Consider the following 67,731-nt stretch of genomic DNA (forward strand, 5'->3'; position numbering starts at 1 on the left):
ACCTGGGCTTGACCAACAGATGACAATTCATCAACTACAACCTCTTCAATCAGGGGGGTGTATTTCTCCCTAGGATGTACTTCTTGATCAAATTTGCAACAAGTTTTACCCTTATTTAATTAGAAATATGATTTTGTTGCTTTCTTATTAGAAACACAAACTTTACAATTTAAAATATATTAAATATACAAGAAGCAAACTCAAATCTTAGAAATGTTCTTTATAAAATGAACAGAAACATTTCAACGTTAGCATTCGATGCAAGTTGTGCCTTACCATAGTGAGGACAGCCTGTGACAAGCTTTCTAACACAATAATGGTATGAAAACTGCTGTTTTTGGAAAACAAATTTTTTTTTATTATCTTTCTAGTTCACCGTGAGTTGGTATTATAGTCGATCAACCGGAAATCACTAGCACTCTTCCGGGGTAAACTATAATACATGCAACGATCAGCAACCTTAAGGATTTGGCTGCAAAAAATCTTACCAATCTATCAACTATCTCAACCAATCTCAAAAAATTTTGGTGCTTTTTCATAGGTCACCAAATATCTTAAAGAAGCAACAGCAAAACAGAAAACCAAACTTATCAAAATTGACAAGTGTTGGGCTTTTATAACCACATTAAACAGTACGCATTCAATAAGAAGCCACATTAGAAATTTGTGTAAATTCAAATCATCATGAAAACACACATTTGAAATCAAGAGTAACTTAAATATTAGCTTTGGTTGTTGTCCAGCTATTGCTCAGCTTTGAAAGGAGAAATCAAATAGAGGGGGAAAAAATCTATTTTCTACAGTAAAATAGATGAATTAAAACCTGTAAACTGTACAGAGCAAACTATTTTGCAGTGCAATATTTAAAAATAAATCACATAGATATAGAAATGAAAAGAAATCTGTTTTTAATATTATTTTCTATCCCTGCCACTGTTACTTCAACTTCTCTCTCAAAATATAAGGCGCTATTCATCACATTTTCAATATAATGTAAAATCTAAATCATCTTAGGCTTCTCACAAGAAATTGTGAACATTTTCAACATAATGTCTGAAACTGTCATCTACATATGCTCAGGGTGTTTTTTCCACAGCATTAGATTAGTAAGGAAAAAAAAATTGCATTAAAATAACTTTTATAGGTTTCACTAACCAACCAAACAAGAACATACTGTAACTACGATATATTCTCGATACAATAAAAATACTGTAATTTAGCTAATTTTTGTATAGTTCTCTGACAGAAATATAGTATTTCAGGCATAGCACCTTATCAGCCACTGCAAAGTAGAAATGTGAAGTTTAAAAAAAAAGAAATTATATTCTTTTGTATGCTTGTCATCATGATTAAATTGTTATAATAAGATTTAATGTCAGGTCATAAAAATCATGGTTAATTGAAGAACTTACCTACAAATAACATGTACATTCCATTTTTTTTCCCAAAATAGTTCATCCATTTAGTTCCTTTTCATCTATTCAGCATGGTCCAGTAGTAAAAATGTATTACAGTAATAAATGGAATGACTATTGAAGTTAAATAGAAAAATATACTGTATGAAAAACACTAGAACAGGAGAAGTCTATGTTACAGAGCTTACTTATAGCTGTTGATTTCTTATAAAGAGAGAGGTCTGTACTTATCTTGAAATTATCAGTATAGAAGGAGCTTGAATCTCTCACTTTCTTTGTAATCATGGCTAAAATGACACAACTCAAAGACAACTAATCAGGACAGAAAATAACTTTGTTCATCCCCACTGACAGCACTACACCAGGAACAGTGAAAATGTGGTCTTGCCTTGGAAATTCCATAGAAACTAAGCAGTCATCAAATCTCAGTGCCTCCAAGATCATGTTATTATCAGTGTTAACAAATGCTCTGGAATTTATGTTAACCTAATCTACTGTAGGTCTCCTAATCCTAGTGATAATGCTATAAAACCTAAAATCTTTTTATTTATTTATTTTTAAATACAAGTTTTTCTTTGTTAATATAATGATGAAACTTTGAAGTAAAATCCATGTCAAATTACTCTTGAAACTGAGCGTAAATTTTAATTCCTCATCTAAACAACTCAACCACCAAAAACAAGAATGTGAAAGCCCAATGGGCACCAGTGCGAAAGGCTTAAACTAGAGCTTCTTTGAATTGGAAATCTAAAGAGAATGTTCCAAATATGTCCATAAAGGGCCACTATACACTTGCATAAAGGGCAAGTCTTGCACAGTTTTAAGTACCCTTGACCAATCAAATCAAAAGGTAAGAATGTGACACGACTATCCATTTTTTTAAGTGTATTTCAAGTACTGTTATAGTGATGTTGCTGTGTTTCCTACAGAATTCTGCTCCTGCAGCAGGGGGTAACATGTTGTTTCTCTGGATTTAATAATTATAGGTATGTGTTTGAGTAAAATGAAAATTTTTGTTTTATTCTATAAAGTACAGACAACATTTCTCAAAATTCCAAATAAAAATATTGTCATTTAGAGCATTTATTTGCAGAAAATGAAAACTGGTCAAAATAACAAAAAAGATGCAGTGTTTTCAAACCTCGAACAATACAAAGAAAACAAGTTCATATTCATTTTTACACAACACAATACTAATGTTTTAACTTAGGTAGAGTTCAGAAATCAATATTTGTTGGAATAACCCTGATTTTCAATAACAGCTTTCATGCATCTTGGCATGCTCTCTACCAGTCTTTCACATTGCTGCTGTGTGACTTTATGCCACTACTGGTGCAAAAATTCAAGCAGCTCAGCTTTGTTTGATGGCTTGTGGCCATCCAGCTTTCTTTTGATCATGAAGTTTTCAGTGGGGTTCAGTCCTGGAGATTGGGCTAGCCATGACAGGGTCTTGATCCGGTGGTCCTCCATCCACACTTTGATTGATTTGGCTGTGTGGCATGGAGCATTTTCCTGCTGGAAAAATCAATCCTCAGAGTTGGGGAACATTTTCAGAGCAGAAGGAAGCAAGTTTTCTTCCAGGATAACCTTGTATATGGCTTGATTCATGCGTCCTTCACAAAGATGAATCTTCCTGATTCCAGCCTTGCTGAAGCACCCCCAGATCATCACCGATCCTCCACCAAGTTTCACAGTGGGTGCAAGACACTGTGGCTTGAAGGCCTCTCCAGGACTCCGTCTAACCATTAAATGACCAGGTGGAGGATCGGTGATGACACTGTCAAGTATGTCATAAAAAGGCTATTTGAGGGGGGTCACGTGACACCATGTGAGAAGCAGACATGTGAGGGACTAGCTCTACGCACTTTGCTAGTTTTTTCATTATTTTCATGTTAGAATCTGGTGAGATTCGATACACCCAGTTACATATTTGCTCTTTGAGGTAATCATGGCAAAGAAGTCAAAAACCTCAGACTCTCAAGACATTAAAAGACACTTACGTGCTCAAGCTGACACCCCCGAGCAGGCCGCGAGCTGGGGACTCGATTTGGAAGGCAGGTCAGGAGAAGAAATTCAGCGTCAAGTGTCTCGGTGATGCTGACGAAGGTTGTTGCTGACTTGGAGGATCTCGCTGTTGTACATTGATCGATTACAGCGATGGAAACAAAATTCACTGAGTTGGTCACAAGAGTGGCAGATGTTGAGAAATGGATTGATTATCTGGAGTCATCAGAGAGGGAATTATCCACTAATCTGCCCGCGTCCAAAACAGATTTGGAACACATTTTGGGAAAATTGGAAAATCTCAAAAATAGGAGCCGAAGGAACAATATACGGATTGTTGGAATTCCTGGCATGAAGAGGACAGAGATATGGTGAAATTCCTGGATGAGATCTTCCCGAGTCTGCTCGACATAACAGGCCATAAACTGGAAATTGAGCGAGCTCAGAGTCCCTGCTCGCAGATCTGCTGAGGGAGACAGGCCCCGATTAATTCTGGCCAAATTTCTGAGATCATCCAATAAAGATCTCATGTTGCGCCAGGCGAGGAGCAAAGGAAAGCTTTCTTGGAAGAATCACAATATTTTCTTGTTCCCGGACTCTTCGAGTTTGACAAGAGAGAAATGCGATCAGTTCAAGGAATGTAAGAAACTCTTACATCAATGGAAGATCGCTTTTGCACTGATGTTTCCGGCCAAACTGAGAATAGACACCAAAGACGGCTGCAAAGTATTTTTATGCCCCAAACAGGCACTGGCTTTTATAGAAACTAGGGGTGAGTAAACTATTGCGTGTTTCTCTTGTAAGTGGACTGACTCGCTGTTCAGTGACTCGACTGTCTATGAAAGCTGGGCACCATTTTTGTTTCTTTTTGCGTTGGCTCCGCCTAGCGGCTGGAGTTTGTTTTGTGGCATGACTCCTTCAAGAAACATTTGCATTGATGAAAGATCACTTTTACACTGAAGTTCCCAGCCAGATAGAGAATGGACACTATAAATGACAGCAAAATATCCACATGCCCACACAAAGGATGTCTTTTATAAAGTTGACGGACTGAGTAAGTCATGATGTATTTTTTTTTTCGCGGCTTCTGAGTTAATTTGACTCTTGATCATCCGAGGAACCCGGGCTGTTTTTTTTTTTTTTTTTTTTTTTTTTTTTTTGCTTGTTCCGCCTAGTGGCTGGAGCTTGTTTTGTTGGATAACACTGCTACGGTACATTTGTGGATGGATCTGTTCGGTCCTTGTACTTATGCCTTCTGTTGGCTGGAGTTTGTTATGTGGAGTATTTTTGCGGGACATTGGAATGATTACGTCATCTGCTGCACTAATAACAGCCGGCTCACTGAACGATTGTTTGTCTGACCGAGGAAATTGAACGGCTTTATATCGGTTGGAATTTGTATTGTGGAGGAACACAACTTCGAGACAGTTCTGTGAATGAATCTACACGTTCTTTGTGTTTATTCTGCCTATTGGCTGGGGTTTGTCTCACAAAATATTTTTGTTATGTAATTTTGCCTCACAAAATTTGTGCAGAAGCACCGGACTTGAGCAATCCGACGGCAAAGTTGTCGCGGGGACTCTTGCAGGCGTACATGGACCTTTTGAGTTTAGAGGGATTGACACCAGTTGGCACTGTCGTGCACAGGGTTAATGCACGCATTTTTCTTTTTTCTGTTTGTTTTTTTCGGGGGGAAGTTCGGGGTTTGTGTGTTGCACTAATGTTGGAATGTGGTCTGTACAATCTTATTTTTGACACACAATTTATTTTTTCTATTATATCAAAATGTCAAATGTTAATATGAGTGGACTATCTCTATCCACATGGAATGTGAATGGGTTGGGGCACCCTATACAAAGAATGAAGGTTATTTCTTTTCTTAAACATAAGAAATGTGATATAGTGTTTTTTCGAGAAACACATCTTTCCCTGCAGGAAGCTGAAAAATTTGGGAAGATATGGGGTGGACATGTTTTCTTTAGTGCTGGATTAAGTAAGAGTAGGGGGGTCATTATATTGATAAATAAACATCTACAGTTCAAATGTCTTAAACAGATTAAAGATAAATTAGGGAGAATCATTATTGTTTTAGCAGAAATTCAGGGGCAAAGTCTGATTTTGGCTAATATTTACGCACCTAATGTTGATGATCAGGGCTTTTTTATTGATCTTGAAGGGATGTTGCAAGCCGTTGGCACCCCTCATGATACAATATTGGGAGGAGACTCAGTCCTTGATCATAGTGAAGCAAAAGTGTGTAAGCCCCCTAGAGCAACACTGACGCTTCACAGGATGTGTAAAAATCTTGGTCTTGCAGATATTTGGTGACTTGTGAACCCATCTGGTAGGGACTATACATTTATTTCATCAGTCCATAAGATTTATTCTAGAATAGATTTTTTTTTTTATATCTATGTCCCTCATTTCATCTGTTGTTGATTGTTCAATTGGAAACATTTTAGTCTCAGATCACACCCTGGTGAGTTTAGAGGTGTTGCCACATACGGAGAAAAAGAAATCGCATAGTTGGTGCCTTAATGTATACCTGTTGCAAAATCCTGATTTCCAACTAATGTTAAAGACTGAAATCAGTGTTAATATGGAGACCAACTGGTCTTCAGTATCTTCTGTGGGCATGGCTTGGGAGCCACTTAAGGTGGTTCTTAGGGGTCGGATCATACAGTATGCCTCATTCATCAAAAAATCCAAAGCATGAGAACTCGTGGAGTTGGAAGGAAATATTAAAAGTGCAGAGGCAGAGCTGAAGCACCGAATGTCGTCTGATGGCCTCAGAGAATTTACCCGATTGAAATACAGATATAATACTATTTTGTCACGGAAAGTGGAGTTTTGGGTATTCAGGGCAAGACAGTCATATTTTGAGTCGGGGGACAAAGCAGGGAAGCTTTTGGCTAGATATATAAAGCAGAGAGAGTCTTTTTCTACCATTCCCTCAGTGAAATCTGCTGGCAGTGAAATTTTTACCTTGGCCATTGATATTAATAATGTTTTTAAAGAGTTCTATCTTGATCTTTATAGTTCCACGTCTTCGTCTACTGATGAAGATATTAGAAATTTTGTGGAACCATTAGAACTCCCTAAATTGACGACGGAGCAAATAAAGTCTCTTGATTCTGAGATAACCTTGGAGGAGCTTGACGAGGTAATTCATTCCTTACCTACAGGCAAGGCTCGGGGGCCAGATGGTTTTGCCGCTGAATTTTTTAGATCTTATGCTACAGAATTGGCCCCACTTTTGTTATACGGTTTATACCAGAAGTTTATACAGAATCATTAAAGAATGTAAAGCTTCCCCCAACCATGACACAAGCCCGGATCAGTCTGATTCTTAAAAAGTACAAAGATCCAAGCGAGTGTAAAAGTTACCGTCCAATTTCCCTGATCCAGCTAGATGTGAAAATGTTGTCAAAAATTTTGGCTAACCGATTAAGTTATGACATCTCTTATACATATAGATCAGGTGGGGTTTATTCTGGGCCGCAGCTCTTCTCGAATGATCAGTCTCCGGTCGCTCCCATCTCACTTGACGGCGAAAAGGCGTTTGATATGATAGAATGGGATTATCCTTTTAAGATTTTGGAAATATATGAGTTCGGGAGTACATGGTTGGATTAATTTACTTTATAGACACCCTGTAGCAGCAGTACAAACAAATGGATTAATTTCAAATTATTTTACTCTGAATAGGGGCACCTGGCAGGGTTGCCCTCTTTCCCTATTATTGTTCTGTCTTGCCCTGGAACCATTAGCAGCCGCGATAAGGAAGCAGGATGATTTTCCAGGGGTGACGGCAGGAGGCGTGCCGCATAAGCTTCTGCTTTACACAGATGATATTTTATTATTTGTCTTTGACCTTACTAGATCTATGCCTTGCCTCCACAGAATTATTAATTATTTTTCCAAGTTCTCAGGATACAATGTCAATTGGTCTGAATCCGAAGCTTTGGCTCTGACAGCGTACTGTCCAGTAACGGCTTTCCAGCCGGGTGCCTTCCAATGGCCCAAACAGGGCATTAAGTATTTGGGGATTTTATTCCCAGCATATTTGTCTGATTTAGCTAGTGTTAATTTTGACCCTTTAATAAAAAGGTTTTCAGTTGATGTGGGCAGGTGGGCTTCATTATATTTATCGATGATTGGGAAGGTTAATGTTATTAAAATGAATTGTATTCCTGAATTTAACTACCTGTTACAATCTCTCCCTGTAGATGTCCCCCTCTCATATTTCAAGCAATTTGATAGCATAGTGAAGTCCTTCATTTGGAATGGTAAGCGTCCCGAATTGCATTTCAATTAGTTACATAGGCCGATTGACAAAGGTGGGCTAGGCCTCATTTGGCTCATTGGTCTCTTCTACCTGAGAGAACCCCTCCCTGGTTTGGTATTGAACAGGAAGTTCTTGCCCCTATTTCGCCATTGCAAAGCCTCTCTATCAAACTAATTGGAGACATTCGGTATGGACAAAAGTGTCCAGAATGTTTAAATTGGACATTTATTTAAATGTTGCCTCGAGCATATGGCAGAACCCAAAATTATGTATCGGTAAGTCCCCTTTCTGCTGGTCAGAGTGGATTGGGAGGGGGGTTGCTACACTCGGTGATCTATATGAGAGTGGAGTGTTGAGATCCTTTGAAAATCTGGTTCAACATTTTGGGATCCCCAGATCTCAGTTTTATAGGTATTTAGAACTGTGCCACCTGCTTTGTACTGTTTTTGGGAGTAGCACACACCCCCCTAAAGCGGCAGATGCTCTGGGAGAGGTGATTACTGCTTTTGGAAAAGGTCATGAGGCATTAGTGTATTACTCCCTGTTAATTCAGAGTTTGGGGGATGGAGCTTTAACCTCTCTTAAGAGAGTATGGTAGAAAGACTTCAACTTGGTATTGGAGGAGGGAGTGTGGGCTAGGATTCTTAAAAACGTTAAGTCTGCATCTAGAGATGCACAGGTGCATCTTATGCAATTCAAAATTTTGCATAGATTCTATTGGACCCCCTCTAGATAGTATAGGCTTGGTCTTAAAGACACCCACCTGCTGGCGATGCCAATCGGAGGATGGAGACATGGCCCATGTTTTTTGGTGGTGTGTTGAGATCCAGAAATTCTGGTTGAAGGTTCAGAATTTTGTGTCTGATGTGGTAGGCACTTGGGTTTTGTTTTGTCCCAGACTTTGTGTTCTGGGCGATGAGGCAGTCATTGATGTGGGGGATAGTCATATAGAGAATTGGGTTCTGACCTGTGTGATGATCGCCAGGCAGGTTATTTTAAGGGGTTGGAGGTCAGCTTGTGAGCCCCCAAATCCGGAATGGTGCATGGAGATGGGGAGGGTGGCGGCTTATGAGGTGTCATTGGGAAGACGGGGTGACTTGGAATTGTTTATTCGGAAATGGAGCAGGTATTTGGAATTTTTGGAGGGCTCTCGGGTGGGGTGTGGAGAGAGAGTAGTGTAATATAGTTTTAAGTATGATTATTATGTGTATGTATGTATGTATATGTGTGTGTATGTGTATGTATGTATGTATGTATATATATATATATATATATATATATATATATATATATATATATATATATATACATACATGGGGGTGTTGTGGGGTTTAAATGTTGATTATATATATATATATATATATATATATATATATATATGTATATATATATATATGCCTTTTTTTTTTTTTTTTTACTGTATGATTTAATTAAAAATGTTCATTATAAATAAAAAGGCTATTAATCAAACAACAATAACAAGAAAATGAGAAAACCCCTGACTACGTTTGGCTGAATAACTTTAGTAGCTTTAAAAGTATTAATTTAATATAGTAAAACAGTGACATTTTTAATATTAATAATCATTTTTAAGAATAATGTTAGCTTTTAATAATACCTACCCATGACGTAGAGAGTGTGTTAATTTGTATAATAAATTATCAGGAAAGTAGAGATGATAAAATGAGTTATAATTATGCTTAGCCTTTATCAAGTTTTTTCTAATGCCTGATAAAAAAAAGTATCAACCTTTGTAGAGTAATACTTTAGGCAGAATAGTCCCTTCAGTCACAAATACACTTCAGAAAATTGAGCATCATTCATTAGAATGAGAACACAACTATTTCTGGCCTTAAAAGATACAGTAATTAAATCAATGTGGAACATTGTATCTCAAAAGGAGTACCCCCCACCATGTACAACTTAAAGGGATAGTTCACCCAAAACGGAAAATTCTCTCATCATTTACTCACCCTCACGCCATCCCAGATGTGAATGGCTTTCTTTCTTCAAAAGAACACAAATTAAGATTTTTAGAAGAATATTTCAATTCTGTTGGTCCTCACAATGCAAGTGAATGGATGCAAACATCTTGATGCACCAAAAAGCACATAAAGGTAGTATAAAAGTAATCTATACAACTCCAGTGGTTAAATCCATGACTTCAGAAGTGATATGATAGATGTGGGTGAGAAACAAATCAATATTTAAGTCCGTTTTTGCTAGAATTTTGCTAGCATTTTTCTCTCTGCCCAGTAGGTTGCAATATGCATGAAGAATGTGAATCACCAAAAACACAAGAAGAATGTGAAAGTTAAAGTGGAGATTGACTGGGCAGGGAGGAGATTTTATAGTAAAAATGGACTTAAATATTTATCTGAGATGAGATATTCTTCTAAAAAAAAAGTCACGCACATCCGGGATGGCATAAAGGTGAGAGAATTTTCATTTTTGGGTGAATTATTCCTTTAAAGTCTGATGTTGTGGACTTTACTTTTAGAAAAGCCTGTTGGCAATACTCCGTCCACTGGACCGGATCAGGGGCCCCCTTTCTAGTATGATTAGTCAATGTGCTGGTGACGTCAGAGTAACTAGGCACAAACCTTCGGTAGTAGCCAGCCAGCCCCAGTAACTGTCTTACCTCCTTGCTTGGCTGTGGTTTTGTTAACCTGGGGACACACCTGCCCGTGACCCAAGTGGAACCCCAGATACCAAACTTCCACCCGCCCAATTGCACACTTCTTCGGGTTGGCCGTGAGTCCTGCCCATCGCAGCGACCTCAGGACAGCTCTCAGATGTTGCATGTGCCACCACCAGTCATTACTATAAATAATAATATAATCTAAAGACGCGGTGGCATATGCTGTATGCAGTCAGAGAATTTGTGTCCATGAGATGCTGAAATGTGGCCGGGGCCCCGAACAAACTGAATGGAAGATTCACAAATTGGTGTAAGCCGAATGGTGTGGAAAAAGCTGTTTTTTTTTCAGGAGATTGGAGTTAAAGGGATCTGCCAATAACCCCTTGTTAAATCCAGTGTCGAATAAAATTGAGACGCGCCCAACCGATCGAGCAATTCCTCAATCTGAGGCATTGGGTACTTGTCAAATTTGGACATCGTGTTCACTTTGCAATAGTCTACACAGAACCGGACCATCCCGTCGCTCTTAGGTACCAGAACCACAGGGCTGGCTCAATTGCTGTGCGGCTCTTCTATTACGCCCATCTCGAGCATTGCCTCTAATTTTTCCTGAACAACCCTTTTCTTGTGTTCAGGAAGGCGATGGGGTGGCTACGAACCACCACTCCCAGGGTGGTGTTGATATGGGTTCTATGAGGTTGCGACTGGGAAGAGCGAGATCACGTCTGCAAATTCCACTTGCAACTTGGCGTAGTCTGTGAGCTGCGATGGTGAGAGGTGGTCTCCACATGAGACCAGGGAGAACGAATTTGGTTTGAGAGTCACCTCCAGCCCGAGCTCTGCCCTCTCCAGAACTACCGTCACCAAGGCCACAGGGACCGCCTCCCTCCATGATTTTAGGAGGTTGGGGTGGTAAATTTGACATTCTCCGCCCCATCCATTCGCTTAACCTCATAATCGAGATCTCTGACTCGCCGTGTGACCTCAAAGGGCCCTTGCCACATACCGAGTAATTTAGAGCTTGAGGTGGGCAGTAATACAAGCACTTTATCTCCCGGTGTAAATTCCCGTAGCCGAGTGCCCCTGTCATACAGTTGGCTTTGACGTTCCTGAGCTTGGAGCAAATTCTCCTGTGTTAATTGACCCAAAGTGTGGAGTTTTGCTCTAAGATCAAGAACGTACTGAATTTAATTTTTACAGTTTGAAGTTCCCTCCTCCCAAGCTTCACGCTTCATGTCGATCACGCCGCATGGCCGACGCCCATACAGCAGCTTGAATGGGGAAAACCCTGTGGAGGCTTGTGGGACCTCTCGCACTGCAAATAACAGGGGTTCAAGCCACTTATCCCAATTTGTAGCATCCTCGTGTACGAACTTACGAATCATATTTTTTAAGGTTTTATTAAATTGTTACACCAACCCATCTGTTTGTGGGTGGTAAACACTGGTGCGAATTGATTTAATACCTAACAATTCGTATAGTTCACGTAGTGTTCGTGACATAAATATAGTGCCTTGATCAGTGAGGATTTCTTTTGGAATCCCCACTCGGGAGATTATTCTGAAGAGTGCCTCCGCAACACTACATGCTGAGGTGTTGCGCAGGGGCACTGCTTCTGGCTATCACATTGCATAGTCCACCAGAACTAATGCAAAGCGATGCCCGCTTGCGGTCCGTTCTAATGGCCCGACAAGGTCCATGGCAATTCTTTCGAAGGGGACCTCGATTAGCAGTAGAGGGTGCAATGGTGCTTTTTGGGTGGCTGGTGACATTCACGGCATGCCACACACCACTTGCGAACGTCTTCGTGAGTGCCCGGACAAAAAAAACTGGCCATTATTCGGTTAAGCATTTCCTCGTGACCTAAATAGCCAGCCATTGGATTATAGTGAGCCACCTGAAAGAAGGTTTCCCGACGGCTCTTCTGTACTAATAATTGGGTTGTATTTTCTTTTGTTTGAGTATCCTGCGTCACTCGATACAACCGATCTTTAATAATTGAAAAATATAGGGGGCCTGGGTAGCTCAGTGGTAAAGATGCCGGCTATCACCCATGAAATTCGCTAGTTAGTGCTGAGTGACTCCAGCCAGGTCTCCTAAGCAACCAATTGGCCCGGTTGCTAGGGAGGGTAGAGTCACATGGGGTAACCTCCTTGTGATCACTATAATGTGTGGTTCATTCTCGGTGGGGCACGTGGTGAGTTGAGCATGGTTGCCGCGGTGGATGGCGTGAAGCCTCCACACGCGCTATGTCTCCGTGGGAACTCGCTCAACAAGCCACATGATAAGATGCGCGGGTTGACGGTCTCAGATGCGGAGGCAATTGGGATTCGTCCTCCGCTACCCAGACTGAGGCGAATCACTACGTGACCACAAGGACTTAAAAAAGCACATTGGGAACTGGGCATTCCAAATTGGGAGAAAAAGGGGAGAAAAGCCAAAAAAAAAATTATAATTGAAAAATATGGGTCTGTGAGTGCGACGTCGGGTTGGAGTTGTTGACCATCGATGACTCTCACTTGGTCAAACACATGTTTGAAAGACTCATCACGTGACTGCTCTAGAGGGAAATCCCCCTCAGGGAACCCCATGAGGACAAGAATTCCCCCTCTTGCGTCATCTTGATGTGGAGCAGACATAAACGGCCCTGGCACCACCTCCCCAGCCATAGCATCGCACGTCACACACCGAGACAACATTTTACAGGACCCATCCACACGTTTCACTTAATAAATTCCTAAAATCGGGCCAATTCTTTCCCAAAATCAGTGGACGGTTAGGCGGGAATTAACTCTACTCTATGCTTTTTTCCCCTAAATAGTATCTCAGTGGTAACCACCGGATACCTGTGAATATCCCCGTGCACACACCGCATAACCGTTTATTTGTACCCAATGCCCGCCTTGCACCAAGTGTTCGTGGATAGAGGTTTGGGTACAACCGGAATCCACCAAAGCTTGATATGTATCCCCTTTTAAACTCACCGATATCCAAAAGGTCCCTGCCCAATCAGGGGCGGCCTGCAGAGCGTCAGGGATCCAGATCAGTGTCCCCACCTCTATAACTGGACACCGATCCTCACAGCACCTGGCTTCCCCGCAGCTCACACAGACCGGCCCAGGCTTTCCTACCATGCCCGTGGGGGCGGTCTCGACAACCTGGGGGGAAGAGCGGAGGGAGACAGGGGAAGGGTGAGACACAGACAAGGGGAAGTTTTTGGGGCGGGGCTCCTCCCCACTTTCCGGGGAGCTGGAACAGGATGGGAATGGGAGGGGGGGTTTGAGAGTTGGGAGAGAAAAAGAGAGAAGAAAGAGCCTCTGGTTTGCTGCCTCCTGGAAATGCCGCCGTGTATTCTTCTGCCAACTGGATGGCTTCTTCCAGTGACATCGGGTGGTTGTACTGGACCCACTCAGTCATCTCCCGAGGGAGTTGAGAGATAAACTGCTCCAGTGTCACCAGGTTGATGATATCCACAGCGCCACAGGTTCCCTCAGCCAGCAGCCATCTTCAATAGGCATCCCAGAGCTGTTGCGCGAAAGCAAAGGGGTGGCCGGGCTTCTCAAACTTCAGGGTCCGGAAGTGCTGACGGTTCTGCTCAGGACTACGGCCAACCCATTACATGATCGCCTCTTCAGGTCTCCGTAACTGAGGAGGCTGGCAACAGGAAGTTGCTTGGCTGCTAGCTGCGCTTCCCCGGAGAGCTAAGGTAACAGGTGGGCTGCCCATTGGTCGGGTGGCCATCTCCACACCTCAGCCGTCTTTTCAAATAAGGTGAGATAGGCCTCTGGATCATCACTCGGCCCCATCTTGATGAGGGTAACAGGGGTTGTGGGCTCCAGGGTCACAGCTGTAGCCCCCTCTCTGCCGATCAGGCTCCGGAACGCCTGCCGATCCTCTGCTTGGGCCTGGAGCAGGAGTTGGAAACACTGTTCCTGCTCCAGGCATAAATCCATGAGGGCCTGATGTTGGTTCTGCTGGATGCTGGCGAGGAACTTGATTACTTCGCCCAGTGGTGAAGTGTCCATGATGACATTATCCTCCAAATCCCGGGTTTGGCACTAGAGTCACAGAGATCGTATTTTCAGGGCAAATAAAGGAGTCAGGAGGCAGTGGAAACAGTCAACGTGAGTATTTTATTACTCTTCAGCTTCGTTCACAAAACTCAAACAAAAAGGGCACTCAGTGGCCAAATAATCACACACAAATGAGTCAATCAATCTGGTTGCACACACAGGAAGAGTTTCTCGCTGATCCCTCTCTTTCTGCCGACTGATGCTTTTTGTCTGCCTTTTCAGGTCTCCCTCCGCCATCACTATAACAAGAGACAGGTGTTAATGATAATGACAGCCCAGGTGACGAGCCTTATGGCTCTCCCTCTCCCGCAGACAGACCACACCCCCATCCCCACAAAAACCTTGCCCTTCCGGTGATATGACTGACTCTTCTCTGCTGATGTATGCAAGTACTAGTCATTTTATCCCCACCCCTTCAAGAGTCCGTCATGTAAACAAACCTGGCTTCAGAGCAACTAATGCAGAAATGACGAGTTGTTTCTTTGGTTGTTTCCCTAATGAAACCCTGTTCTCTACCCCAAACTACCTTGAGTTTATTCTTATTTTTTAACGCAAGCATCTTTTGGAGGTATCTTGGGATGTACAACACGAGTAAGTGTTTTTTTTTCCCTTTAAATGTAGTGTATTATGATTCAAAAAGTTGTAAAGTTGTGATCTTTTACTCGCTCGTTTCTCAACAGCTACAGCCTCGTCGTAAGTAAAAGCCGGAATGTGTTGTGTGCGTTAATGGGCTGTTAATGTATACAGGTTGTTGGTTACATCATTAGTGTGTTGAGATCGCTGCTCAGTTTCCCCGGTGACTGGCTGTGGCATGAGCAGCACTGTGGAAGGAGTGTGTGTTTCTGTTTGTCAATTGCAAACTCCCATTCAGATCTGACGCCTTCATTCTGGTATGCAACACCCACTTCTCACAAGCCAATCAACAACTGATGGATAAACTCAAGTCCCCGCCCTACCTTTTTTTTTTTCTTGTTCAATAAGCCATTTCACTCTGACATATGTCACAATAAGGAAGTAAATTCGGTTGCAACTTCTGTTTCATGCCGACTTTAATCACTGTGCCAATGCCTTGCCTTAGTGCTTTGAAACACTAAGGTGTGTTTCATAAGTTTGTGTCCACCTGTAAAAATATTTTTATTTAGCATTTTTCTAATTTAATACAGTTTGTTTTTCATAAAAAATAAAAAAAAATAATTATATATATATATATATTATCAGCATAAAAGAGTGGTTAAATTTTATTTAGCAATTAACATTTAGAATTTAGAGTTTCTTAATAATTTTGTATGCTCTGCTTCAGCTTTAATGAAAGCATGCACTTGAGCTGACATGAAATCCACAAGTTTGATCCATGTTATCTGAGCATGATTTGTGAATGTTCCACAGGACATCTTGTCTGCTTAAATGGAAGCAAGGAATTCTGACCTTTTGTACAAAAGCAGCTAACACAAATAATGGATTAATATCACCAACTTGCTTATTCGATTGTCAGGAAAACATTTCTTTGCTTAAAAATTTCAAGGACCTGAAACTTTATTTTCAGGTTTATTTTAGATTGTAAAAAATGTGATATGTGTGATTGTGTATTTGTTCTTTTCCCTTAATCATGTTGTTTTGAGAGTAACCATCATTATGGTTTAAGTAGCATGTGTGCAAGGTAGAAAATCTCAAACTTCAAAGCGGTATCTTCTTATGTTCTGAATACAAAATGCAACATCTAAAACAAGAAAATTGTCTTCCTTTTACCACGCAGCGCCACTGACACTAAGCAGATGCATTTAGTAGCATGACTCACCTAAAGTGAAACACTGCCTGAACTGAGCTGCGCCTCGATATCTGCGGTCGTGATTAGTGTTGGGTGTAATGCATTACCAAGTAATTAATTACTGTCATTAAATTACTCTTCATTGAAAAAAGTAAGGGATTGCTCTTAATTTTTCAGTAATTTAATTACAGTTACTTCTGATGTAATTGCATTAAATATTTTATAGACTATAGAACAACTCTATATAAAACAAGAGTGAATTTAAAATCTAATGTTAAAATATATGTTTTCTAATTTAATGCAGCCCCCTTAAATTCTTTGGCCAGTTCATGAATAATTTATTTGATTTTATGTGATATATTTGAAAGAAATAAAGAACAGTTTCCTGTCTATCCTTGTATTTTTCATCTGGTCGAGGTTGATAAGGGTTTTAGAAAGTAAATCGTAAAAAGTAATGCAATTACTTTTCAGACAGAGTAATTAGTACAGTAATCTAATTATGTTGTAGAACATGTAATTAGTTAGTAATTAATGAGTTACATTTTTAGAGTAACTTACCCAACACTGGTTGTGATGCACAGATGATTTTCACATGCTGTGCTCGTCAGATGACTAGCACTGCCTTGACACATTTTAATAGGATTTAGCTTGCCATTAGGCTCATAACTAAATAAAACACACTGTGTGATTATGAGGAAGGATTTCATCAAGAAGTAGGCTGGTATACAGGTGCAAGGGACTTACATTTGCATTTAGATTTATTCATTTGGTAGACGCTTTTATCCAAAGCAACTTACAAAAAGAGGAAGAATAGAACATAAGCGATCCACCTTAACGAGACATTAGTACGAAAAGTGCTGCATTACAATGTACTATCCAAGACAGAGATTAGAGTGCAACAAGAATAATATATAGGCCTATATCTATTTATCATCAAAAATATGTGTTCTCACATTGATTAACATATATTGCCTTCATAAACCATTTAGCATCAGACCTAACTGTGTAATGTGCATACAAAAGAGTAAAATTTTTTTATAATGTCTTTTTAAACCCCACAATAAGCAATGTTTCACACTTGTAATTTTGAAAGAGGATAAGCATCGCTTTTTACCCTGGGATATGAAACCCTTCAGAGCAGGGTTAGCCTCACTTTTGTAGGGTTAACCCCAGATTGTGCCAAAAGTATACAGTGTGAAATGATGTGGTGCTAGAATGTTACAAAGAGTTGTTTAGCAACAGACGCCCAGCCATAAATGGCCTCAGTGAATGCCTCATTAAATATTCATAAGCTTTGAACAGTCACAGAATCTTTTATGTGCATGGTCGCCATACAGTTGCAATCAAAATTATTCAACCCCCCTCACCAGCAATAAATTCTGTTGATGTGAATTGAAACCTCAGTAAACAAAGTACATTTTTAATACACATGAGTGATTGAGAACAAAGAGTTCAGTTTACACAAATTTTAAAATAAAAAATAACAAATTCTCTCCACAAATGTCATGTCAAAAATATTCAACCCCCAAAGTCAATCATTTGTGGAGCATCCTTTATAACAGCAAATAAATGTTTCAGGTAAGTGTTCTCAGGCTTCGGACACCTCTCTATTAGAATTTCTACACATTTCTCATGAGCAAAATCTTCCAGCTCATTGACATTCTTTGGTTTCTGTGGTGCCACTGCTTCCTTGAAATCCCAACAAAGGTTTGCAATGGGATTTTAATGATAGACTAAAAGGGCCATTTAAGGACATTCCACAACCTATCCCTGAACCAGATTTTGGACAACTTGGATGTATCCTTGGTGTTATTGTCTTGCTGGAAAGTCCAGTGATCACCAAGCTTCAATTTACACACTGAAGGCATCACATTTTTCATGCCAAAATGGCCTGATACCTGAAAGAATCCATGGTGTCAGTCACATAGTCAGGATAGCTGTTTCCTGCAGCCGCAAAACACCCCCATAACAGGACTGACCCACCTCCATGCTTGACTGTGGGGATGGTGTCATTCTTGTCATCTTACTCCAGACATACTGCTGACCCATGGGTCTAAAACTCATTTTCAATTTAGTGTCATACGTCTATAAAACCTTCTTCCAGGACTCCACAGGTCTTTCCTAATTACTTCTTGAATATTCAGTCAACTGGAGTCAACATTTCCCTTGAAATTTTGCTTTCTTCCACACCCTAAGAAGGTTGCTGTTGTACCATATTTATGAATGGTGCTGCCAACTTTGTCTATTGGAAATTAAAGTGCCTTGGAAATGTACTTTTAGCCATGACCTTTCTTGTGTAATGAAATAATCTCCTCTATTAGCTTTTGAGACAGCTTATTTTTAATTGCATTTTAATTGCATTTTTGCTTACAACGCTAAACTTACATTTTAAAACTTAAGTGCCAATGCAGATTGATGACTTAATTTTGTTTTAAATCAATTACTTGTGTAGCCTTACATATTTAAGAAACGGCTACATGCAATAGGGGTTGAAAAATTATGACATGGCGGTATTTTTTTTAAATCCCGCTATTTAGAAATATTAGGTTATATATTCACACTATGACTTTGAATGTGTCACTCAACTGATATAGATGTAAAGTTTAAAAATTCTGGGTCATCAGAAAAGCTTACCTTTGTAAATCATTACTGTCTTGGAGGGGTTGAATAATTTCGATTGCAACTGTATGAGGAAAACAGTTAATGCAGTTGCAATAACTGGAGTGATGAAGAGACAGGATTAAAAATGGGTTAACCACTTCAAGTGTGAAAAGCACAAAACAGTTCAAACTTGATCGAACCCAGTGGTCAAAAATGAGGAATACCACAAATAGTACAGTCTATGCATCTCATGAACTGCATTGTCACTGAGATTCCTCCATCACCACTGTTCCCCTGAGCAAGTCACTTATCCACAGCTTCTCCATATGAATTGTCCATTCAGTGTTCCCAATTGTAGCAGTGCAAGTCCCTTTGGGGAAGAAAGTGCCTACTAAAAAGACGTTCCACAAATTGCAAATGGGTAACCAAACTCTGTTGCCCAGAAGCAGCTTTATGTATAACATCAGCAGTGAGTGCCACTGAAGAAAAATTAGCCCTTTACAGCTCTCGCTTTTTCTTCAGATCTTCCCCATAATGAGGTTCTGTAACGTTGGGTTCTTGGAGAGGAAGAGAGGAGATGCAGGAGTATATACTTTCAATCTTTTAATTATAAACGCTGGAGTGGAAAAAAACTGATAAAGCTAAACATCACAAAATAACAAAACACTTCATCAACATAATGTAACACTTCAAGGACTGACAAAGGAATAGGCAAACTAGAGGATATTTATACAAAAGGAGCAAAATGAGGGAATTGAAGACAGGTGAGGATGATAAGGAACAGATGGAAGTGATGAGATGTAGTCTGGGGGAAGATTTCAAAATAAGAGTCCTGGGAAGACATGAGGGAGACAGACTGTGATAGGTTCACATCAGTTAGATATTAATCCAATTTCTAGCTTTCATTTTCTTCCATGTAGATGCCTTGATTATCAATAATCTTCTTGATAATCAAGGTCATCTTGGTCATCTTGAGGTTGGAGATTGATGGGGTACGACACATCATCAAACACGATTTGTCCATTTAGGCCTCCATGGTTCTCCATGCACTGGACCATAAGCTAAGGCATATTGGAAATGGTATAATCAATGACACTTAACTAATTTAGAGAAATCATGATATCTAAGTTTTCTTGACATTACCTGTATGGTAGACTCCATTAATGTGTTGTCCTCAAATATGTCTTCTGAAATCCCAATGGGATATGACAACATGTCAAACACAATTTGACCATCTTGGCCTTCTTGGTTGTCCACACATTGGACAGAAACCTTATATATACATGTATGTATAAACAGAATTGAATCAGAATTTCCATGAATTTACTTTCAGAGAATTAAGCAAATAATATAAATTAATGGTATAATTTCAGTCAAACATTTGAGTCAGCAGCTTATTACTAATAATAGGTGTAAAATTACTTACTCGAAAAATGTTTATATTGGCAAAAAGTTCATCAGGGTGGATCTCTCCACTGTTTTCTGCTTGTGCAACACTCTGTAACATATCCAACATATATATTACACATGTATAGAAAAATATATGATATATGTTTCTAAATTAACCAATCACATTGATAAAAGTTTGTAAACACATTAGAGGCCATGTATTTCAAGGACAGAACATTCTAAATTAGATCACAGCAAATTAGAAAACTTTGACAGGGGTTTCTGGTTAGTTCCTATTCACTAGATACATAGTGGTGTGTGGAGGTAAGTTTTTTTTTTTTACATTAAGTCTTCCACACCATGTATCATGAACTCACTTTATAAGTTTTGTAAGAATTTCTTGATAATTCATTAAAACCAACCAAACAAACAAACTGTGCCTTTACTCTCTCAGAGAGCAGCCACATGTTTTTCCTTGTGATAACACTATTTAGCAGAACTAGCCACAGTTTTAACTCTCAGCAGTAAAATGTGCTTTTAACTAAACTGCATAACATTTTTTATTAGAATTGTGGAAAGGCCTATCACTAAGATTAAACAGCAATTGAATAATTTGCTGTGAATATCTTTACACCGTTAGCGTTGCTGATTTAGCAGCCTACTGGTGCTAGTAAATAAAGATCATTGTTATGCCTCTGCTTTGCCTCCACACTACAGCACATCAAGTGATTATTCTGACAATTTAATGTGCATAAATTTCCAAGAATTAATATGGGAATATTTATATGCTGGTGGTTGTTAGAGTTACCAAAATATCTCTTTGAGAGTGACAGAGATGAACGAGGGTCTTAACAAGATTTTAACAGGCATTACATTAGACTTGGTATGACAAAAATGTTTTTGTTAATTCACATACCATTGCTTCAGTCATGATGATGGTCTTTCTAACGAAGACTGTTCAAAATCTTCAGTTGTAGTGCACGGAAATCTTGCCGAATCAGTAGAAGTATCGGTTCTCTTGACTAATTCACATCTAGCCGATTATATTTTCACAAATCTGTTTTTAAGTCTTATCACAATCTGTATCTTGGATGTGTTCCTAGGTATAAACCGTAAAAGTTTTTAAAAATATCTGTCTATCAGTCCATCCGTGAAATGGCGCCAATTCTACAGCACGCTGTAGCGTACTGATGACGTTTATGTACATGTGGCCATGTCTACTTTATAGTTAGATTTTATGCTTAATGGTTCTATAACATGAACTACCTGTATTTGTTTCTACGCTGTTCTCCAGACAAAACAATTTTTGAGTTCAGGTGTTGCATACCTTTTTTTGTGCTAAATCTTTCAGTGTAAATGAGAAATGCCGTCAACTCCACCGCATGCGCAGTTGCGCACTAATGACTGTTTTGTTCATGTTGCCACTTGTACTGTAAAGTTAGATTTTCTTCTCAATGGTTCAGTACCATGAACCTCTTGTATCTACAATGTTGCCATTAATCAATGTTCTACATCTCCAGACAAAGCAATTTTTAAGTTCATGTATTACCTTTTATGTCCTTGTTGACATTGAATGACCTTATAGAGCTTGGCTTCATGCGAAATGCACTTTCTCTTGACTCGTAGTCTTCGTTCAAATGAACAACAGTAATCCACTTTATTAATGCAATTGCCAAAAAGATGTATAAATAATCGGACACAGAAATGACTACGGCAGAACAAAGAATAATATAAATAAATTCAAACTAAGAATGGTTTGTAAAGAATTGCCTGAAATAGTGGCTCTGGAAGTCCTGGAAAAGAATGACAGAGAGCACATACAGTGACCTCTTAAATCACAATGACTCCTCCCAAATTGACAAGGATCCTCCAGCAAGTCCTTGATATGAATGTTTATCATGTTCCAACAAGCCAAACAGTTCCTTATAAGAGTTATAAGAAACCAGAATTATTAGTAGAGCAATCTTTAAGAACATGGACAACATCAGTTCAAAATTTCAAGATTGAATTGAGAACCAGTTTCAGCAAGTATTTGTATTTTTGTCTCTTTTTTCCTAAACTCCCTCTTTTCATAATTTGTGCAAGACATTTAAAGTTAGACTAAATAACCAATATATATATATATATATATATATATATATATATATATATATATATATATATATATATATATATTAGGGCTGTCGATTTAACGCGTTAATTCAGTGCGACTAATTATATAAAAAATAGCACGTTAAAAAAATAAGGCAAGTAATCATGTCCCCGGACCGTGAAAAGGGATAATACTTCGATCTGAACAATTCAAGCTTGAAGTACCACCTGTTTTCTCCAGGGGGCAGTAAGTGAAACTTCAGCTGTTTGGGCAACGCGGTTATACAGAGAACAAACTACACTCACCGACTGTAGACTAAACAAGATGAGAACACTTTCTTGCGTTCAAACACAGCGTGATGGAGCGCAAATACGAACGCAGGGATATCAAGACGTGTTTTTCTAAGCTTCAAACTATGTTTAACTTGACACAGCGACCTAAAAACGGTATGTTTATGACGCGACGCAAACGAGACGCTCCAAAAACGTCTGACGCAGGTGTGCATTGACGCGTCCTTAGAAAAACCCTCATAATAATTGATTGACGAATTCAACTGCAAAATGGATTGTGTGAACTGTAGGCCAAATATAGTCAGATGGCATAAGTTCAGTAATATGGAAATAAACAAAATATTGCATACTAAAGCCACTTTTTGAATTGTCTTTTTTGGTAAAACTTTACAACAAGGTTGTGTTCGTTAATATTAGTTAATGCATTTGGTATTATGAACAAACAGTTAATAATATATTGTTATTTTTAGATTGTATATTGTATTGTGTGTGTGATATATATATATATATATATGTATATATATATATATATGTGTGTGTGTGTGTGTGTGTGCAGGGTTGGGGAGTAACGGAATACATGTAACGGGATTACGTATTTCAAATACAAAATATAAGTAACTGTATTCCACTACAGTTACAGTTTAAATCATTGGTAATTAGAATACAGTTACATTCAAAAAGTATTTTGATTACTGAAGAGATTACTTTGCATTTTATTGTCATTTGTTTCATTTAATATTTAGTCCTTTCAGATGGAAAACATTTATACATATAAATGATGTGATCCAAAGTGCATTTGAACAGCAGTGAAACACTTTCTTATGATGTGTTACATTCATACGAGCAGACAGAGAAGTAAGTTTGAAGTAAGTTTGGAGCAGAAGAAATAGAAATAAACCTTGTGTAAATTGTCAGCTTTACGCTAAGCTAAAATGCTGTTTCTAGCCATTTTACATGCACGTTACCAGGCACGATCATATTTTTTTATCAAGAAAATTCACGTTGGATCATAATTTCTTTTTTTCTAGTAAGATCTTTGATATTAGGGCAAAAATCATATACGTGATTATATTTTTTGAATTGGTTTCCTGTAAAAATATCTAAAAATCCTTAAAACAAGATCAGTTTGATTCATTTTGTTTTAGAAACAACACTGCATAAGATATTTAGGTTTTTCAGAGAATGTATTTTTAATGTGTATTTTGTCTTACTGTACTGGCAGAATTTTTATAGTCAAAACAAGTGAAAAAATCTACCAGTGCTGAAGAAGTAATCCAAAGTATTTAGAATACGTTACTGACCTTGAGTAATCTAGCGGAATACGTTACAAATTACATTTTACAGCATTTATTCTGTAATCTGTAGTGGAATACATTTCAAAAGTAACCCTGCCCAACCCTGGAGATATATATATATATATTTGTAATATATAGTTAATTGGAAAAGAGTGTTATAGATCTTAACCCCATTGAGCTTTTGTGGGATCAGCTAGACTGTAAGGTGCGTGAGAAGTGTCTGACAAGACAGCCACATCTATGGCAAGTGCTACAGGAAGTGTGGGGTGAAATGTCACCTGAGCTGGTTCAGAGCTTTTCCCCCTAGGATAATTTTTTTTTTAATGGTACAATCACAAATCAAAAATAGCAGCAAAGTAATGTAACATTTTGAATTAATATTGAGATAGTTGTTGACAATAATTTTCTCTTAACTATTGATTTTTGAATTCTGGATCTCACCTAGCCAATGCTCTTTGATTTGTGACAAAACTAGTCATTTATACTGTACTCTGGATAAGTTCAGTGGTAACTAAACTTAACCTTTCATTATCAGGAGTGAAAACAGTAAAGCAAGTCAGCCTATGACATGATAGTTTGTCACAAATACATAAATGAACCTATTAGAGATGCACCAATGTATCAGCCAAATATGTGAGCCTGATAAGAGGCTATTCGGAATTCAGAGTTAATTGTGTACCTCTTGTTTCAGTTTTTTTTTTTTTTTTTTTATATGACGGAGACCAGTTACTATGAAACATGGAAAACATGTAGAGACAAAGTTATTTATGTTTCCTTTCAAAGTTGTGTAATTATAAGGGATTTGAAACAAGGTATCATAAAAAAGCAGAACTACAAAACTATCAGTATTGGCAAATTTTGTATTGTTGCAGAGTTTTTGTCCTAACCAAATGTGATGGTGTCACACTGGATAGTTCTACCCACATTGAAATCTCATTGGTCTAAAATCGAGAGGTGGGCAGTAACACGCTACATTTACTCCGTTACATTTACTTGAATACCTTTTTGGAGAAAATTTACTTTTAAGAGTAGGTTTAATAATGGGTACTTTTTAATCTTACTCAAGTACATTTCTAATGCAAAAAAAAACTTTTACTTCGTTACAGCCACGATCTGTCACTGGAGCGAGTCCACAACTGCAGCAGCAAGCGTGCCAAATAAACACTTTCTTCGTTCCACACCTTGAAAAAGAGTAGTTTCGTCATGCGGTGTCTTCATTTTACACCAAGACAAGCAGATAACATGGACTTGTCTGTGTAATTGTCATTTTCAGGGTGATTCTGTAACTGTGGGCTCTTATGACATCAGTTTATAAGTATACATTATTATATCAGTGTTGCAATATATCAGTTCCTACTGTATAAATCCATGTAAACATCTTATGCTTTGTGGATCGCATGCTAGACTTTTGGAGCAAGCTGACTGTATGTCTGCGCGTGCACAGCATATTTCTACTTCTGACAGATGAGGCAAGTTTTTCTTATGGACAACAGAGAACAAGCCCTGAAACACACGTCTAAACACATAGATAAGCTGCAGTTAACCCTTAGTGTACAGAACTAATGATCTAAATTTTTTTGCCACTGAAAACTACACTGAAATAAGAATCCATACAGGACTTTTGAAATAGAGACAGTAGGCGTTATTAAAGCATGATCTTGCTTTGTTTTATTCAGCATTACATATAATTGGGCCTGTGGGATATTGTTCATGTTTTTCACCATAATAATTACTAGAAACTGGTTTCCAAACATCTCTTCTAATTGACAGATTCATCCAGATCTGACAAGTGTCCTTCAAGTGATAGTTCAACCATAAATTAATGTTCTGTCATCATTTCCCCACCCTCATGTTGTTCCAAACCTGTGTGACTTTGTGTATTTTGTGGAACCCATAAAAGATATTAGACATAATGTTAGAGACTGACGGTCTCAGTCATCATTCCTTTTTAAAATATGGAGAAAAACAAAAAAAAAAAAACATGCAGTGACATCAAATGGTGAATAAAAGGCTAACATTCTGTCTGACATCTCCTTAACTGTGTTCCATGAAAGAAAGTCATATGGTTTGAAACAACATGAGGGTGATGACAGTTTTCATTAATAGGGTACAACGGGGCTAAAGGCAACCCTTAAGGAAAGTTGGCTTTTTTTCTGGTCACGAAATGTGTCAAGCTCAAAAAAAAAATATTTATTTTTATTGAATATTGATGGAGCAACATCATTTGTGTGAAAAGAAATTGAAACAGAAGGTTGTTTCGTTTAAAATTCAGTTTAAAATAAAAAGTGGTGAGGGAGCCTTTTACCCCACACTTGGTGTAAAAGGCCCCTAGGGGGTTTAAAGTGATATTGTGTAAATACCGGGGCAATAGCTATAGGGCACAATTTGTCAACTAATGCAAATAATTCCGACAACAAGATGCTTTTTTGTGTAACAAATTAAGATGATGCCTACTCAAAAGAACTACTTAAGAAATATTCAACCATTTCCTGTTAATTTCAAACACATTTGACATTTTATTACATCTCAAGTATACTATAAACAAACTAATCTTTAATATAATTGGATGTCAAGTGAACCCACTTTGAAAAATGTTCATAACAAATCTATTCCCCCCACTTAAAAAAAAAACAATATGTTTAATAGGGGCCTTTAGCCCCTGCAACAGGGGGGCTTTTTACCCCAAATACTATCCTTTCACTTATTGGACAGTTATTGAAAAATATTCGACCTTAAAACTGAAAATAATAAGTATTTTGTCTCAAAAGAAATGTTAATTTCAGGGATTTTTAAATTTGCAACATTTTAAAAAATATTAAAAATGAGATAAAATTGCCTCAAAATCAACCTTTAGACACCACATGCAAAGATTTCATGGAACAGGAAAAGTTTTCCAGTGTATAGTGACAAACATGTGTTTAGGAAAGTGCTGTGGTAGTTTTGTTGCTATTTAGTGTTTTGGGAGAAAATAAAATCATAGGAGTCTTTTACTCTATGGGGCCTTTAGCCCTGTTGTACCCTACAAAGAATAATAATTATTATTGTTAGTATAATTAATTTTATTATTCTGTAATACATGGTAAATATGTATTACGTGATGAAATATTGAGGCATAATCGTCCATTATGTTTTATGTGGAAGGAACTACTTACTCGCTATTTGAGTATTCTTTTAATTGGATACTTTCTTACTTTTACTTCTACTTGAGTAATCATTTTTTTAAAGTGATTGTACTTTTACTTGAGTAAAGATTTTGTGTAGTCTACCCACCTCTGCTAAAATCCCACTCCACTAAATGTGTTCTAATTGGCTGTGATATTTTGCTTTCAGTGTGTAAAGAAAATAATAATATTTCGGATGAGGTGTTAAGTTCTCAGTCAGGTGTTTCAAGGAGATGAGATTGGAAGTGTGGGTTTCACAGGTTCTATGCAGTTTAAATAAAGGCATACTGACAAATTGGTTCTTCAAGAAAGATTTGTTAATGTAAACCGTGCCTCGATTCCAATAACATTCACAGGACCTTAGACGATGCATTATAGAGATGCAGAAGCTGGAAAAGGCTAAAAAAAAAAATAGCATCGCTTAAGACCTACAAATGGAGAAAATTCAGGACTGTCGCTACTCTCCCTAGGAGTGGGCATCCTGCAAGATCACTCCAGGAGCACAATGAGCAATCCTAAAGGAGGTGAGAAAGAGCCCAAGGTAACAGGAAAAAACCTCCAGAAAACTCTACAAACTGCAAAGTCTTTGTTCCTGTGTCCACTATCAGAAAAACACTGAACAAGAATGGTGTTCATGGAACGACACCACAAAGGAAACCACAGCTGTCCAAAAAAAAAAAAAAAAAAAAAAGAACATTGCAGTACGTCTCAAATTTGCCCAACACCAGAAAAGGTTCTGTGGACAGATGAGAAAAGTTTTTTGCCAAAAATACAAAACGCTATGTGTGGAGGAAAAGGGGCATTGCACACCAATGCCAACACCTCATACCAACTGTGTAGCATGATGAAGGGAGCATCATGGTTTGGGGCTGCCTCAGGGCTTGGAAGCCTTGCAATCATTGAGGGAACAATGAATTCAAATGTGTAGTAGGACATTTTACAAGAGAATATCAGGGTAGCAGTCCAGTACCTCAAGCTTAAGATGATCCAAAGCACACAAGTAAATCAACTAAAGAATGGCCAACTCAGTGTCCAGACCTTTACCCAACTGATGCTGTGGCATGACCCAAAGAGGGCTGTGCAATCAATACAACCCAGAAATATTGATAAATTGAAACAGATTTGTTTGAAGGAATGGTCCAGAATTCATCAACATTGCGCAAGTCTTATAAGCAGCTACAGGAAACATTTGATGGAGGTTGTGCTGTTAAAGGAGGATCTACAAGTTTACAAAATTCAAGGGTTCACTTTTTCCAGCCTGCACTGAGAATGATTACTCAATGTCTTCAATAAAATTTGGAAAATAACAAATGTTTGTGTGTCATTACTTTAGTCAGATTGTTTTTCTATAATTGTGACTTGACATGAAGATCAGACCACATTTTAGGAGTAATCAATGCAGAAATTCAGTTAATTCCAAAGGATTCAAAAACTTTTTCTTGCAAACATACACCTGACTTGAAAGCGATAGTGGACTAAAAAAAATAAAATAAAAAAAAATCATAATTGTGACATTTACTCACCCTAATGTCATTCCAAACCCCGTGTGACTTTTTATGTGGAACACAGAAGAAACTGTACAGTGGAATGTTGAACTATTCCTTCAGAAGCATGTAAATACAACAGATTCTAGAGAGCTCCCATCCAATACTAAGTAGAAATGTTAAGGGCTGTGTGTTTGAAAGAAATAGTTCACCCAAAAATGAAAATTCTCAGAGAATATTGACGCTGACTACCACACCTGGAGTCGTGAGTTCGAATCCAGGGTGTGCTGAGTGACTCCAGCCAGGTCTCCTAAGCAACCAAACTGGCCCGGTTGCTAGGGAGAGTAGAGTCACATGGGGTAACCTCCTCGTGGTCACGATTAGTGGTTCTCGCTCTCAATGGGGCACGTGGTAAATTGGGATTGCGGAGAGTAGCATGAGCCTCCAAATGCGGAGTCTCCGCGGTGTCATGCACAGCGAGCCACGTGATGAGATGCGTGGATTGACGGTCTCAGAAGCAGAAGCAATTGAGACTTGTCCTCCGCCACCTGGATTGAGGTGAGTAACCGCGCAACAATGAGGACCTAGTAAGTAGTGGGAATTGGGCATTCCAAAATTGGGGAGAAAACTAAAAATATCATCTACTCGCCCTCATGCCATCCCAGATGTGTATGACTTTCTTTCTTCTGCTGAACACAAACAAAGATATTTATAAGAATATTTCAGCTCTATAGATCCTCACAATGCAAGTGAAAGGTGACCAAAATTTTGCAGGTCCAAAAAGCACATAAAGGCAGCATAAAAGTAATCCACAAGACTCCAGTGGTTAAATCCATATATTTGTAGCAATATGATAGGTGATAGTGAGAAACAGATGAATATTTAAATCCTTTTTTACTATAAATTTTCACTTTCAACATTCTTTTATTTTTATTGATTCGCATTCTTTGTGCATATTGCCACCTACTGCGCAGAGAGGAGAATTTATAGTAAAAAATGACTTGATCCGTTTCTCACCCAAGAATCCTTGTAACTTGTAATAGCACTGAGAGCTAAGATTGCCACCACAACAAGAATTTTTACAGAGAATGGTCAACATAATTTTATTAGAGACAATAATGTGGGTAGAAAGAAGAAATTAGCAGTCTGTACAATACTCTTGCATTTTAGTATGTTCTTAAATCTCAACACTTTGAACTGATTTCTGATGTTTCTCTGTTTGCTTCTGTGGCAGCTTTTCTTTTTTCCTGGCAAACAAACAACAAAAACCACCATTATAATCAAGTTACTAGAATTCAATTTTAAAATTATAATTACATTTTAAATTGCTCAAAGTTTGCATACACTGTCATGAAATGATGTCAAAGGCAAACCATAATAAGTGTTTTTCTCAAATTGTAGATTGAAATTGAAAATCACTCCCAAACATAGTCTAAACAGTGTGACTGCAATCAGTCATGTGATACTGTGCGGCTGAATCAAAACTCCTTCCACTAATAAGGGTTTCTACACTAGGGAAGAGAACAAACCTTTTTCCCTTGCCAGGCTTTTTCTTCATGAGAAAGCGAGGAGTTGTATGAATTGTTGACCGTCTGGGTGGCTTTTTCATAAGCTGTCATTTCATTTTCCTGTGAGGAGAAAAATGTGAGACCATACACTGCCATCGAACTTCATTTCAGTTACACAAAAGTTGTGATAAGAAAAGTGGTTGAAAATATGTGGAGCCCTGAGGAAAGACATACAGTATGTTATGTAACAGAGCAAACACCCTTTGATTTTCTTGAACCCAATCATGTAGTCAGGAACAGGACATCCAGCCTGCTTTATGACATTGGAAATGCTGATCCATAACACACAAAAAAAATGAAAGAGAACAAAAGTTGAGACTGAATCATGCATTCATTTGCTTGCATTTTTCTAGTTGTAAATTCTACACAAGTTCTATTATTACCTGTGCAGGAGAGGTTTGTCATCCTCTGTGAAAAAAGTCATTGCCTTTCCTTTGTGTCCTGCTCTTCCTGTGCGCCCTATAAAGAAAAGAGTTGAAAAGCACCAACCTTAGTATAATAAAGATACACAATGTGAACAAATACTCTACTCAGTTAGTATACCATTGTTGACTAACCAATCCGGTGGATGTACTTGACAGCAGTGGTAGGGAAGTCATACTTGACGACAAGGTTGACACCCTTGAAGTCAATTCCACGAGCCAGGAGAGCCGTGCAGATCAGCACCCAGATCTTTCCTGTACGGAAACTATTAACAACATTGTCCCTCTAAAGAGCAGATCCATGGATAGACAAAGAAAAAGATGAGTTAAGTATCATTAATCATTTTTGATAAGGCCATTTAAATGTGGGATACAAAAATCAAGGAATGCATTTGCAATACTTTCATTTGAAACAAACTGTATTCACATTATTTTGTCACTATAGTTTCAACTTTTGGTGGTAATTACCACTCAATGTTTTAAACATGCTAATTAGTTATTAACTGCATGTTTCGGTAATGATAAAAACAACTTTAGTTTCATCAACCTGCTGTTGTGTGCGTTCTGCATGGATCACATCCACATTTATTCCCTCGTATACCAGTTCGTGGAACAGCTCTCTGGCACGCTCAATAGATTGCACACAAACACCAACACAGGCGGCAGAAATCCCTGAAAGGAAATTGTGTTATTCAGAACTCACTTATGAGACACCTAACTGGTGAAATTCAAAAAGTCTTCTTAGCCATGAGGTAAGAACTGATATCTATTCATTTGACTGACTGAAGTGATAAATTCACTGATCTTCTTTATAAGGTTTCTCATAGCCAGCAGTTTTCCATTCTCTGAGCCCACAAACAGCAGTTCCTGCTCCACTGTCTCAGCTGCACAGTTCCTGTGGAAATAATCAACAATAACGTTTTTTGTCATAATCATGCTCTCCTCTGTGCAAGCAGGAAACATCATAAAATCTGAAAACAAATCACCTCAAACTAAACTGTCAAAGAAAAGTTCTGATACCTTGGTCCAGTGTTGACAGAGACGAGATTGTCTAGGTTCAGCTGGCACCACTGCTCTACATCTGTGGCGAAGGTGGCACTGAAAAGAGCCCGGCGAATTTTGGGAGAGGAGCAGGCCAGGAAGATGATGGCAAGCTGCTCCCTGAAACCTTGCCGTCCACGAAGAGCTTATCTGATTCATCCACCACCAGCCACTCCACACTTCACACACCAGAGGGAGCAAAGATTCATTCATACTAGAGCCAGAAACTACTGTCCACCTGTGCATGGTGAAGTACCAAGGTTTTTATGATTTAATAGTATATTTTATGGTACACCCAGCAGGATCTTGAGATTCCTTGATGAATAAGCAATGTTTATAATTGATACAATTTCATTTTTTTTTCTTTATTACGTTTTTTTCATTGTTTCTATGGAGCGCAACAGTGCCTGTCCACTATTTCAGCCATCTTGGTTCCAGAAGTATTTTGCCCATTCATTTCTTCCATAGGGATTTCATAAAAAGGGATTTCCTTCATGAAAGAGTTCTGAGCCATGCACCAAACCAACCAGCTCCGAAGTGAATCACAACATGACCAACTTTGATTTGAAGCAAAAATTTATTTGAAAATTAGACAAAGACTAAGGTAGTAGGGGAATGAACTACAATCCCATGAAGCATCACAAATGAAACTATCAAATTAAAAACTATAGACAAATACAAAACTATTGATTTTAAATTGTTGGTTACAGGTATAGAGACCAATAAATAAGTAGTTTGAGAGTGTAGGGAGACCGTCTCGATTGCATGATTCACAGTGCATCAAAGCTTGTTTGGCTCGCTTCGTTAGTCGCAATCCTTTGATTGCTGAATCTAAATTAAAAAATGTTGCTGAAATTACGCAGACTAATGGTTTCAGCAAAAGCATATACCATCGATTAATAACCTCAGAGCTCATGGTAGGTCTGTCTTTAAATGTTTATAAGTTATCATTAAAAAACTAATTGTCTATGGGGAGAATGAATGGGATTTTTACTTCGAGCCCGACAGTTGCGGTCTATTGCTGCCCATTGTTACATGCCCCTGCTCTTTTGTTTTCCCTTTGTGTGATGCTGCCAACTGGATGGGGGCGGAGTCTGATAACTGGCAACACCTGAACTCCACCTATTTAAGAATGTTGGCTGCACGGCATGGCTGCTGCTGCCCCAGGAAACCTGCTCCTGTGTTTGTTTGATGTTGTTTTTGATTTCTTTTCTTTTTACTTTAAAAGGATGGTGAGTTTGCCCTTTGTTAAAGCAGCTTACATAGCAAGAGTAGGTAAGAAAGCAGACATGGAAGATTTGATTCTGTGTTTTGTTTTTCGGGAGTTAGGAAGGTTTCTTAACTCTTTAGTTACTTTAAAGTTTAATTCAGTCAGCTCCCTGTCCTTGTAAGTTTTGCATATGTTACATCTATTGTTGGTTTGTCTTCATTTTTATTTCGTAATAAACTTCGCCTTTTTACAATGGCCATTGCGACTGGTTTTCCTCTTTTTTTTTTTTTTGACTGCTTTTATGTTGATCCCAAAACTGAATCGTAAAACCATCTTAAACTAAACTTCAGAGCGTTGCAATTCAGACTTACCTTTTTAAGTCGACAGCAGGAGGGTCTTGATTCAGAAGTAAATCAATCTATTTGGAGTCGTAACCAATATATCTGCAAATCAAACCATTTTAGCATAAGAGAGTGAATCACACTGAATCTCCTATCCCATCTTAATATGCAGAGTCAACTATAAGTTAGTTATTTCCAGGCTGATTTTTCCCTTAAAGTGTAAATACTGACACTTTCAAAACACTGCAAGAGTTTGGGGCGGGACTATCTTTGTCAAATCAACGGGAGACATATGGTGCCTCTAGTGGCACAGAAATTACACACTTCACCTTTAACATAAATCAGTGTAATATCCAAGCCATCATGTCAAAATAATGCACATACCATATTTCTTTGCCGATTTGGAACCATATTTTTTAACTATATCAACTCCTTTATTAATGATGTGAACTCTGAAGCCCACTCCCTCTGACAGCTTGAGCAACTCTCTGTGGGTCTAGAAATCAGAACAAACTCTCTTATTGCAGTCAGTCAATATGTTTAAACAGTATGATTTTACAACAATAAATGATCTACTTAGAACAGGCAAAATATTTACCTGACTGGCGAGCTCTCTGGTAGGGGAGATGATGAGGGCTCTGAAGCCCTTATTGAGGGGCTGGCAAAGGTGGGGCAGACAGAAGGCCAAAGTCTTACCAGAGCCTGTAGGAGCACATGCCAGGATCTCTCTCCCCTAAAACAAAGGACAAAACACTCCAATTTAGGATAAGGGAGAAGGAAAACTAAAACAAGCATTTCAGGTGGAAAACATGAACTCTGATGACTAAACATACATGCATCATGAGAGGAATGGCCTGCATTTGAATGGGTGTGGGGATTTGGAAACCTGCTGCCTTTATGGTCTGAATGACTCGTGGGTCCAGATCGTACTCCTTCTGCAGCTCCTCAAAAGTGCAGACAGGATCTGGGATGTCTGCCCCATGCACGTTAATCCGGTTTTGGTGCCGTATCCAATTCACCTAAAATAGACTTTCAGTTTAACCAAGTGATGTAGATCCCAGGGGACACCACCACCACCACCACCCTTTTGTTTCTGTTTGCTGTCAACCAATGATTTGTGATCTACACCCTCCAACAATGTGAATTGTGATATTAGTAACAGGGACTAAAAAATAAATGTTTTTCATTTTGGTTCGTTCCGTATTTTTTCGTTTCAGTTCGGCATTCCGCATCCTCCTTTCTAATGGTAACACAGTTACAACGAAATAAAAGAACGGTTAATAGTTGTCATTTTTATTTGTATAGCGCTTTTCACAACAGATGTCAAAAAAATTTCCTGTACAGCTCAAAAAGCAGCTGTACAGGAAATTATGCTATAACAGAAAATAAAGCCAATAATGTCTGTCATCACTGTGCTAGTTGATAAAAATATGATTGTTAATAACGTTCTTTTTAAAATGACAGTACTCTGCGCTAAGGGTGAAATACCAGTTGCAGTGTTGCCAGATCTCACAAGAGAAGTAAGCGACCTGGTCTGAAAAAACAAGCTTAATATAAGGGACTTGCCACACTAAAATAAGTGATTGCTTTTTTGGCAAAAAAATAAAAATAAAGAAAATAAAAAACTCATATGCAGTATCCTATATAAAATAACGCCTTTTTTATATCTACAAAAATAATTTAAATATTAAATATACAACTGTCTATCTAAGATCTGTATTAATGCATTTTATTACACGGCTCTCTGGAATACTCGATTCTGATTGGTCAATGACGCCATCTAGCGGTCAAATATTGCTCTGTAACAACCGCACATCCAGGGATTAAGACGTATCATACCACTCTGCGAGCCGTCTCTCCTGCTTCTCAGCTCACTGTGCGATCTCTACAAGTAAGCTAATAAAATAATTTAAACTCAAATCAATGTTTCATGTGCCTTTATTTATTTATTTGGCAAGTAGTGTTGTAATAGGCTGAATAATGAGTCAGATGGTCATTTTTACAAAGTAAACACCAACAGAACACCGACGCAAACCGGAGGTGGATTTCAGTTGTTCAGCTATTTCTTTCTTCTCAAATTACATAATTTCAATGCAAATCAATATTTTATGTCCATGTATTTATTTATTTGTTTAGTAGCCATGTAATAAGCGGGATAATGAACAGTCAGCCAGTTGTTATTGCACAATAAACCCCAACAGGGTGATTAGGACCCCCGGTCTTGTATCACCCTGAAGGGGCTTATTTTGCAATAACAACTGGCGGACTGTATATTATCCCTGACATATCTAAAAATTATTCAGTGAAGACTTGATAACAACTGATAAACATACTTTATATCTCTAATATTTTTCCTTGTATCTGAATTAAACGTGCATGTATACGTACTACTTATTTACAGGCTAGTTGTTAAAAAGGCCTACAGCATATCACAGAACGCTACATCCACAACTTGCAATTCGGCAAAGAAATAGAGAAATGTGTGATGCAGCAGTTTCCTTCAGAATCAAAGCACATGCTTATGTTCTACTGAAAAGAGAGAAGCCTAATTTTGTCAGCCAACGGGAAGTGGAGTAATTTCCGATTTCTGGGTAAATTCCCATTTTCGGTCACGCACTGCAAAAAAATAGTTTTTAGTCCCTGATTAATAATGTACACAGACTGTTGTATGAGATGATTTTACAGTGATCTAGAGCAGCTCTAAACATCTGCTTTAACTGAAACCTACACACAATCAGAAAAATGAGTTAATAGAGGCATCTAACAAGTCATTATCTCAGAATAAACACTGACAAGATGAAGTGGACATTAAAAACCGGAAATGAAATGAACATGGAACATTGATTTGAGCTGAAATGATTGTATTATGTGAGAAGAGACCAAGAAGTGAAACAACAGAGATGAAACTAGCACAGCTATGTAGGAAATCAGTTGCCAAGGACAACAGTCAATTACACAGTTTAGCATCATTACACAAAAAACATTTGACAGCAGGATGTCGCGATTGATCAATCAGAATCAAATTTAAAAGAGCTGTGTAATAAAGGATGATGCACAGTGAGCCGGTCATTATCACAAAATATACAGGGAAACAGGGTGATCAGGATCCTGATGTAGCACAGAAGCTGAATGTACATTATCCCTATTATTTTCCGACATTAAACATTGATTGAGATTTGAAATATTAAATTGAAACTATATTCTTGGCAGAGAGGTTTCCCAGATAAGCGGTTACTAAATGCCACTACTGAGCAACCAAAATCAAGTCAAGTGAGCCATGTAATAAAAAACAATAAGAACCCTCTGTACCTTCTCCTTGTGAAGTTGCTTTAGTCTTTTCACAGAGGGCTTGTCTTTAGTCTGCTTGTCTTTAGTCTTAGGATCTTTCGTCATGTCTTGTGATGACATCCATTGGATCCCATCTCCCTCTTGCTCAACACTGTTGGTCTCATGTTCTGTTAGAGGAAAGATTGAAAAACCAATAACATCCAATTTATAGCGACATTACTATACAATGTTTTTCCGAGTTGTGACAAATACCTCTACAACTTCTAATGGTTCTGGATCAGTCTGTATTATCTATTTCTTCTAAACAATGTCCATGTTAAAACAGTGAACATTTACCTTCAGGTTTCTTTTTATCACCTTTCCTTTTCTTCTGTGCTGCCTTCACTGGCTCATCCGCTTTAGTCCTTTTCCGTTTACTTTTATCAGAGACCAGATCTTCATCACTCCCCTCTTCCTCTTGTTCATCATCATCTTCCTCACTGAGCCTGGACTTCATAGCGTGCTATCATATGTCTCTGTGCCAGAGAAACTGATGCCAGCCAGCTGATTCGAGCTGTCTATGCTCTGTGATTTCACTACCTAAGAGAACAACACAAGAATTAATATTGAGTGTTTATTTAATACTTCAAAAGTGCAAATACAACAGTAGTCAGTTGCAGTGCTGTTTCCCTTGGCACCAAACTAAAGTTGGTGCTTAAAACAGGACAGTTACTATGTCTCACAATTTGTTCAGGCACTTTTTTTCGTGTTGTTTGGGTTGGTTAGCATTAGCATTCCCAGGCACAATCAATGGAAACTGGAATACATGTTAGCCATGTGGCAGCTTTTCTAGCAAAAATGCATTTATGTCCGTCATTTTAGTTGACAACAACCTATAATACCTTCACTTTATTGTGTGCTTTACATGTAAACATACTTTAAATCGCTCAGCATCTTTGGCAAACATTTTTAAATCAAACTTTGCTCCAGTTCCAAGCTTTCTGAACAAGTCAAACGCGTCCATTGAATCAGCTTATAGACATGACTAGTCGATCTCGGATTTCTGTCTGACTCAGCACCGGCGCTCGATTATTACACCTTTCTTCTTAAGCTTTTCGCTCGTCCACTCGAGTGCGCTGTTGCATTACATCCCCATCCTGTCAATGTAACTGAAACTTTATACAACGTCATACTGCTGTTTTGTATAAGACATGCATTCCTAAAAATACAGCTCTTTTGCAAGTTGTACATACAATTTTAGTTTTATAATGAAATAAATTAATATGGTGGCACAATAATATTTTTGTCAACAAAACTAATTTCAAACATTTAATCATACGCCTTTAGATCAAAAGATTTTTAAGATCATGAGAAACATTTCAGTCAAGTGTTTCAATATATATAGCAGGCAATTTAAAAAAGCTCTACCCCATGGTCTGATTTCTCTTGTCTTAGCCAGCACCTGAAACAAAGCTGTCATCTTGGATGACTAGCAAGTCTAGCTGGATAGCTACATGTAAAGTTTAGTAAATGAAATAGAAAAGAAGTAAAAATGTCATCAAAATTACTTAAGTTAACATAAAAATAACTTGTTTGGTGTTGACACTTAATAAGTGTACATGCCTATCAATAAGAATAAGAGTGAATTTATTTTACATGTGCTCCACTAGGATCTCAGATTACCATGGCTACCAAGTAAACTTAATGTTGACAAAAACTTTATTTCAGTGCATTATGTAGAGTGTGTTGGTAATGACAGATACATTAAGGGACAGGTATAAATGAAAGGAAATAAAGAACAAAATCCTGATGTATACTTACAGTTCGCTAATAATATGCTCGCTGAAACAATGTTTAATTAAAATACACTAAAAATTGCAAAATTTTGTAGGAAATCTTTGATTTAAATATGACATTATATGTGAAACTCAGGGTTGGGGACAACACCAAAACATGCATTTTCTACCATAAAACACATACACACACACACACACACACACACACACACACACACACACACACACACACACACACACACATATATATATATATATATATATATATATATATATATATATATATATATATATATAATTGATCTGTCTTTGTCTAAACTGACTATGGACATTTAAAATAGTTGTGAAATGTGTTTTTCCTATAAATACAAAGGGAAACATATCAAAGAAATTCTGAAATTCACATTAAGCTAAATGTAAGATGCCAGACACCAAAACACATTTACAAAAAATAAATAAATAAACCACTATTATACACAGAATTGATTTGTATTGTAATGATTATCAAGATTTTTGTATTTATTCTTTTATTTGTTTTGGATTGAGCGCAATCTTAAGTGAGCAAGTGAAATGGTGCGAGTTAGAGAGAGTTTAAACTCAACATTCCAGAACAATAAATTATTAACTAAAATTAAACACTTCCTATGGCAATGAGAAATAGAGGAGCCAAAACAAACGTACTCTATTGTGATTCAGACAAGTCATTTAGCTGATGACACATTGTCTTCTGTTTTAAGTATTGGTCAAGTTGGTCAAGTCCAAAGGAGAACTAAAGTCTCATTTCATCACTGCAATCACTTTCGAACCATCACATGAATATACTGTAAAGGAATGAATTCCATAAGGAAAATACCAAAGCACACAAACATTTACATGAAAAAATTTAATAAACTTTGAGTAGAATCAGATTGGGTGCATACACTATGTTATAGGTGTCAGATTAAATGTGAATCTATAGGTTTAGAAGCCATGTGGATGTGTAAGGCATTTACTTCTGCTTTGTCTGCCTTAGATAACTTCACTTCCTGATACACAACATACCAAAAAACCTGTCACTTGTGTTCCAGGATTGTAGAAAAGGTAATGAAAAGGGAGTCTTTGTGAGTGGATTGTAAAATGTTTCATTTCTGTACATCAGCAGCTCTGGTTGAAAGCATATTGTAAGTAGACTACTGTGATTATTTACGTTCACAGAATGAATGAAAGTATTTATTTTCATGTACATTAGGCAATAATGATCCTGATGAGTAAATTATTTAACATGTGGCAGCATATTTGCGCATTGCCATGCTTTTTGATAAAAGAATTGTAATTATCTGTTTTCCTAAAATGAAAGATTTTCTGAGATGAAAATGACTTTAGTTTGGTTAAGAAATATTTATTTGTGGCAGTACAGACAGGCAGTTTCTGTTTGTGAAATATCTTTCAAACTATGTTTGTTGCCACAACAGTAAATGTCAGTTGGGAATGTTATAGAAAATATGTGATTTTGACATGAAATATTCTATTGTTCGTGTTTATGTTCTTGAAGATTCTTTATTATCTTTGCGAGAGGAACTGTTTATCATGTAAGTTCACAGTAAATCAATGATAACATCCATCATTTTGCAGCTGTAGATAATCTGATAAATAATTATGGTTCACTCACAAGTAACAGTTAAACAATTTTCCCATTATCTTGATCTGTAAGTTTTTTTAATAACATTTTGTTAAAGATTACGCCAATCAATTTGATGGAATTTTGTTCTGAAATCTTAAAAATAACATAAACTATGTTTTTTGAGCGCATGGAATAATTAAAATGTTTTCAACATTTTCATTATAGGTAGTACAAAGCCAAAGGCTGACGGAAGGCTGGGCGATGGGAACAGAATAAGTGAAATATAAAGACAAATTCTTTAAGAGTAACTATTTTTACACAAGGAGAACTCAATGAATCATCATGTTTTGACATCAAAGCAAAATCTAGGAAAATGGGAAGTCTAAAACTAATGGTGTTGTGTATTGCTCTCTGTGGATTCTTTTCTGCAGTTACTTCATTTTCCCTGAACAACTGCACCATCACTAATTCCCAATATGACATCGGGCTGAAAGTACTTTGCTACAAAATGGGTTTTTTCAGTGTTCCTCCACAGATACCCAGCAACACCCAGATATTAGATGTTTCCTTTAATGCCTTTGCACAAATAAAAATCGGAGACTATCAGAATTTGCTAAACCTGAGAGATCTGAATATATCCAACAATAAGATTGTGTGGATCCAAGAGGGTGCATTTGACAGTCTCTCCAACTTAACCCATCTCAATCTGGCCAACAACAAATTGAAATTGGTCTCAAGCAGTATGCTACGCAGTCTAACCAACCTGCTGGTATTACATCTTGATGGTAATAACATTGAAGACATTGATGAATCTGCTTTCAACACCCTTCAAAATTTAAAGGTGTTGAACCTCACAAACAACCACCTCTGTTACATAGAAAGAGTCAAGCCTGTTCTTGCATCTCCAGGTTTAGAGGAACTCTACATTGGAAGCAACCATTTTTATGTTTTTAACTCAAGTAAAATGTCAACAAAGCCCTTGTCATTGAAAAAGCTTGATTTTTCCAACAACCCTTTGGGAATGTTTAGTCTCACCGACAATATATTTCCTACTCTGAACCTTCTTGATTTGTCTTTTTGTGGTCAAAATGGAACCATGACTTGGAATGTTACAGAACAGACATATTTCACCTCTGTAAAAACATTATACTTCATGGATGTTGACATATCACACCAGAGTGTTGCTATTGTGCTTCAGAGCTTCAAGAAGTTTTTGTATAAAATCAGGCTTAATGGAAACGTCAAGCTTGTTAACAAGACAGAACTGCTGCTGAACACGTGTTCTCCTGCACTGAGAGTTGTTCGACTGAATGCTAATAAAATAACAGACCTCACTGACCATATGTTTGAACCCTGTTCAAACCTGACAGAATTGGATTTAGGAGAAAATAACATATTCCAGTTGTCACCAGGCACATTCAGAAGATTTATGCAACTACAAATACTGCATCTGCAAATCAATAAACTAACTAAAGTTACAAACTCCTTTCAGATGCTTACCACTCTTGAGTTCATAGACCTTAGTAGAAACAGCATCAACAAGCTAATCTGTGGTGATTTCGCCAATTTGACACAGTTGAAAATTCTGTACTTGTACAATAACAAAATCTCACATATTAGTCCCTGTCTATTCAAAGACCTTATGAGCCTTGAAGTCCTGAAGCTTGGGTCAAATGATCTGTTAAAGATTGGTGATTCTTTCAAAAATGGGCCCCATTCCCTGAAGGACTTGCAGCTGAGTTTTAATAAGCTAAGCAAAATTGAAAAAGGCAGTTTCAGGAATGTATCCCAACTCAACAATCTGGAGATACAAGATAATCAGATTTCAGAGATTGAAGCCAATGCATTCAGTGGATTGGAGAAGCTGACCTCTCTGTTACTGTCATCAAACAAGATAACAGCTAGAACATTCAGACACCCAAATGTGTTCTCAGGGATGCCCAATCTTGATAGTCTAGATCTGTTTGCCAATAGCATTTCATTTACTGATAATACATTGAAACACCCTCCCTTTATAGACCTAAAGTTGCTAAGGGTGTTGAGCATCCACAGTCAACGGCGAGGATTTGGCAAAGTACCCTCAAATCTGCTTCAAGGTTTATCCTCCTTGGAAAGGTTTTACGGTGGAAACATGAATCTTAATCATCTACATCCCAACACATTCAAGTTTAGCCCTAAACTCTGGTATTTGGATCTCTCCAAGAACGCACTGTCAGAAGACAATGCAATCCCCTCTGAGCTTTTCCATCCCATCTCAGGTCTTACCAAACTCATTATCTCAAGAACTCAACTTCGCTCACTGAACTTCCTGTTGAAAGCAAATCTCTCGAGACTTTCTACCTTAAGAGCCCCAGGAAATGAGATTGATGCAATTAACAAAACTTTGATTGAGTCTCTGCCTCGACTCAAAATCCTCGACTTACAGAAAAACACTTTTACTTGTGACTGTAACAATGCCTTCTTCATCGACTGGGCCATGAAAAATAACACAACCCAAGTCTTTTATTTTAACAAGTACACATGTAGCTATCCTCCTGCCTTACGAGGCATGCGCTTATCTGTTTTTAACACTGATTCCTGCACTGTCAATTATGACTTCATCTGCTTTCTTTGCAGCAGTATTTTGGTCATTGTCACCCTGCTTTTTTCTTTTATCTGGCATTTTTTGCGATTTCAGCTAGTTTACGCATACTACCTTATCTTAGCCTTCCTTTACGACAGCAAGAAGAAACAGATGCTCCAGCAACAAGCATTTCAGTATGATGCCTTTATTTCCTACAACACTCAAGATGAGCTTTGGGTCATGGAGGAACTTCTGCCCAAACTAGAGGGAGAACAGGGCTGGAAGTTGTGCCTGCACCACAGAGACTTTGAGCCAGGTAGGCCAATCATGGACAACATCATTGATGGAATATACAGCAGCCGTAAGACCATCTGCCTGATTACCAGAAACTACCTGAAAAGCAACTGGTGCTCCAGTGAGGTCCAAGTGGCGAGCTTCCGACTCTTCGATGAGCAGAAGGATGTGCTGATCTTGGTGTTCCTGGAGGATATCCCCACACATCAGCTATCGCCGTACTACAGGATGCGAAATCTGGTGAAGAAACGCACTTACCTGCGCTGGCCCAAACCTGGAGAAGATTCCAGGATTTTCTGGCAAAAGCTGAGGATGGCTTTAGAGAACAAACAGAAACCCAAATCTGAGTGTACTATTCTACCTGGGCATTAGAACAATGGGCAAGAAGCCAAAGACAACAACAACAACAACAAAATACATCATTTGGGAATTTAGTATTTTTTTCAATTTCTACTGACTATTCGTGACTAATCAAGAGTAACAGTGAAGGAACACCTTTTTGAAAACTGTGCTTTTATTATTAAAGTAATATTCCTGGTTCAATACATGAACATTAGCATAGCCAATGTTGATTAACACAAAGATTATTTGACTTATCACTCCTTTTCTTAAAAAGAAAAAAAACCTGCAAACATCTGGGTTACAGTGAGGCACTTACAATGGAAGTGAATTGGTCCAATCTGTAAACGTTAAAATACTCACTGTTTCAAAAGTATAGTCACAAGACATAAACCATATGTGTGTAAACATGATTTCAGTCTGATAAATTCACTTACTAACCTTTTCTGTGTAAAGGTATATCCAATTCTACAACTTGACAACATAACCCGTAAATCCTAAAATCGCAAAAAAACTGTAAAAATTACAATTTGAACAACTTTATATCTCAAACAATACACAAGTTTTAACAGAAGAATTAATGTAAGTGCTTTTATAGAACTACAAGCTTCACATGTCTGCCTTTAAACCCTGCAAAAATAGGCCATATTCACTTCCGTTGCAAGTTCCTCACTGTTATCTCAATTGCAACCACTGTAATGGAATTGTTTTTGTGGTATTCTGCAACGTCATTCTGCAAATATTGCAGATTAATGCTCAAAAATAGATTTTTATAGAATAGAGTAGAATAGAATTATTGCTTTAAGAATTTTGGTGAACATTTTCAGGAAACATTTCTATTTCAGTAAAATGCTACTGTAGCTTGAAAACTCATACAGTCAGCATGTTTAAAATAGTCCAAGTAAACAAGTCAGTCTCAGTAGGGGTCATTGTGGGATGATATTTGGCCCACACACTGGACCCCTATATAGCTGGACATGGGGAAGGAAAGGGCCAAATAAAAATCGCCTTTAAGCTGCCACTATTGTGTACTGTCTATTTCAGCAAAGGTTACAGGTGTAGAGTCAGCTTTTCTTCCTCCTTTCTTTCTGAACTTTGACACCAATGTGTCCATTAGTAGCTGACATAAGATCTATCTGCAGAACTGTTCTGAAGAGCACGTCTCCACCTTCACCACTCCACGCCTCCACGTTGTCTCCCATTGTCCACTTCCCAGCATGTATCCTCTGCTTTCTTGCAGAAGCCTTTACACGCTAATTGCTTATTGCTAATGGTCTACAATTACAGTACAATGTGATTTAATCAGCTTAAGAGGTCTCTTTGTGCACAGACTAGCGGATAGTTCACGAAAATTCTCTCACCATTTACTATTCCTACTAGTCATCTTTCACTTTAATTGTATGGAAAAAAGAGGCAATGAAACTGAATGACTAACATCTCCTTTAGTGTTCCACCGAAGAAAGACAGTCATACAGGTTTGGAACAACGAACGTGAGGCAGATTTTATTTTTCATTGAAGTATTTTTTGAATATCTTCAGCTTCTATGGACCTGCAGCAGTTTTGCAAGTGCAATCGGTGTGTCTAAGGAAAGCTGAGATGTAAGCAATACTATGATTGTTGTTCAGACCATGCTCTTTTGCTGCTAAAGGCACCATTGTAAAAATCTAGGAGGCAGATAGAAAGGACTTCAGGAGCCTTAACCGCAGGAATTCTCCTTTCATCTCAAGCCCTGGAGGACAAGTGCATGAGTGCAACATTGATTTAACACAAGATACACAAGAAATCTTCCACAAATCAATAAAACACCAACAGTCATATAATTGGGGGTCTGCATATTGTTGTTTTTTTGTGTGTGTCTTAGAACACAGAATTAAACATTGTGTTATGTTTATGTTAGCCTCATTGTGAAGTAATGTTTGACCACTTACTTTACTTGTATTTATTCTTTCTCTGTTTGTACTCATACAGAGTCCTTTTTGGTGCTTGATTAATATTTGTTTTGTGTGTATATTTAACTTGGGATACATATGTTGGAGATAACTGTTTATGTTGTCCTTTTGTATGGATCAATATGATTGTGACTTTTATCCAGAGCTGCTTGACACTCACAGTTAAAGGAATATTCCGGATTCAATAAAATTTAAGCTCAATCATCAGTATTTGTGGGATAATGTTAATTACCACAGATAATACCCATTTACATGTGTTTCAGATGATTTATTTAAGGACTGTTTTAAGGTAAAGGCTTGCATTTTGTGCATTTAAATATAAGGAGTTTATTACCGAAGATAGATGAATTAAGGTGGTTGCTTAATAACTGCCAAGTGGGAATTTTATGTTTAACAGAGACATGGTTAGATTCGACAATAAATGATGATGAAGTTATAATATAATTAAAAAGGATCACAATAGGGGACCTGGGTAGCTCAGCGAGTAAAGACACTGACTGGCATCCCTGGAGTCATGAGTTCGAATCCAGGGTGTGGTGAGTGAATCCAGCCAGGTCTCCTAAGCAACAAAATTGGCCCAGTTGCTAGGGAGGGTAGAGTCACATGGGGTGACCTCATCGTGGTCGCCATAATGTGGTTTGCTCTCGGTGGGGCGCATGGTGAGTTGTGCGTGGATACCATGGAGAATAGCATGAAGCCTCCACACGCACTAGGTCTCTGCAATAACGCACTCAACAAGCCACATGATTAGATGCATGGATTGATGGTCTCAGACACGGAGGCAACTGAGATTCATCCTCCATCACCCAGATTGAGTCACTACACCACCACAATGACTTAGAGCATAATGGGAATTGGGCATTCAAAAAATTGGGCATTATTTAAATAAATAACTAAAAAAAGAAAGGATCGCAATAGAAAAGGGGGTGGCATTTGTGTTTTTATTAGATCCAATATTAATTTTGATGTGCTAGACATAAATGCTGTGCATGAGTTATTGTTTCTGGATGTAACACTTCCTGAAACAAAGCCTATTCTGTTTGGAGTGTGTTATCGACCACCAAATCAAAATGATTTTTATGAAGGACTTGAGTATGCTTTGAATAATTATAATGATGCTTTGACAAAGGAATGTATTATTATGGGGGATTTTAATACTGATGTTAGTAAAAGAACAGGGGGGAAGTATAATGCTCTACGGACATTATGTAAATAATTTCATTTAACCCAGATCATAAACAAACCCACTAGGGTTTGGGACAGTGGTGATAGTACTATCGACCTTATTTTGGTGTCTGATGAAAAGAATATTTCCCAGAAAGGAGTGATAAAATATGGTGTCAGTGATCATTATATTATATTCTGCACAAATAAATGTTTTAAACAAAAATGTAGTAGTCATAAAACAGTAAGAATTATAATGATGAAATATTCAAAGATAACCTAAATAGAGTTAAATGGGAAATATACAAAACACCTCATCAGTTGATAATACTTGAGTACATTCTAAATATTTATTTCTTAATAGTAAACAAAGTTGCTCCGCTTAGACAGGTGAGAGTTAAGCAAAGATCCAGTCCTTGGATGAATCAGAAGATAATAGAAATAATAAAATAAGGCCCTATCCATTTATAGGAGAACTAAGAATTTAGTGGATTATGATAAGTTTAAAGCACTTAGAAATTTAGTACAGAAAAGTATAAGGGAAGCAAAGAGTATCTTTATTACTGAACAATTAAAAGTAAAAAAGGGGGATTCAAAATCATTGTGGAGGGTACTGAATAAGCTCAAACTTGATGGTAAATCGAAACCTGGTTCATCAAAAATGGGCTAAGATTTTGATGGAGAGATAGAATTTGATAAAAGTGAAGTTGCAAACAAATTAAACTTATTTTTCTCATCTATTGCTAATAGCTTAGTAGAAAGGTTGCCTCCAAGTAAAGGAAGTTATGGGATTGATTTTGTTAAGAGGTTCTATTCAAGACAAGGAGTGTTACCAGATTCTTTCTCTTTTATTAAAGATACAGTAGAAGAGATTAATATAATGTTCAAAGAATTACAAGTGTCTAAAGCAACGGGTCTAGATAGTATTCCAGCTAGGTTTTTAAGAGATGCTGTAGATATCGTTGCACCGACTATTACATATATATATATAAATATTTTATTTATTTTTTTCTCCCCAATTTGTAATGCCCCAATTCCCAACGCGTTCTAAGTCCTCATGGTGGTGTAGTGACTCTGGATGGCGGTGGACGAATCTCAGTTACCACTGCATCTGAACTCGTCAATCTGCACATCTTATCACATGGCTTGTTGAGCGCATCACTGCGGAGACAGCGCGTGTGGAGGCTACATGCTATTCTCCGCGGCATCCACGCACAACTCACCACGCGCCCCACTGAGAGCGAACCACATTATAGCAACCACGAGGAGGTTACCCCATGTGACTCTACCCTCCCTAGCAACCGGGACAATTTTGTTGCTTAGGAGACCTGGCTGGAGTCACTCAGCATGCCCTGGATTCGAACTCATAACTCCAGGGATGGTAGTCAGCATCTTTACTCGCTGAGCTACCCAGGCCCCAATTACATTATTGTTAATCTATCACTTAAAAAGTGTAGAGTACCATCTGATTTGAAGATAGCAAAAATGATTCCAATATATAAGAAAGGGAATAGATATGATTCTGGGAATTACTGTCCGGTCTCATCCTTAGTGTGGCGTCAAAAATTTTAGAAAAGGTTGTGCATAAACAGATGTATGAATCTGTATGCAAAAATAGACTGATTTATGATTTGCAGTCAGGTTTTAGAAAGTCTTATTCCACAGATACTTGTTTACTATATTTAACAGATCATATAAGGAAACAGATTGATGATGGAAAATTGTGTGGTATGGTTCTTTTGGACCTTTGATACAGTAAATCACTCAATACTTTTACATAAATTAAGTGTGATGGGTTTTTCCGAATACAGTGATTGCATGGTTGACTTCTTATCTCACTGGGAGGGCTTGTTTTTATATGCTGATGATTCTGCACTATTGGTTTCAGGTAAGGATGCTTGTAAAATACAGGAGAAATTAGGTGAGGAACTCAGTAAGGTAAAAGATTGGCTCTCAGAAAACAAACTTTTACTACATCTTGGCGAAACGGAATCAATACTGTTTGGCTCTAAATATAAATTACAGAGGGCTGCCGAGTTGGCTGCCAAGGTTGGCAACTGTGCAATTTTAAATAGATCATCAGTCAATTATCTTGGTTGCGTTCTTGACAATAGCCTAAGTGGCACAAGAATGGCCTTGAAAGTTCTAGGTAAGGTTAATGCAAGGACCAAATTTCTTGCTAGAAATGTTGGATTTCTGGATAGAGAATGCTTAAGATTACTTGCATCATGTTTAGTGCAATGTTATTGACTATGCGTGTAATTCTTGGATGTCTGATTTGTCTCGGATGTGGATGGGAATGTTACAAGCATCTCAAAATAAATTAATTAGATTAGTTTTAGGGATTCAGAATTTTTCTTGTGTGGATGAAACCTATTTTAGACATCTTGGTGGTTGCCAATTGAATGTAGAGCAGTTCACCTTAAACTTAATATGGTACATAGAATAATAAACAAAAGAGCTCCAGTTTATTTTAGTACTTATTTTTAATGGATTTGTGAAAAACATTGTTACAATACCAGGCAGAGTATTACGGATCTTACTTTATGTTGTTTTAAAACCACGTATAGCCAGAGGTCTTTTGAATACTCAGGAACACAGGAGTGGAATAAGTTACTTAGTGTATAACAAATATGGTTGGTTTTAGTCTATGGTTGGTTTTAAATAAATTGACTTACTGATGAATTATTTTTTAAATAATGAGTATATGTATAATTGTGATATTGTATTGTATGTGTGGACATTGTATGTGAAGAAATACTATCAATGCCAGTGTACCTGTCACCAGAAATGTTATCTATATTATATAATATCAAGGACCACAATGGAAATAAGTTTATAAATGTATTGTTTTATCCTTGACAATTTGAGTTGTGATTCATTTAACTTTTTATTGTCAAATAAATCAAATCAAATCAAAAATAATTTTAACTTGACCCTCGTTAATTTAAAAAAATTAAGAAAGAGCACAAAACAAGGTTACTTTGAGGCACTTACAATTAAAGATAATGGGGCTAGTCCATAAATGTTAAAACAAATGCAGTTTCAAAAGCATAGCAACAAGATGTACACATTACACATTATAAAATCTCTATTCTACATGATTTTAGTGTGAGAAAATTGCTCATTGTGATTACAGAGTTTACCGGAGTTATACAGTCATAACAACTAAGTTGTAATATTTGATATAACTTTGCACAGAAAGGTAAGTGAGATATTTTATCGCACTAAAATCATGTCAACACGTATAATGTTTATGTCTTGTGATACTTTCGAACAGTGCGTATTTTAACGTTTATGGACTGGCCCAGTTCACTTCCACTGTAAGTGCCCCATTGTAACGTGATTTTTGATTTTGATTTGATTGTTTTTAAATAAACAAGGGATGAGTCAAAATGCATTTTTGTAGTAATCAACATTATACCACAAAAGCTGTTGATTAAGCTTAACTTGTCTCAGTCGAAAATGAACTTTAGCTCATTGTAAGCAATTTGAGGGTCGTCTTCTACTGTAACAGAATTACATAACTAAATTGCACAAATCTATATTTTAGAAATCTAAGATATAATTACCTTTTTGTTTGACCAATAAATTTTTCCCCCCTTGTGCAAGGGTATTTTTACCTTGTGCAAGGGTTCAATTTATTTTAAATTTGCATTGCTTTTAGGTATTGTTACATTAAAAAGTAACTACCCTTCACACTGTTATACATTAACAAATTTATATTTTCCCATTATGTCTGTTCTGAACCAGAGCTAAAATACATAAAAACACAGAGCCACTGCTGTAATCAATCAATAGTAGTTGTCCTCGAGAAACAATTACTAAAGCAGCTTTTCATATGCTCTGAGAAAACCCATATGCAGTGCTCTCTTTTAGCAATCCACATGCTTTGAGTGAAATTAAACTCCAGATTGTTCCTTTTTGCTCTTCAGCCAGGAACTTTAGCTCTATGTTTTAGCTGATTTAGTTTTTCTATGGGGAAAGGAACTGTAATCCCATGGTAGAGAAGTCATGTGAGGAGAGTAAAGGAAATTACTTCTCTTGTTCACTTCATAAAAGTTGATTCTAAGATTATACTTACTTTGCCCTTTGCCCAGTGAGACAACAGGGGAAATAGACCTAATGGTGCATGGAAAACAAAAACACACACTTTTGTTGCCCGTATCAGTCCCAACCCCTCTTTCACACCTTTGTCTCTCCACTAGAGTGTGAAAGCATTCATAAGACATAAAAGTGCACTAAGAGGCTTTATGTACTGGGTCCATTAACTGACAAAAAATATCTAATTGTTTAACAATGCTAAACACACTTCTATGAACACCCATTTTGGTTTAAACTAGTAAAAAAGAGCCCTACAACCAGGATACATTCTTCAAAAATGTATTATTTCAGTCAATTTTACACAAATATAAATATGATTGAGGTGATTCCAAAACATACTGTATATAAAAAAGCACAGCTTTAGTCAGTTATATACATTTTCATAATATTAGCTACAATGGAGTAGTGTGAAATCAGTCCCTGAGAAGAAATTGTAGCATCTTTTGGGATAACTTTTATGTGCAATGTGTATTGAAATGGAGATACTACTGATGAATGTGAATTTACATGGTAATATGATGATTTTTATTTTTATTTTAAAATATGGGATACATCTAAAATCTCAAACAATGTCTGTAGAAAACAAAATCTCATCCGTGGTTGACTGACTATTTTTGTGTTTTTGCTTGAAAGGTTGACCTTGTATTTTATAACAAACTATATTTCTTCATCAGATTGTATTTACAGTATATTGGAAGATTTCATCAGCCAAAATTGGCTGGTGTGAAACCTTTGGCTCAGTATTCAATTGTTCCAGCAAGTTCCATCAGTTTATTCTGTCATCCGCTATGGCTTAAAGGTGTAAGATATAAATCACAATTACTCATTTGTCGTACAATCCAGAGGCAGTGTCGCTCCTGTTGGTTCTCCACACTGGGAGGTTTCCACAGTAACTGATGAATGCAGATGTCAGGCACTGCTGTTGCTAAGCTGCCGAGAAGTTCTCACTCTGGTGTGTTCATTCACCAGGCCTGCAAAGGACACTGCAGTAACGATAGAGAGTAGCGATTAACAATCATGACTACTACTAAAAACTCAAGCATACATAGTGAAAAGTGGTAACCTGCAATTGTTACCTTAAAGAGCTATTTCTACCTGATCTAACCCTTAAAATTAGTTTTCTTGGTGCAGCCTAATGTATTCAGGTTGATTTGGTGATGTTAAATCATATTTTTGACCTGAATAAAACCAGCTAATTTGGATGTTACCACAGGAAGTACATTGTTTGGGTTAACATTTTTTTAGCGTATTGTCAAACATACAGGGGCTCAAGAAAGTTTTGAACACATAAGACACACTTAGAATAAATTTAATTGCATTAGATAACAAAATACCAAACCAACTGGCAAATAAATGAAGTTCTAAATGTAAGTTTGTGAGGAGCTTGTTTGTCTAGGCCTGCCAATCATATCCCAAGGATATATAAGCAACTGCTTCCCTCACCCCATTGACGATTCTTCCGGCATCCCTCCACCTCCCCATCTACACTTTTATATTTCATAAAGTTTATACCAATTATATTCAAAATTGTCTATTTCTTGCTTTAGTTGGGTTGGTTGTTCTTAGAGCTCAAGCCCAGTCCCTTGCTTGAGCCCCTTCATAATGGACAGCACATCAAATCCGTTTACCCTAATTTGCTTCAGGAATAAAGTACATGAATGTAACGGGGTAAGGGAAGGGCAAGGAGGAGGCGGGAACCGGCTAAACAGTCAACGTAAAGTTTAATGATAAAACTCATCATAAAACAAATATAAACGAACGCAGACACACATGCAATGCAGCCACGTGCGTCTCTCTCTCTCTCTCTCAAACTGGCACCTCTGGCTCGTCTTTATCCCCCTCCCGGCTGATTAGCCTGATTCAGGGCCGGCCGTGTGTCCTCATGGCCTGGCCCTGCCCTCCTCCTCGTCAAAATAAACCACAGAACTCTTGAAATGATTCTAGTCTTTTTCTCAGAGCTAAGTGAGTAACCACATGTGTAACTGGACATGGTCCACGTTTGACAACCGAGTGTCAAAATATGATTTAATCTTAATTTAAAACATTATAACAATCTATTTGATTTAAATTCTATAATTTAAAACCTAGCAAACTTTTTCTTTGTGAAAGGATTTGCTTGAAATGTGAGGTTGAGCTATCTTTCTTTAAAAAAAATTGCCAGTTGGTTTGATATTTTGTCATGACATTTAGTGCTTGAGTGCCATTGAATGTACGGATGCACACAGTTTATGTATAGAGAAAAATGTCAACATGTCAAGCTGCAAAATGAAGCTGAGTTTGACCTGCTTGCTGGAGCCCAGGTGTGTGATGGTGCTGGTGTCCATTGTCGTGTATCGAGGGGGATGGGAAAACTGAGCAGCTTCCTGTTTGGGAGAATACACTGGAAAAGACATGAGCAGAATGTGAGTTTTGAACCAGTGCTCAATTTCTGCATTCATAAGCAATGAAACATTTGCAAATATCAAAGAACTGTATGTGAAAGTCCAGGTGCTGTGATACTGTGTGTGCATGTATTTACTGTGAGACTGTGTGAAGGGCTGTGTGGAGATGTGTGCTGTGGTCAGTGGTGTCAGGCTGGTGCTCAGGGGGAACTGCATGGGCTGCAGGGTGGTGAGTCCAGATACACTGTTGATGACTGGCACACTCTGAGACTGAGGAGATGTCAAACCTGATATACAAAAAAATTATAAAAATGCTTTCAGTCACAGAAATTTTGTTTGAAATGTACTCTAGCTTTTGTACTACAGCTTACTTTTGAAATTCGGTTTTGCCATACCGCTAATTTTGTTTGCTCATGTATGATAAATTGATTTTGTTTTTCCTAATTTGTAAGTTTGGATAAAGTATCTGCAAAATGATTATGTAAATGTAATGAAAATGCAAATAGAGTTATTAAAGGGTCCATATCCTCTAGAATTTTATACTTCCCATTTAGTCCACCTACAATGTTTCCCTTGAACCAAAACAGTTGCAAGTTGTTTTAGTTTTGAATGTAATTGTTTTAGCTATAGTTTTAAATGTAATGACGATTTTTTCTTCTTTTTTTTTTCAGTTTCTTTTTGATCCATAGAATAACACAGGCTTTTTTTCGTTTTTGTACCTGTAAGGGTCCATTCAGGCCAAACACATTCTTGCGTTGAAAAACACTAGGCGCAGCACAAAGGCATCTAAAAAGAGAGGCACTTCTGCGCAAGACACTGAAAATACAGCAAAATGCGACGCAAAACTCATAAATGTCCATCTACTGCAAGTTTACATATTGACGCAAAAATGTGTTTGCCGTAAAAGGCCATTTAGACTTCTAAATGATCTCAGTTAAGATTGGCTAAGCTCTGCTTACTGATACACAGTTCAAACTGTCCTTTATCAGAGAGGGCCAAATTTGATAAATACTGAAAATATGTAGATATGTAAACACAGGCGGTCTTATTTTAATGTATGAAGATTTCTGAATTGCTGGTTTTTGCAGTTTTGTTTCAATAAATGGTCTGGGTGGATTGGGAGCTTTGTGATATGAATGTAAGCATATGTCGACATAGTACATTGAACACTTTTATTTCAAACTAGCAAGGGAAAGCTGTTTTCCATTTTATGAGTATAGTGGTCATCAACACTCAGTTTGAGCTTGCAAACTAATGACTGAAGAAGATGAATCTTAAACGCATATTTCACCCTAAAATATAAAGAAAAATATATCATATTATATTTTTTGCATAAATGGGGCCTATTTTAGGACCATTAAAATGTTTGCCATTGTAACATTTTCATGACTGTCAATTCTCATTACTTCACTCATTCTCAGTACTGAAATACAGTTATGAAAATCGTCCTGTTTGACTTTATTTATTAACATCAATAAATGAAATTCAGTACAACAAAACCTATCATATATACGGTATATATGTATATGTATATACAATTTACAGTAATGAGAATGAGATTTTTTGCATTACAGAATTAAGAATCGGGGTGCTTGATTGTAAGGCAAATGTCACAATGCAAAAAAATGTTTTGAATATTCTGGGTTCAATACAAGTTTAGCTCAATCGACAGCATTTGTGGCATAATGTTTATTACTACAAAAAATGATTCTGTCTCATCCCTCCTTTTCTTTAAAAAAAGCAAAAACCGGGTTTACAGTGAGGCACTTACAATGGAAGTGAATGGGGGACAATTATTTGTGTTAAAATACACTGTTCCAAAATTTTTGCCACAAGACATAAAGGATATGTGTGTAAACATGATTTTAGTGTAATAAAATCACGTACTAACCTTTTCTGTGTGAAGTTATAGCCAATTTTACAACTTCACTGTATCATGATGTAATGTAAACAAACCCTAAAACCCTAAAATGACTGTAAAAATTACAATTTAAAAAACTTTACAGCTCAAATAATACATTTGAACAGAAGAAATAATGTAAGTGCTTTTATAAAACTACAAAAGAGGTTACTACTTTTTCTTTAAAAAGAATCAACGTTATGCCACAAATGCTGTCAAATGAGCCTAACTTTTATTGAACCCGGAATATTCCTTTAATGTTACAAAATAGGCATTCTTTTTCATGCAAAGTTAAAGTCCAATTTAATATTTGACTTTAAGGTGAAATTAGTTTTGATTTTCACCCAAGAAAAATAAGGAGGAAAATTAAAAGGTGATACACTCACTTTGAGCAGCCAAACTCATAATGAGGTTCTGTGCTTGCTGGTGATGATGAGACGACTGAGAAAGACTATGAATGTTGGTCAGAGTGCTCACAGGAGGCAAGACTCCACCTGACACCGTGATCTGGACACACACGCACACACACACTATGTAAATACAGGTAAATATAAGGTACACAAACACTTTGCAAGTAAGGGCAAGGTTTCTTTGGGAAGCAACGTCCACAGTCAGCAATGTATGTCTTTGTGTCAGAGTTTTTGGACTATGAGAGCGCATAACTCATGTTTATTGGGGGGGGGCCAATTCACACGAGTCATAAAAGTGAATAAAGGCAGGGTTTCATATGCTCTGCCTCCACATGCTTGATCAATGTTTTCTTTGACCTAGTTGAGTCAGTTTTCAAATAAAGGCTGACTTTATCAATCATGTCTGTAAAAATGTGCATTGATCTCTGCTGCACCGAAGTTACATGATATTTCTGGTATAAGAAACAGGTGGGTAGAATGTACAGTGCTTTTTATACTTTCTTTCAGGCTTGATACCTGTATTTGTCAAAGCATGCATGTCCATGATGATATTACAGTTTGGTTAATGCATATGACACTAGGTACTTTTTACTTTACCATTTTGCCATCCGTTGATAACAGGCTGTGGCAGGGGTCCAGACTACCTGGAGACACCTGTTGCAATACTGAATGGCTGTTACCATGGTGACTGATGGTTGTCGAAGAAGTGACCTCACTGGTTCCTTGTTGACTATACCTCAGTTCTGCATTGAAAAAGACAAGAGAGAGAGGGATGTCTATAAATAATTACATTACTAAGCTTTGGCAATACAGTTGACATATTATCAAAAGGAAGTTTAAAATAGCGAGAAAAGGAGAAAACTTTCCTAGTTGTACAAACTGACCTGATTCTGTCTATCTTTATTGGACCTTGTAGCATAGCTGTATATCTGTAAAAATGATAAGAGTCTGCACAGTCCAAATACTACTAAAGATCTCCTTTAAGATCATCTTTTAAGACTGACTCTACTCTATTACAAAAAACATGCTCCAAAACATACCTTAGAACTGATTATGCTAAATGTTGGTCGCTTCCTTCGTATAGGCAAAAAAATACAATCAAAGAGCTTTTGAACAGTTTGAGGTCAGTGACTGTAGCAGAACACACAGTTTGAGTAAACACATTCTCTGACTCACTTGCCTGACGTAATATTTGTAAACATTCTGCGAAATTCGCCCCATTTCACAGGGTGACGGCTTGCAGCTTTTCAACAGAACACAACTGTGTGCTTCTTTCCTAAAATAAAGTTGAGCTGAAAACATTTAATGAAGCTGTACGATCATGTTTAAACTATTTTAAAAACACTGTATCGTCTAGGGGAAAAATATGTGCTGAAGTTTTGTTAAATGTGATCACTCCCTCCTTGCCACCGTGCTCAAACCTTGACTTGACCCTGGTTTGACACTAAAAATTGTGGCATGTGATTTTATGTCCTTCAATCTCACCTGTGGGTGTGTCAAAGGAACCGTGGAATTCCAATGAAACACACACACTTATTCTGCTTCTGTGAGTGGATGTGTGTGCGTGTGTGTGTTATGCGTGAGTGGTTGCACTGCAGTTAAATCTTACTTGAATCTGAGTTGCTGTGATGGTGTTGGGTGTGTGAGGATGCATGAGACATCAGGGGGTTCATGCTGTGGGGAGTATACGTGTCCATCGCCAGCTTCTGTCTGAAGGCCTCTTCCTTACGCCGGTTAGCAAACCAGTTGTATACCCGAACCTCTGTGACCAGATTAGAACCCAGTCCATGAGCTTTAGAGGGTGACACACCCCTCTGCACACACTCTGCCCTAAAAACAACCCAAAAAACATAAATAAATAATGGAATTGATATTTTTATATATTTAACACACATCATGGAGCTTTATTTATAATTTTATAATTGCTCATCGTTTTTACTGTCAGAAATGACAAATGTATTTATTAAGAAGCAATATTCGCCCCTGAAGTTGATTTTCAGGGGCTTTTATTTTATACCTTAATTAGGGATTTTTTTTAACCATTTAAAAACACGCTGTGTTTCATCCTTGATTAAATATTTGAATTTAATTAATTCATTAACATACAGTATTACCTATAAAATTAAATTAGTATCAAGTCATATATTATAAATAAGTTATATATATGTTATACATTATACATTTGTATAACATTTTTTATTATTTTAATTATTATATATTGATTTACCTTCATTATACCTTCAAAATTGCATAATTAAAAAAAATCTATAAAACTTTCTTATGATTTTTTAATGATATTTTTAACAATTAATTAAATTGTATGGAATTTTATTATGAAACTGAAATGCATAAATCTTAAAATTATTTTTGAGTGTGTTATTATTATTATTAAAAAAATATTAAAATGTATTATTATTATCATCATCATTCATTTCTGACACTGGTTTGAAGTTACCTGTTGCACTCCTCCACCAGCGCCTCCCTCTCTTCTTTGCTGGGGTTCTTCTGTCGTTCATAAGCCTGGTAGAGGATTTCCTGAGATGCTGGACCCCATTTGAAGCGGTTTCGCCTCACTCTCTTAGAGCCTGGCTCCCCCTCTTCTCTGAGTGGCCCCCCTGAACCTCCCACTGCCCCCAAGCTGTGTCCGGCATGGTTGAATTCTGGGAAAAAAAACAGGACCTGATCCTGACTGCCTGAGTCAATGGGGTCAGAGCCCTGAACACGATCGAACTCTGCGGAAATAAGAGGGGGACACCATTGGGGCAGAGTAAGGCAGAATCATAATAGATAGTGCTTTGGATGGGGAGTCCCATTAAGAAGGCCCAGTTTTTTATTTTTGAAGGCACTGTTTTGATAGGGCTTACAGAGCAGAGCTCACATTATATATATATATATATATATATATATATATATATATATATATATATATATATATATATACACACACACAGACCTGGCCAAAAAGTTGATGTTAATAATAGTAGGTTGTTCAGATCAAGTCAAAGGCAAATACATGACAGTTGATAGCAGCATATAAAACAACAATGTTAATAAATGTAGCTATTTTTGAAGAAAAAAAAATGCTTCAAAATTCAAAAGCTCACATCACCAAAATCTGAATATATATATATATATATATATATATATATATCACAAAATAATACACATTCACAAAAGCTTTTTATATAGACATACGGATATGGATATGGATTTGTAGATATATTACTGTATATGTGTTATGTTGTAAATAATTAAAATACATAATGTACATAATAATACATTAAAAATGTACAATTAATTATTAAAAAACATTGTATTATTATAATATAAGATAAATGTACCTATACAAAATAAGGCCTAGATTCAATTAAGTATAATAATATATAAAAGCATAACAGGAAAATAAACACGGTCTAATAAGCTATGTTATAGATAAAGCTGGTATAATTTTTACATTATATGCGAAAAGGGATGTCGACTTACGTCGGTCGATTTCGCGCTGTTTCTGGACATACCAGGTGTAAAGCGCGGCTCGTTTGGCAGTCTTCATCGGTGTTCCTTTATTCAGGTGCTGCGACAGGTGCGACTGATTGAGACCCGTGACATCAACCACCTCGCGCTGGGGAATATTGTGCTGCTGCATGTAGCCTTTGACAGTGCGCGCGACCCTCCACGGGTCCTCTCTGAGAACAACACAAACTATTGTTCTGAGCATTCATAATTAACTATTTAATTTTTCTATATTTCTTTGTGAGTGTAGAATTAGCACACGTCCTTTAAGACTTTTAAATATCCTTTTGACATTTGAAAATGCTTGAAAAATACATGTATATATAGGCCTATATCAAAATTAGGCTATGCAAAAGTATTAAGAACTCAAACATGCATGGGCCTATGTCAGTAAAAATAATAGTGAGTGGGCCTACTGATTAAATTAGTTAGTATTTCGGAAATTATTTTTACTCTTTGGGAGTAACATGATGAAAGTTATTTTTTTCACAACGAGACTATTTTGTCTATATTATATCGACTATCATTAGGATTAATATAGAAACAAAACAAGAAAGAAAGAAAGAAATGTAGCATAACATAGGTTATTTTTAATATAAGATAGGCTATATAATATAGGCCTAAAGTATTTAAATATTAAATATTTTATCCATGTTGCATTTGATCTACGCAGCTACGACATATATATATATATATGTATATATAAACGCTTGCTTGTTACTGTTTGAATACGCCTTAAAGAAAATAACTTGTGAGTCCGCAAATGTTTGTATTGGGAAATGAGTCCTCACATTAGAGTGGTCGAGGATGTTGATTTAAGCCTATAACTTTGGACAATGAATAACTAGATATCTTTTCCATCTATTCATACGACATCGTGTGTCTTTCTGTTGATGATTTATAGAAATAAATTAATAATAACAACAACACGTGGTTTCGTTTTGACTTTGCGCGTTGTTTTTCTATTGTCCCCCAGCATACTGAACTGTTGTCAAAAAAAGGCCAAAACAAATTTCTAATTATTTAAAATGGCTAAAAAATATAAAGTTACAAAATTAAGTAATTAATACAAAAATAAAATAATTAGAATAAGAAAAAAATAATACTATGAGAAAAAATGAAAATATATGGGCTATTTAAAACGGTAAATCATTTAAAATAGCCTAAACAATTTTGTAATGTTATCTTTACAGATCTTTTTTCCAGGCCTTTTTTGAAAAGTACATCAAAATAAATAATTGGATAAAACTAGATAATTTTACTATATTCGGTAGCACTTTACATTAGTGTTTATTTTTCTGTTTAATTACATAAGTAGTGAATGAAACTAATTAATTATGATTGTTTTGTGAAGCTGCTCATTTTAAGCCCTATAATAACACATAATGTGTAACATGAGAACTGTAAAGTGTTGCCCTGCATTGTTTGCATACATTATTTTTAGATAATACATTATATTCCAGATGTATTTATTTCACGAACTGCAATGTCAGTCTCTGACTCACGATAACATGCGCTCCACCTCAGCGCGCTGCTCCGCCGCCTCCTCCGTGTTCAGAGACTGCAGCTCCCGCAGGATCGGCGGCGTGTCAAACTCATCCCCGTCATCCGAGCCTTCATCACCGGACAGTTTGCTCCCTTTACCCTGCACGCTGCTCAGAGTCAGAAACACCGGCTTTGAATCATTAGAGTCGCTGCCGCCGTGGGCACTACCTGGGGATAAAGGTTTTTCCACTTTTATTCCGAATTCAGGGTGACATGGACACAAATCCTCCAGCGCCTGGACCAGTACATCCTTGGTGACCCCCGAGTCCAACAAGGCGCTCAGGAGCTCCTGCTGAAGCGATGTCAACTTGGACACCATGTCAGAAAACATAAATCCGGTATCGTTGGAAATCCTCGCGGACTCGGTAAATAGACGTAAAATTAAAATAAAATGAAATTAAGGCAAAGTGTGTGGACAGAGGTGACCAAAGTGTCCTTCACGCAAAGTTTTGCAGTTGCCCAGGGTTTAAGCGCACCTGCTGAAGGAAGTAGTTCTAAGTTCGTGAGGGGCGGAGCTCTGGGAATGATTTAATGGCCATTGGCAGTAGCACGTTGTGCAAATTTGATATGCTCTTTTTACGAATTCTGCTAATACAAATTAATGTTTCGTTGGTATATGTTTTACTCAAGTATATGTACATGTTGTCTTTTGACAGCCTAAGGGGTGGATTTGATATAATTTATTTTATAGCTGCACTAGAAAAACTATTCTACGTTTCACACTGTTCATTTAGTTTTTCATGACTTTGCATGCATTGGCTCTTAAAGCATATTCAGTCATACTGTATTAATTTGGCTCCATACATCTTTATAGGACTATTTATCATTATAACTGTTTGAGAACCTCATTGAGCACTCTTCCATAAGGTGATGCCAGTTTTAATTATAATGAGATTAATTTTCCATTTAAAAAGAAATAAACATTTCTGTCCAGCAGAGATCTTCTTCAAGTGAAAAAAAAAATCCCACCACTTTTTGGGAGATAAGCTTTACTTTTCAATTATAATATTAGGCCCATTTGCTTATTTATTTGACATTGAAAATTTGGGTTGAATGAGTGTAATATGGGCAATAGTTAATCTGTGACAAGCTGTACAGTTGTGAAAATGTAGAACTTTTCAAATTTCAATTATACAAAATGTATAAATTATAGTAACTTCATAAACTGGCTTTTTATTTATTTAGTAAAATAGATCAATATGAATCAGCTAATTTGAGGTCTTAGACCAGTAATTCACATTTTCTGCATGCTGCATTTCAACCTTCTCACACATTTTGGAGACTAGTTAGGTCTCAATGATTAACAGTATAGTTAATAACAAACTTACAGAAATTACATATTTTTTTCCAGGATGTGAAACTACTTCTGTTGTGAAAAGCTGCAGTGGAGTGTGACTGTATCGGAATAATTTGTTCATTTTCTCTCTCTCTCTCTCTCTCTCTCTCTCTCTCTCTCTCTCTCTCTCTCTCTCTCTCTCTCTCTCTCTCTCTTTGACCAGGAGGTAATGGAGGTTGTTCTTTGATGCCATCAAAGGCTCTACTGTATCCCTAACAAAGCCCCTTCCCTTTCCACCCCTGATATTTTTATGAAATATAAGTGATTTGCCTATAAAGGAAGGGTAGGGCCGATTCTTTATTTGGCCAGTCGTCTGTGAGAGCAGAATGTTTAACTGGACTGACCATTCATTGATATTTGATTTCAGTTGGCAGAGTTGGCAGCCACTTGCCAGATACTGTATGTTGCAACTTTTTGCCGACTTATGCCAAAATTATGCTGTTGTTAAACCCTTTACAATACTTGTGTTGTCACTCACACACAAACATTTAGACATGATGGGCAAGTTGGGAAATCAGTGACCAGTGAGATGAGTTCCAGTCAGTAAGCTGGACCTTGACTTGGACTCAAAAGGACACATACACACAAGTGTACACACACGCATACGCACACACACACACACACACGCACATGCTGGTGCAGCTATCATTACGAGGACTCTCCATAGACATAACGATTTTTATACTGTACAAACTATAGATTCTATCCCATAACCCTAACCCTAAACCTAACCCTCACAAAAACTTTCTGCATTTTTACATTTTCAATAAAACATCATTTAGTATGTTTTTTAAGCGATTTGAATTATGGGGACACTAGAAATGTCTTCATAAACCACATTTATAGCATAATACCCTTGTAATTACAGTTTGTAACCTAAAAAAAGTCCTCTTAAACCACCCAATCCTGCCCACACACACACATACAGAAAGATGGAGAGAACTTTATTTCTTCTAGAAATTGCATGGTTTCATAGACTTAACTGATGTCCTGAGACTAAGGTGAATTGTATTTATTTATTGTGTGTGTTTGCTGTGAAAGAACTGTGTCCACAGGTGTTACAACATTATAGAGACTCCATTGATCACCCTGTTTGACATTAACTGCAGTAATCTTTTACTGATATGCACTGTATATATTTACATATTTTGCATATCAACGTATAATTTAAGATGTAAAATTAATGCCAAATGCATGAATTTGTTTAAGGAATATTTCATTTAAAAATGAAAATGTTCTCATCATTTATTCACTATCATGTCATCCCAGATGTGTATGACTTTCTTTCTTCTGCAGAACACAAATGAAGATACAATGCAATAATCCATACAACTCTAGTGGTTTAATCCATGTTTTCAGAAATGGTATAAAAGGTGTGGGTGAGAAACAGATCAATATTTAAGCCCTTTTTTACTATCAATCTCCACTTTCACTTCTACTTCTTTTGTTTTTGGCAATTCGCATTCTTTGTGCATATTGCAACCTTCTGGGCAGGGAGGAGAATTTATGATAAAAAAGTAAAAAAGGTCTTAAATATTGACCGGTTTCTCACCCACAACTATGATATCACTTCTGAAGACAGATTTAACAACTGGGGTCATATGGATTACTTTTATGCTGCCTTTATGTTTTTTTTTTTTTTTTTTTTTTTTTTTTGGAGATTCAAAGTTCTGATCACCATTCACTTGCATTGTTTGGACCTACAGAGTTGAAACATTCTTCTAAAACTCTTCATTGTGTTCTGCAGAAGAAAGTCATACACACCTGGGATGGCATGAATGAAAGTAAATGATGAGAGAATTTAAATTTTTGGGTGAACTATTCCTTTAACTTAAAGGGTTGTTCACTTCAAAATGAAAATTCTGTCATTATTTATTCACCTTCAACTCACTGTTCCAAGCCAATGACTTACTTTATTGTGTGGACATTATAACATGAGTAATTAATGACAAAATTGTAATTTCTGCGTGAACTTACCCTTTAACTTTAATAATATTACCTTATCTATTAAAATGTAGATGTTTTTTTAAACATCTCCGTAACATCCCCTTCCCTTACTACTTCCACAAATGTATTTAAAATAAATTAATTGTCATTTTATGTTGCCATTTTATGTTAGCAATTTTACGTTTATGAAAATAATAAAAATAATGTAATTTTGACTCATTGGTAAACTCCCACAAAAAAAAAATAAAAAATGTTTAGCCTATTTTTGAGATTTACATATTTTAATTTCATAACGAAATTCCATCAAACTGAATTGTGCTATTTTTAACTAAATTAAATTAATAAAACCTACTACTAAAGATTACTCAATTCAATCTGATGGAATTTTGTTATGAAATTGAAATGCATTATCTTAAAATTACTTTTTGTCAAATTAATTAGAGTTCATAAAATTCACTGAAAGCTCAGAGTATTTGTCAAAATTAAAGTGACATGAGTGACATTACACTCATTTCCTTTAAGGAGGCAGAGGAGCAAATGAGATCAGTTGTAGAGGAAATAAGGATTGTGAGTGGAGCTACTCTCCCAGAACGTATTGCAGCTCTAAAGCCCCCCACTGATATGCACTTAAACACACTTATGTGGGCTACACTTACACGAATTTACCATGGCAACCACACTATTCACCAAAATACCAGAGTTACTACAGTTATTGTTTCAACAAGAACACTTGGTAACTTGCTAACTTGGTATCAGCCATCACTGTCATCACAAAAAGAAATTAAGTGAAACTGCAGAAGGATTTTGAATGCTTAGTAGGGGCTGTTCAGACCGTACGTGCCCTTGTGCTAATAAAAGCTGGACGCAGCATCATGCATAGAGCAGAAAGCAGGTGTCTCTAATAGTTGACACTTTATTTAACTTGCCACTGCGTCTAAAAAGCGGCAATTAAAAAATTGTGTTTTGATTGACTTCAAATGTATATGTAGCATTTTTGTATCACGCTTTTAAAGTAAATTCAAATTATGGACATTTTATTTCAGTATAACTAAAAAACCTTTGTTAGATATTCACATATTTATCAGTTTTTAGTATTCACTTTAAAAGGTATGTCACACAAATTAAATGTAACAACTAATACACATTTATATTGTTGTTTCCACTTTAATTGTTTCAAAAGATAATAATGACTAAGATCAATTGTTAAACTCGATTCCCCAAAGAAGTGCAGATAAAGCTGCACTTCAGCAATGCACATTCACAAGCGCATGAAAAAGCTGCATGGAATGAACAGGATCAAACTTCACCAAAGAGAACATTAATCATTACACGAAACAACTAATTACTGTAGAACAACATAAATAATTCTAAAAATAAAAACTAAAATCTCATTGAATGCTTAATAACAATTAATTAATTGCCCCAATAAGTTCCTTTTGACCAAACAAACTTGCTTAAGTTATTTAAGCGCAAGGGCTTCAGTTCTTTACTTGATTGTTTGAATTAGAAGTACTTAAAATCTTAATTTTATGTTTTATTTTTTTTATTTTTTTTAAGTCAAATAAGTTCAAGACACTGTCAGTTATTCTTTTATTTATAACTCTAATTTCGCCTTAGAATTTATATGTTGTGTTGTACACATTAATGCAAATTAAGTAAAGTTACAAATGTTGTACACTGGCGGACAAAATTTTGGAATAATGTACAGATTTTGCTCATATGGAAAGAAATTGGTACTTTTATTCACCAAAGTGGCATTCAACTGATCACAATATATAGTCAGTAATAATGTGAACAATTACTATTACAATTTGAAAATATGTTCAGAACTTCTTAAACTACTTAAAAAATCCTCCACGTGCAGCAATGACAGCTTTGCAGATCCTTGGCATTCTAGCTGTCAGTTTGTCCAGATACTCAGGTGACATTTCACCCCACACTTCCTGTAGCACTTGCCATAGCACTTCTCACGCACCTTACAGTCTAGCTGATCCCACAAAAGCTCAATGGGGTTAAGATATATAACACTCTTTTCCAATTATCTGTTGCCCAATGTCTGTGTTTCTTTGCTCTCTCTAACCTTTTCTTTTTGTTTTTCTGTTTCAAAAGTGGCTTTTTCTTTACAATTCTTCCCATAAGGCCTGCACCCCTGAGTCTTCTCTTTACTGTTGTACATGAAACTGGTGTTGAGCGGGTAGAATTCAATGAAGCTGTCAGCTGAGGACATGTCAGGCATCTATTTCTCAAACTAGAGACTCTGATGTACTTATCCTCTTGTTTAGTTGTACATCTGGCCTTCCACATCTCTTCCTGTCCTTGTTAGAGCCAGTTGTCCTTTGTCTTTGAAGACTGTAGTGTACACCTTTGTATGAAATCTTCAGTTTTTTTGGCAGTTTCAAGCATTGTATAGCCTTCATTCCTCAAAACAATGATTGACTGATGAGTTTCTAGAGAAAGCTGTTTCTGTTTTGCCATTTTTGACCTAATATTGACCTTAAGACATGCCAGTCTATTGCATACTGTGGCAACTCGAAAACAAACATAAAGACAATGTTAAGCTTTATTTAATGAACCAAACAGCTTTCAACTGTGTTTGATATAATGGCAAGTGATTTTCTAATACCAAATTATCAATTTAGCATGATTACTCAAGGATAAGGTGTTGGAATGATGGCTACTGGAAATGGGTCCTGTCTAGATTTGTTCAAAAATGACATTTTTCAAATAGTGATGGTGCTGTTTTTTTTTTTTTTTACATCAGTAATGTCCTGACTATACTTTGTGATCAGCTGAATGCCACTTTGGTGAATTAAAGTACCAGTTTCCTTCCGAAACAGCAAAATCTGTACATTATTCCAAACTTTTGGCCGCCAGTTTATGTTTCTGAGTAAGCTATTTATTTTCATACATTTATTTCAAATAAAAAATATTTTCAGTTCATGTTTACATAGAAAAACAGAGCAGACAGCCTCAAAAATGTGTGTGAACAGCCCCTTGCACTGTTTGAAGGAGACCCCATATTCATTCATTATGGTTAAACTGTAGTAACAACTGGTATTTTGGAGTAAACTATGGCTACTATGGTCCTATTTATGCATCACAGATATTTAAAAATCCTATCACTCACAAATAGCAGATCATTTTAAAATTTTCTTTCGAAGTGTTAGCAAACATCCTTTGAAGTTAAACATAAATTGCACAGATCCCAAGACTATAACAACACTTAAGTGAAAAGTTATGGTGCTGTACTGTGGTTTTATAACACAGTAAAGAATGCATGGTCTTTTTATGGATGCAATGTACAAAAGAAGACTTTAATGGCTCCTCATGAGGGGTCAAAATCTGAAGACAAGTGTCACTGTAAATGTACAAAAGCAAATAACTGCAGGCCGAGCATGTGCTGAGGGCACAGGTTCAGACACTTCAAATGTCTGAGATCCATATGTACAGCAAGCCAGAAGAGGTGTTGATGCGACATGATTTTGGCAGCTCTTTCTGTCTCTCCTTTTACTCATTACTCTCATTTGGAGGCACATCACTCACCCATACCGTACATAGTTATTTAGCTAAATGGTTACTCAGGTATTCCTTAACTAATGTGCTGTAAATCTTTCAACCAACACAAACAATGTTAACATCTACCATCTTTCTAGACAACAAGTATTTTATATGGGTTGTCAACACATAGCATGCCCATTGACTTAAAAAATCAATATCAAGATTTTATGTTAAAATTTACATGAATGTATAAAGGAAATTGTATATTTCAAGTGGTTTAACAGGTCTCCATTTATGATTTTTTTTTTCTTCATTTGTAATCACCTTTTTTGCCTTAAGTTATTTTTAAAATGGTCCTGCAGTGTGACAAATAAATTGTTTAAAGTACAAATATATGTCTCTCAAGTAATGTGTTCATAAAAGCTGCATGTATAATAATAATTATAAAGAATAAGCAAAATGCTGTATAAAATAGTTTTAGATGAAGTACAGCCTGTCACACCGCAGGACATGTCAACTAACCATATTTTCAATATTTTGGATTTCATGCCAACCCAAGAAACATTATTTTTTTATCACAGCACTGTTTTATATTTCCAGAATTGTTTGTTTCATAAAATGTATAACAAACTATAACCATTACTGGAAGTATTACAGCCTCTCACTGTGTATTTTCTTCATTAACCTGAAACATTCATTAGTAAAGAGGTTTTGATGTGTTTTAAAGCATTTAATTGTCCCTCATCACATCTTAATTGTCCTTCCCCCACCTCTCCAGCCTCCCAGTGGGAAGAGGGGGATGAGGGTGAGTGCTCAGGAACAGACATGCTTGAATCAACACTCCTCCTCCTGTTAAAGACGAGTGGACTCTGCCCGCTGAACCTCACGCTCGCTTGATCTGATCTTCACAGGAATCACACGTTCTGTTCTCATCTTCATCCTGATTGCACTCCTCCTGCTGCTTTCTCTCTCACGCATCAGTGATCCCGAGGCCCCTGAGGGGCGAAGTCAATCAAGGTGTCATCAAACCAAAATTCATTGCTAATT

The 67,731-nt window shown here is 37.0% G+C and overlaps 2 protein-coding genes, 1 long non-coding RNA gene and 1 pseudogene across 4 annotated transcripts; 1 reads left to right on the forward strand and 3 right to left on the reverse strand.

Annotated features, from left to right (window-relative positions):
- Nucleotides 1-16,918: 16,918 nt before the first annotated feature.
- On the reverse strand, nt 16,919-21,972 carry LOC127430756 (uncharacterized). The gene is made up of 4 exons (XR_007895489.1): nt 21,726-21,972; nt 20,214-20,285; nt 19,931-20,059; nt 16,919-19,848 (listed from the first exon to the last, which is right to left on the reverse strand). It is a non-coding gene; the product is annotated as an uncharacterized LOC127430756 (long non-coding RNA).
- A 5,508-nt stretch (nt 21,973-27,480) lies between these two features.
- LOC127430517 (probable ATP-dependent RNA helicase DDX52) lies at nt 27,481-37,376 on the reverse strand (annotated as a pseudogene).
- Nucleotides 37,377-39,175: 1,799 nt separating this feature from the next.
- Nucleotides 39,176-45,101, forward strand: tlr22 (toll-like receptor 22). Of its 2 annotated transcripts, none has more exons than XM_051681365.1 (2): nt 39,176-39,223; nt 39,969-45,101. In XM_051681365.1, exon 2 carries the CDS (start codon nt 40,117-40,119, stop codon nt 42,970-42,972), a length of 2,856 nt encoding a protein of 951 aa, XP_051537325.1. In that variant the 5' UTR covers nt 39,176-39,223; nt 39,969-40,116; the 3' UTR covers nt 42,973-45,101. The 2 variants fall into 2 exon arrangements, with proteins under 2 accessions (XP_051537325.1, XP_051537324.1); XM_051681364.1 differs by having other exon boundaries at nt 39,177-39,303.
- Nucleotides 45,102-50,422: 5,321 nt separating this feature from the next.
- On the reverse strand, nt 50,423-60,350 carry LOC127431278 (hepatocyte nuclear factor 1-beta-B-like). The gene is made up of 9 exons (XM_051681656.1): nt 59,864-60,350; nt 58,332-58,531; nt 57,304-57,580; nt 56,458-56,678; nt 55,446-55,591; nt 54,825-54,945; nt 52,676-52,825; nt 52,440-52,537; nt 50,423-51,140 (listed from the first exon to the last, which is right to left on the reverse strand). The coding sequence occupies exons 1-9, from the start codon at nt 60,232-60,234 to the stop codon at nt 51,120-51,122; spliced, it is 1,605 nt and encodes a 534-aa protein (XP_051537616.1). The 5' UTR covers nt 60,235-60,350; the 3' UTR covers nt 50,423-51,119.
- Nucleotides 60,351-67,731: the final 7,381 nt, after the last annotated feature.

Source organism: Myxocyprinus asiaticus, chromosome 40, assembly GCF_019703515.2.
Source record: "Myxocyprinus asiaticus isolate MX2 ecotype Aquarium Trade chromosome 40, UBuf_Myxa_2, whole genome shotgun sequence".
Classification (NCBI taxonomy): domain Eukaryota; kingdom Metazoa; phylum Chordata; class Actinopteri; order Cypriniformes; family Catostomidae; genus Myxocyprinus; species Myxocyprinus asiaticus.

Coding starts and splice junctions, on each gene's coding strand:
- tlr22 (XM_051681365.1), top strand. CDS start 40,117: ATGGGAAGTCTAAAACTAATGGTGTTGTGTATTGCTCTCTGTGGATTC.
- LOC127431278 (XM_051681656.1), bottom strand. CDS start 60,234: ATGTTTTCTGACATGGTGTCCAAGTTGACATCGCTTCAGCAGGAGCTC. Junction 56,679..57,303: donor CTGGTGGAGGAGTGCAACAG/GTAACTTCAAAC, acceptor GGTTGTTTTTAG/GGCAGAGTGTGTGCAGAGGG. Junction 52,826..54,824: donor TATGAGTTTGGCTGCTCAAA/GTGAGTGTATCA, acceptor TTTGTATATCAG/GTTTGACATCTCCTCAGTCT.